The sequence below is a fragment of the Alexandromys fortis genome, unplaced genomic scaffold, assembly GCF_014885135.2.
Source record: "Alexandromys fortis isolate MF-2015 unplaced genomic scaffold, M_Fortis_MF-2015_v1.1 scaffold_23, whole genome shotgun sequence".
Lineage (NCBI taxonomy): Eukaryota > Metazoa > Chordata > Mammalia > Rodentia > Cricetidae > Alexandromys > Alexandromys fortis.
Genome location: NW_026067907.1, coordinates 15,469,742 through 15,541,830, shown reverse-complemented (window position 1 = coordinate 15,541,830; position 72,089 = coordinate 15,469,742). Strand labels below are relative to the sequence as shown.

Here is a 72,089-nt window from a genome sequence, read left to right as displayed (position 1 = left end):
ACAATGTCATCCATCATTTCTACTGTGATGGTCTGCCCTTGATATCTCTGCTCTGCTCAAATACAGATAAAGCTGAAATGATAATTTTAGTTTTATCTGCTATCAACTTGATTTCCTCTCTTTTGGTGATCCTTGTCTCCTACCTTCTCATTCTTAGATCTATTCTCAGGATGAACTCAGCTGAGGGAAGGAAGAAGGCTTTCTCCACCTGTGGATCTCACTTGACAGTGGTCACTGTCTTCTATGGGACTTTGATATTTATGTATGTGCAGCCCAAGTCCAGTCACTCCTTCAACACTGACAAAATAGCTTCCATCTTTTATACCCTGGTCATCCCTATGTTGAATCCCTTGATCTACAGCTTGAGGAATAAAGATGTAAAACATGCTCTTAGAAAGACAGGGAAAACTATATGCAATTACTTCTCATAGAAGTCACAGGAATTAAAGGTTATCTTATTCCACCTCAAATAAATTTAAGCGCTTTATGTGTTTCAGTGAAGAACATACTCAAAAAATCTACCCTTCTCTAAAGAGGAGAACGTTTATAAACAAAAAGTTTAAGAAAAGAGGTAGCACAGAAAATTGTTTTAAAGACTGCAGACCTAAAAAGGGTAACAATACGGTTTTATTAATGTATGAAGGAAGTTAAGGAAAGGTGTCTTGTAGGGTTTAAATAAGATTTGTCAACTGAACCTTACAGTGAACTGTCTGGTGTTCATGTGTATCTTTGCATTTATTTATATTAAAATGCATGGTTATTATTTATTTGTTTTTCATATACATTTGTATAAATTCTGTTAAAATATCTTGATCATAATATAGAGTATGTGAAGTCTATCACTTTGATAATTATAGTCTCAGTAATATCAGTACACAGGTGCTTTCCTGTCACCGAGAATCCTACCTACTGATTCTATTTTATTTTTTTATTTCTTTTTCACATCACTTCAGATATGACTGCAGCTGCAGTAATTAACACCGTATATTTAGTGTTTAATAGCTCATAAGTACAATGTATCATTTAATGCTGTACAGTGTTTAAATAGCTCATACTTACAATGTATCACTTAATGTATAATTCCAAGTGCACATGTGGATATATATGTGTACATTTGTATGTATGTGTGTGTGTGTGTATGGGTGTGTGTGTGTATGGGTGTGTGTGTGTGTAACATGGCTGGAGTTTTCCATGGGAACTCCTATTACTTTATTTTGTCTTGCTATTGTATATATCTTAATTCCTTGCCTCTCATTTCTCTTTACTGAATTATTTGGCATTTACTTTTTATATTTCTTATAAGTCATAAGCTAAGTTTTGATAATTAAATAAAAAACCAGTGCTGTAATTAATTGGAATGTGGAGGCAGGTTGATCAGGATGCTAGGGTCAGCCTAGGCAACATAGTTCAAAGTCAATCTGAACTACGTAGAGTGACTTGAGAAATGAAAAAAACACAAAAACACCAATAAAGAAATAATTTTAGGTTTTGTTTGACAATCACTCTGTGGGTTTGACACAAAAGCCAATCTTATACATTACCCGATGTGTACAAAAAATTTAACTTTAAACATATTTGTGGTAAAGGAAATCATTGCCAGTAATAACACCGATATTAAAAATATGAAAATGTAATAGTTACAGTAAGTATAAATTATCAAATTTTGTCATTCTTGCACTAAAGATTGAGTATTGGGCAATCTTTGATAAACAACATAATTGTGTCTAGTTACCATGAAGTAAACTATTGAAACTTAATAATAGTTTAATTTCATAAACTTGTCAATTAGTTTGAACACTGTAATGTCTCAAAGAAGAAAACTACAAAACACATGGGAAAAGCAATTCTACTTCATAAATCCTCTTTGATCTAAAGTGTTGTAAATAGCACTCAAAACATTTCTCTGAGTAAACAGCAACAGAAAAGGCTTTATTCCAGAATTATTGTTTGTTTGGTTGTTTGTTTAGTTTTATTTTGATTCAGCACATTTTCACTTTGTTAATTTCTAACCAGAAGATAATGAAGTACAATCCCTCTGGGACATTTCCTGTAGGTTTTATTACTAATGGTTAAGTGAATATAAACTAGTAAATTACAGGAATTTGTCGTGTATTCAATCCTTTTTTTGTTAGAGTGAACATCAAAATATATGAACAATTTGGGAGGCTACAATCTAAAATTTCAAGATTAAATGTACCATTTTTGTTAGATATTTCATTTAATAAACATGCTGGCTCTTTACTCTGGAGTGAAAGTCACATATTATTTTTCAAATTCTGATTTACTCAGAGTAATGCCTAGCAATTAAAACCAACATTTTAGCTAGTAAAGAAAATCTACTTTTCTTTACTATAAGAAATTTTCAATATTGAGGTTAAAAACAGTTCTATTTAAAGAGTTGGAATATTCTTAATTAATGAATATACTTCAAAATTAGGACATACATGAATGCATAGAAAATACAGAAATTCTTTTAGATTCAATGTGTTAAAACAGCCATGTGTTACATTTTGATAAAAAGAAAATACACATATGAAGGCCTTAAAATTTGTATGCAGCAGGACATGGGTATTTCCTTAGGGGACATATCCTTGAAGAACAACGAATCTCCCTTATTAAGCAATCATAAATGAGCATTGATAGATTCTCAGCTAGGGTTAGGACTTCCTCACCAATTCCCCCTTCATGCTTTAAGATTTTTGTGACTTGAGCTCCTGTCATTCTTGTGCATGAAGTCACAGTCACTTTCACTTCATTACTACAACAGCCCTGATGGGTCTGGAAACCAGAGTTTGCCAACTCTGGGCTGCTCCTGATGCTTACACTCTCCTAAGACCCACACCTCTCCTAGGATGATACCTTGGTAGCAAAAGGTGTGACACAGATATCACATTTAGGGCTTAGTATTTTGAAGTCTTTTATCGTCCACACCCTGAGCAGTTTGGGTCTCTTTTAGTCACTATTTACTAGGAAAAAAAAAAAAAAAAGCTTTTGTGATGCAAGTTGGAAGACACACTTATCTTTGAATATAATTCCTTAAGGTTTTCTCAAGACTACATCCTTTTATCAGGATCATCATAGTAGATTCTTCTGCAGGGTCTATATCCTCTAGCTGTTCCCAGGTCCTTGGCTCCTTTAATGTTTCAAGATTTCTATCTTGCAAGAGTTAGTTTTCTCTTTCCACCATTAGGGTTCTAGGGAACAGAATCAGGTCTTTGAGATTAGCAATAAGCACTGTCATTAAATGACCCATCTCTGGAACAGTTCTTTAGTCTTTGCATCTCTCACCAAGATTGAGAATAACTATAAGAGAGTAAAAAGACAGTAATTCACCATTAAGTTATGCAATATCCAGTAGGATTTTATTATTAATTCTTGAATGAAAATTTAAAAGAATTTCACATCTTGGTTAGCATACTTCCTGTGGTATACATGTGAGTACTAAAGTATTTAAGATCCTAATGCTAATATATGTGAATATATGTATATAAGTAGAATTTCTGGATTACAAAATAGAAAGATAAGTAAATAAGTTTAATTTAAGAGCAGTATTCTTTGATAATTAGTTTCTATCTTCTAGGCATTCCATTAGACTCAAATTATTCATGTGCAATCACTGATTTACTTAATAGATCCACAGTGACAAGAGTTTCTATACTTTCATATACTGCATAAATTGACACCTCCCCAAAAAAAACCGTCATGTTAGGCACCACAAAAAGTATTTTAACTGTAGTTTCATACTGGTAGAAAGGCGTGTGACATAGCCCTTATTGTCAGCAGTGTGTTCAAAGATGGTCATATTCACTATGTTCAGCAATCTCCTAATGGTCCAGTTCTAATACTAATTCTATGATTTCTTCTACTTGATGCTGCTCAAGCTGAAATCATATCAGTAATAATTTTCTTTATGTTAATGAATATTACAGAAATAATGTTAATTATCATGTGCATCTAGAAAATTACCCAGATTGGTTATTATATAAAGATTTAATAGATGTATATATTATAGACTATCTCATTCCTTTAAAATTCCTTTATCTCTCACAAATCATGTTTAAGACATGTTTATTTCATATATTCTAATAAGAACTTTAGATGAACTATTGCCATTGGAAATGTTATATACAGTTCATTAAGTATGCCATCTATATATAAGTTAATATAAGATGGACTTTTTGTATCTAAATTTGCAAACACTCTCCTGATTTTTTCTGACAAAATTTAAAATTCTAGGATTACATTTCTCCATGTATCTTTCTAATTCCTGGTTATTTTCTGCTCCAGGAATTTTTAAAAATTAGATTCATTTCTATGAATATGTTGATATAATTAATTTCTAAGTTACTCAAGAGGGAAATGAATTATCTATAGCACCAGAAGTGTGTGTAGCATTATTTTACTGTAAGAATATTATTATCTAGATTTATATTCTGACATATTTGCCATCACTTTTTAGTCACTAAACGTTGACATTGAAAATATTCAGTGAAATGATAATGTCTATTCCACTGTATTTTACTCTATGGAATAATGGATGTGTTCACATATTAACTTTGGTTTTAGAAGTTACCTACAAAGTGTTCTAAATTAGATTTGCCAAACAAATGTTTTGTACATAATACACAGAAAGACTTCAAATTACACCAAATTACCATGAAATTACAACTTTTATTTATTTTTATCTGTATTTTGTCACAACAAATACCTGAATGCACATTGATCCTGAGAGTTTGGAACCTCCAGGCATCACCTCATTAGACACTCAAAAGTTTGCTCATAATTAAGAATTTTTGGCATCTCATTAGGGAGAATCTCTAGGGTTTAAAACACACATAAATAGATCTCAGAAGCCTATTCTAAGAACCACAGTGGGAAATGAAGGCAGGAGTCTTACAGAAGGTAACAAAGTGTCTCACAGAGCTCTGGAGTTTAAGCACGAGGAGTTATGGGAATCTTTTGCTAGACTTTCCCCATCTAGAGATTCTAATTCTGATTCAGTGTCTATTCATTCAAATATTCCACAATGCCTAGAAAGCAATAGTACTTCATGTTGTTTTTGTACACTTTCACTGAGAGTGAGAGCAAATACTACTATCTTTTAATCATACACAGAAATATATTTGTAAAATATTTCCTCTCTCTATCTATCTCTCATACACACACAGACACAGACACACAGACACACACACACACACACAATTTTATAACTAGTGTGTTGGGAGCAGTGAGACCCCAGATCCTGAATTTCTTGTAATCCCCTGATCTGAGTGCCTACAGCTGCTCTGAGCAGGAGATCTTCAGGAGTTCCTGATGGCAGGAGAGTGGTTTCTGGTGGGTTTGGCTGGGGCGTGGCTATCTCTATATAACCTGCCCCTGAACTCAGTAAAGGGGGCATTCTTGGGGAATTCAAGGATGACCCGTGTCGCTGTCTCTCAGTCTGTGTGTGTCTGTGTATTTTAACCTCCAGTCCCTTGCCCACAGTTCGGGAACTGGGTGCCAGCGCACAGAGCGCAGACACGGGGGTGCGGTGCGCGGCACTAGTGAATGGCCTATATTAAAAGAGATAGAAAATGAAAAAAAATGAGATATTTTTATTTGAGAAAATAATTTGAGAGCAGCAGTTTAAGTACATCATTTACGTTCTATCCCTTCCTAATTTATAGTTGTCCCAAACCTTACTAAGGATTCCCTACAAAACTTGTAGTAACCCAGAGTGACAGAGCGTCTAGGATGAGAAGAAGAGCTATCCAGAGACTAGAGGAAGAGAAAGAGAAATTATAACAATGTTTGATGGTGCACATAAATGAAATGCCATAAGAAAACCTATTATATTTAACTAAATCAAGTAATTGAAGCTTCATGACATAGGGAAAGTTTATTTTGTACTGAATACTATTAATTTACTGAGATTATAGCTTAGAAAATAACATCAAGTAGTCAGTGAACAAAATAATCTATAATAAAGTATGTTTTTACTTTCACTGAATACTAAATCTTTTTTTTCTTTTCCCTGAACTGAATCTATTCAGAGGAAACCATTTTTGTCTTTCCTTAGCTGTAATAAAATTGACAACCTGTACCAGTACATAACTCTGTATGTTTATATCACTGTATATTAAATCAATATGAAAGGAACAGAGAATGGGTGATTTTCAGTTCTGCAATAATTGATATATTTAAAATTTTTGTTTGAAGCATTTTAAGTGAGTGATGTGCAAACTAAATGCAATCACCTGTAAACAGAAGGGTAAGATTTGGGGAATTTCACAGCCGTTTTCCTCCGAGACTGCCGTTTCTACCATGATTACTATTGCAAATCATTTTATTTCTGGTTTTACCGAGAAAACATCGACATATACATATTTTACAAAAGTAATAATTGTTACCTTCTCTCTGGCGCATTGGAAGTATTCAGACATGCCTTTCTGGAGTAGAGAAATTGAGTGCATGGTGTTCTATGTCATATTTGGAAGACGGTCCTGGGAACTAACCACACAGGATGATGTTTCTATTCCTCACTTGCATCATGCACATAACATCATACTTTACCGTGGTTTCTTTTAGGGATACCTACACCACTATCCAGTATCAAGCATTAAACATCTATGACAACACTGGGCAGCCATATTCAGAAGTGCAATTACTAAAAGTTATATTATTGTAATATAGTGCATCTTAATCAATGGGGACCATCCGGAGTTTGCTAATAAGTCAAATTTAATAAACTTTCTTAATTTTTTCCAGACTTCCTCATACTTTTGTAAGTTATTGGGTATATCTTGTATCTGACTCATGACATAAAAACAACTTAAGTTATAATAAAAAGTGTTGCTATAACAAAAGACTAATTTATATAAAGGAATTTACTTTTTAGTTCTTAGTAATTTTTAGTGATCATATGCTTTATTTTTGTTTTATCGAAAATAGAACTCTTTCTTACATAATATTTCCTTGTTATATTTATTAACATAGTAATGAACAAAACGTTAATGAGAGCCAACTATGAAAATTGCATTTTGTCTCTTAGAGCAACAGACTGTGACATCTTGTGTACACACTGTTTTCATGACCAACTCCTTGCTCATCTTGGTAGATCTAACAAAGTAGTAAAATCCTATCGCGCATGATACACATATACATTTATAAGGAAAATACGTGCAGGTAGGTTTGTGTGTCCAGTGACTGTTTAAAATCCAAGTTTATCATTTTGTGACTAAGGCCAGAAAGAACAAACTTTTTGGATCATTTATTGTACTTCAGGTTTTCAGACGTCCAAACAGAGACCTCTTGAATTTTTATAAGAAAAAAAGTGTTTTATACATCTCATTTTATTTTCCCAAGGAATATTTGTGTATAATAGGTAGTGTGAAAAAGGATGACAAAGACATTCTTACATGCTGTTTGGTTTCTTCATGTCAAGACATTTCTAAGTGAGGTCTCCAATGTTACTCTTATTCATAGCTTTGATCAATATGAGGTGGGAAAACAACTGAAGATATTCCATTTTACATCCTAAAATTCCATAGATCTACACAGACATTTAGCAGTATGTGCATTTTAAAAATTTTAGTAGGTTTATGTATGGCATACATACATATTACATGTTACTACAAATATATAATTATCAAGTATCAGACCATAGTACTAATCATATCAGAAATACAAATAAAATAAGAAAAAATTTAATCAATGTGTGAATAAATCCAAATACCTACAATTCCAATTATTCACATTTTAAAGACTTAATCTTATTTTCTAAATATATATTTAGATATGTACATATATGAAATACACATATATATGTGTGTATATATACACATATTCAGCTTAATTTATATCAAGAGTATGAGATTGTATACTGTAAGGGTTGAATATTTGATATAGAAAAATTCTTTTAAGATTAACTAATGTCTAATATTTGACTAAAGGTATAATTTTCATCGAAGTTTGGGAAAGCAAGCATTGTTGACAATGAATTTTGTCAATCCTGATGAATTTACCATTGGTTGAGGATCAAAGACACATCTGTGTCTTGTTTATTAAAAGTCACATGTTTGCAATTATGTATAGATGTGCATGAATGTTTGTATATTATGGTAAATAGTTTATTTTAAAAGAATAAATCCACACTTTTGCAAATATTTTATTTAAGATAGTCTTAGTAATATGATATTTGCAATCCATTGACTGTGTAATGGTCTCTACTCAAAATAGATTTTCCCATGATGCAGACCCACAACCTCACAGTGGTGACTGAGTTCATCCTGATGGGCATCACTGACCGTCCTGAGCTGCAGGCACCATTGTTTGGACTTTTCCTCATCATCTACCTGATCACATTGGTTGGCAACTTGGGCATGATCGTCCTCACCATGGTGGATTCCAGGCTGCAAACACCCATGTACTTCTTTCTCAGACACCTCGCTACTGTAGATCTTGGTTATTCAACTTCTGTGGGACCCAAAATGTTAAGAAATTTTATTGTAGATCAGAATACAATACCATTTTATTTTTGTGCAACCCAAATGTTTTTCTTTGATATGTTCATTGTTGCTGAATTTTTTATTCTCTCTGCAATGTCTTATGACCGTTATGTGGCCATCTGCAAACCACTCCTCTACACTGTCATTATGTCACAAAGAGTATGCTGGATACTGGTCACCATTCCCTACCTCTATGGTATATTTGTCTCACTTCTGCTTACCATAAAGATTTTCACTATGTCCTTCTGCGGCCCCAATGTTATCAGACATTTCTACTGTGATGGTCTCCCCTTGTTGTCTTTGGCCTGCTCAAATACTCATGAAATTGAGGTGATAATTTTAATATTATCAGCTTTTAATTTGCTTTCTTCTGTTCTGGTGGTCATTGTGTCCTATGTATTCATCCTTGCAGCTATTCTCAGGATGAACTCAGCTGAGGGCAAAAGAAAGGCTTTCTCTACCTGCGGGTCCCACCTGACAGTAGTCGCTATCTTCTATGGGACTTTGATATTCATGTATTTGCAGCCTATGTCCATTCATGCCTTTGACACTGACAAAGTGACTTCCATATTTTACAGTCAGATTATACCTATGCTGAATCCCTTAATCTATAGCTTGAGGAACAAAGATGTAAAAGATTCTCTTAAAAAAACAGTGGAAAAACTCTGCAATATTGTCTGGTAGATTTTCTATATTGTTAAAAGTAATCCAAATAATTCACAATAGTGAAGTAAACATCAACAATGGGAAAGAAGATAGAAGATATTCTCTCTCTCTCTCTCTCTCTCTCTCTCTCTCTATATATATATATATACATATATATGTATATATGTGTGTGTGCGTGTGTGTGTATTCATGTATTACACATACATATGTGTGTTTGTGAAAAATAAATAAACATAGCAGCACAAAAGCTTTGCTTCAGAAGAAAAGTACAACAGAAGAGCTAACAACAGTAAAGCCTATGTGTAAATGAAGGGAATAAGATTTCTCAGGAGGGTTTAAATGGATATTGTATTTTGGATTTTACAATAAATCACTCAATATTAACATGTGTCTTGGTTTTACTTCCTGCAAGTTCACTCTTTATATTTTAGTACTTTTACACATGTGTAAGTAGATATAAAATCAAACTTTATCAGTCTATCAAGAGGTGATATGGGGGGCTGGAGAGATGGCTCAGAGGTTAAGAGCATTGCCTGCTCTTCCAAAGGTCCTGAGTTCAATTCCCAGCAACCACATGGTGGCCCACAACCATCTGTAATGGGGTCTGGTGCCCTCTTCTGGTCTGCAGGCATACACACAGACAGAATATTGTATACATAATAAATAAATAAATATTTTAAAAAAAAAAGAGGTGATATGGGTTTCTTAGATAATAAGTTCTCATTCATATCAATGTGCTCAACTATCCACATCCACCGAGATACAATGTTCTGATCTCTCATTGTTCCTTTACTTTTTAAAATTCATCCACAATTGGTTATTTCTTATATTTTACATACTGGCAATTACACATTATGTCTCAGTAAGCAGGACAACACACATTTATCTCTGAGAACCTAGCTTCAATAATTTTTCATAAGTATAAGCTGAAATATTGGCTTATACAATAAAAAACTAAATCATAGTTTAATACAAATTGATCCTGTAGTTTATATAACCATCAAACATCACTTCATTAGGCTCCCAGCAATTACTTGGTAATAATAACTTCTCCTCAGGGAGAATCTCTATGGTTTAGAACACACATAAATAGATCTCAGAAGCCCATGCTAAGAACCACAGTGGGAAATGAAAGCAGGAGTCTCACAGAAGGTAACAAAGTGTCACACCGAGCTCTCTAGTTTAACCATAAGGAGATGTGGGCACCCTTTGCTATGCTTTCCCCATCTAGAGTTTCTTATTGTGGTTTGGTGTCTGTTCTAATATTCCTCAATGGCTGGGAAACAAAAATACCTCTTAATTTCTCTATTTAATATTTTTTGAACATATTAACTGAAGTTGAGAGGACTAATGCTATTATCTATCTTTTAATCATACAAAGAAAATTTTTCTTAGATATTTTTCTTATATAACATCTCATTTCTGTCTTCCTTTTTCTAAATATCTCCCTCTCTGTGTATCTGTCTGTCTGTCTCTATCTCTATCTTTCTCTCTTTCTCTCTCTCTCTCTCTCTTCTTCGCTGCCACATACACATATAAAGAGATTTATAACGAGTAAAGGGCCTAAAAGAAAAGAGATAGTAAATAACAAAGTAATTCCAACAAAGAGAAGAATTTGAGAACACAAGTGTTAAGTTTATTTTATGTTGTCTTTAAAACTTCAGTTATATTTGACTCGAGATTACCCTGAGTATTTAAAAAAATATTCTAATCCAGATTGGTTGAGCATCTAGGACAAAGATAAGAACTCTCCAGAGACTGAAAGGAGAGAGAGGGGGCAATTAGAACAATGGGTGATGACAAATATGAACGGAAACGCCTTAAATAAGTGAATTATGTTAAACTAACTTAAATAATTGAATCTTTAACAAGTAATTTTTATGGATGAACTATATAGTTGTGATTGCTTTTCATTCTTTAAAGTTTTTACATTTATTTACTATTTTTATGTGTGAGGGCCCCTGTGCAGAGATCAGCGAAATAGTGCATTAGTCAGTTTTCCCTTCCGTGTTTGTGTCCTCAGGATCACACTCAGGTTCACACACTCAGATGTTTACCTCTGGACATATCTCTCTGACCTGTTTCCTAAACCTTTGATGAAGGAAGTGGATTTGTATCTGAACACGGTTGTAAATGCATTACTTTCTTCATTGTTTTTGCTAGAAACTATTCATTTTCCTGAGATTATAGATTTGAAAAATAACATTTAAGTAAATCAGTGAACAAAATAATCTACAATAAAGTATTCTTTTCTTTTCATTGAATCCTAAATGTGTTCAGAGGAAAACCTTCTTGTCATTACCTATAAGAAAGTTCACAGTCAGTGATTGAAAATCAAACCAATACAAAAGGAACAAAGAGGGGGTGTTTCAATTATACAACAATTGATAGTTTTACATGTTTACTATATGAAGGGTACATATTGAGCATGGAATAATATAGTTAGCCACAGTTTAAAACAACTGTAAGTGACTGAGGTATAAATGAAATGCAATCACCTGTACACACAACAGTGAGCTCCGTAGTATATGACTGCCATTCTCTCAGAGGCTGCAGCTTTCACTGTGATTGCCACTGTAAGTCATCTTATTTTACCCAGCAAACCTTGACACATACACATGCTTACAAAACTAACAAATGTTTCCTTCCTTCTGTCTGTGGCATTGGAAGCATTCAGATAAGCCTTCTTGAAGTGTAGAAATTTAATGTGTTCTGTGTGATATTTGGAAGGCTTTCTGTCCCTCACTTTTATTCAAGCAAATGCCATCATACTACACTTTGATTGCTTTATATCTACACCGCAGTTAAAGTTTAATCCAGTATCAAGCACTGAACATCTATCACAGCATTGGGCACCCATATTTAGAAATGCTACTACTAAAAATTATACTATTGAAATACATGACCTCTTAGTCAATGGAAAATATTGAGAGGTCATTAATTAGACAATTTTAATAAAATTGCTCACTTATATTTCAGATTTCTTCATGGTTTGTGGGTTCTAAGGAATATAGGAATTGCATTATAAGAAAAAGTGTTCTTTCAAGAAGAGAATAATTTATATAAATGGGACTATTTAATTTTTTATTGTTTTTTTAAGTTTCATATGCGTTGTTTTTTCCTTTATTGAAAATAGATTATTTTCTCACATACTATATCCTTATTAAGTTTATTGACAATATAATGAATAAAATAATAATACAAAATGATAACAAACTATGAATATCTCCTCTTGTCTACTCAAGCTACATACTGTGGTAGTTGATGTACATTCTGTTTTTTCGACCAACTCTTCATTTGTTCATCTTTTCAGATCTAACAAAGAAGTAGAATTCTTGTGTGTATGATACACTTATACGAAAAGTACTTTAAGGTAGGTTTGTGTGCCTAGTGACTGTTTAAAATTCATGTTCTTTGTGACTATAGCTCAAGTGCACAGATTTGTTGAATCATTTACTTCTGCTTCAAGTTTTCAATAGTCCATAGAGAGAAAGATAGACCTGTTGATTTTTTATATGCCAGAAAAGTATTTTATACAACTCAACTAATCTTCTTGGGAATACTTGTATATATAGATGGTGTTTAAGAGGATGGCAATGTTTGTGAAAATACAACTATTTACAATTTGAAGATTTTATGTAGTATTTCCATATATATATACGGAATATATATCCATTTATATATGTACATATCTCTGTATACCAATATTCTCAGATGCAGAGGGTATTTGTTTTTGAGGTTGGATGATTCCTGGGGTACACTTTTGATACTTAATGATGGCTCTTAGATTAACTAATGTCTAATATTGGATAAAAAGGATGGTTTCCATCACAGTTGGGAAAAGCATGCATCTTTGCAAAGATGTTATTCTGTTTAAAACTTTTATTTATAGAGATCCAAAGATTCATAAATATGTTTTTATTTGTTTCAAATCATGTATTTGCATATGTATGTGTATACATGTGTTTAAGATTGTATTACACATTCAAAAGTAGATTTGTTTTAAGACTAAATTCAAATATTTGGAGATATTTCATTAAAACTTATTAGAAAAATAAAAACCCACAAAATGATATTTGAAATAAATTGACTGTGCAATCATCTCTACTCAAAACAGATTTGTGATAAACCCAGATGGAGACCCACAACCTTACAGTGGTGACTGAGTTCATCCTCATGGGCATCACTGACCGCCCTGAGCTGCAGGCACCATTGTTTGGACTTTTCCTCACCATCTACCTGATCACATTGGTTGGCAACTTGGGCATGATCGTCCTCACGATGGTGGATTCCAGACTGCAAACACCCATGTACTTCTTTCTCAGACACCTCGCTACTGTAGATCTTGGTTATTCAACTTCTGTGGGACCCAAAATGTTAAGAAATTTTATTGTAGATAAAAATACAATATTATTTTATTTTTGTGCTACCCAGTTGTCTTTCTTTAGTATGTTCATTGTTAGTGAATTTTTTATTCTCTCTGCAATGTCTTATGACCGTTATGTGGCCATCTGCAAACCACTCCTATACAATGTCATTATGTCACGAAGAGTATGTTGGGTCCTGGTGGCAATCCCATATCTTTATAGTATATTTGTTGCACTCATTGTCACCATAAATATTTTCTCTTCATCCTTCTGTGGCCACTATGTTATCAGTCATTTCTATTGTGATGGTCTCCCATTAACATCTTTGCTGTGCACAAATAAAGAGGAAAGTGAAATGATAATTTTAATCTTATCAATTGTTGACTTGATTTCTTCTCCAGTTGTCATCCTTGTCTCCTATCTGCTCATTCTCAGAGCTATTCTCAGGATGAACTCTGCTGAGGGCAGACGCAAGGCTTTTTCCACCTGTGGGTCCCACCTGACAGTGGTCACTGTCTTCTATGGGACTTTGATATTTATGTATGTGCAGCCTAAGTCCAGTCACTCCATCAACACTGACAAGGTAGCTTCCATCTTTTACACCATGGTCATCCCTATGTTAAATCCCTTGATCTATAGTTTGAGGAACAAAGATGTCAAGCAGGCCCTAAGAAGGACAGGGAAAAGAATACAAAATATCTTCTCCTAAAAATCAAAGGTAGAAAATGTTGTCATACTTCACCAGAAATAAATTTACATGAGTTATACGTTTCAGAGAAGAAAACATTAAAAGCTAATGCTTCTCTGAAGAGGAGACAGATTATAAACAAAGCATTTGAAATAAATGAAGTAGCAGAAAGAATATATTTTAAAGTGTTTAAATCTAAACAGGGTAACAATGTGTTTGCTGTATGTGATGAGACAGGTGTCTCAGATAATTTAAATTTATTTTGTGAATTAAACTTTACAATAAATTGTCTGGTGTTCACAAGTATCTGACTTTTTGCTTTACCTGCACTGTTATTATTTACATACAGTTGGTATTCATATGTTTTTCTATAAACTCTTAAAAACCTTGATCCCAATGTTAGGGAACCACTTTGAGACGGAGATCCCTGTAAACCACAGCACTCAGAAGACTTCTTTTCAAATGGAAACTTATGCCCTGATTTTACATCACTTTTCTTTCACTCACATCCTATATAATGCAATAGCAATATTTAATGTCATGCATTAGTAGTTCATAAGTTAAATGTATCATCTAATATGGTGTAAGTCCAAGCACACATGTCTGGGTTTCTGTGTTTGTGTGTTTATGCTGACTTAAAATTTTTATGGCAGCTTTTACCCCCTTTGTCTTGTAACTGAATAAATCTTAATACCTTAGTTTATATTTTTCTTTTTTTCTTTCTTTTTTTTTAAAGATGTATTTATTTATTATGTTTACAGTATTCTGCCTGCATATATTCCTGCGGGCCAGAAGAGGGCACCAGATTTCATTACAGATGGTCGTGAGGTGATAGTTTTAACATTATCAGCTTTGAATTTGCTTTCTTCTCTTCTGGTGGCCATTGTGTTCTTACTATTCATCCTCAGAGCTATTATTCTCAGAGTGAAATCAGCTGAGGGCAAAAGAAAGGCTTTTCTCTACTTATGGTTCCCACCTGACAGTAGTAGCTGTCTTCTACAGGACTTTAATATTTATATATTTGCCCCCTATGTAAATTCATTCCTTTGACACTGATAAAGTGACTTCCATCTTTTACACCCAGGTAGCTCCATGTTAATTCCCTTAATCTATAGCTTGAAGAACAATGTTATATATGATGCCCTTAAAAAAGTTGAAAAGCTATGCAATATTGCCTTATAGAGTGTATATTGTTGAAAGCTATCTATATAATTCACAATAGAAAATAAGTATTCATAAAAGGAAACGTAGAAGATATGCTCTTTAAAGAGAAATGAAATGTCAAAGACCAGCCTTGATGAAATCTGTACATTTCAGGGTAGGAGGGCAAAAATTAGCATTATTAAGCAAAAGGTACAGAAATATATGAGAAATAAGAGACAGGAACACTCGACATTCAGTGTATACTGAATCCTGAATCCTCCAGGTTTATTTTCCATATGCTTATATACTTCACTTCAAAAGGGGAGGGCGAGATGTAACAGACTTCGTTAACAGGATATAAGGGAGATGTAACAGACTTCATTAACAGGATATAAGGAGTAGATACGAATTCCCTGACCTTTGATCCAGGTGGAGCAGATCCACCTCTATACCCGAAATACTAATTAACCACACCCTAGGTCAGAATCTCTCCTTGTAGCCACACCTGTTGTCAACAACTATGAGCAAGCAAAAGTAAGCTCAAACTCTCTGACCTCCAGTCGAGGTGGAACAGGCTCACCTGTATTGGTCTCCACAGTCAGATTATTTGTGTATATATGTATGTATGTGTACATGTAATACATATATATGGAAGAATAAACATAGCACAGAAGCATTGCTTTAGTATGAAAGGACAATAGAAGAGCTGCCAGGGTAAAAGTGTGAATGTGTGGGAGGAGAATATGAGTTGCTGGAGGATTTATTGGATATTATATATTGGATATTGTAATAAATCATTCAATGTTAACATGCAACAGTCTTACTTCCTATAAGTGCATTCTCTCTCTCTCTCTCTCTCTCTCTCTCTCTCTCTCTCTCTCTCTCTCTCTCTCTCTCTCTCTCTCTTACTTTTTCAAGACAGGGTTTCTCTGTATAACAGTTGTAGTTCCTGGAACTAGCTTTTGTAGACTAGGTTGGCCTCAAACTCATGGACATCCAAATGTCTCTGCCTCGCAATTGCTGAGATTAAAGGTGGTGCAACATGCGTTTAATGCCAGCATGTGGGAGGCAAAAGTGGGCAGATCTTTGTGAGTTTGAGACCAACCTGGTCTACAAGAGCAAGTTCCAGGACAGGCTCCAAAGCTACAGAGAAACCCAGTCTCGAAAAATAAATATGAGGTGATTGGAAAAAGTTAAACTTTATCAGTTTATCAGGAGGTGAAATATATTGCTTAGATATTAAGGCCTTATTTATCTGACTGTAATATGGAAAGATGAGTACCCACCCAGCAATCTAGGTTCCCCTCTCCCTGCCTCTCTGCTTATCCCTCCCTCCCTCCCTCCTTCCCTCTCCCTCTTCTCAAAAATAAAAACAAAAAACAAACTAAGAAACAATAGAAAGAAATGAGGACAAACAAGAAAAAAACAACAACTACAACAACAACAACAACAAAAAAAAAAAAACGACCAAACCAAAGAAGCTTTCCCACTGTAGAGCTATTTGGTAATTATTCTTTCCAACTCCTCACTTTCTCTGGTAACTAGAAATAATTTTTCTAACCCTGTTTATTCCTGTTGTGTTTATTTTTTTGTGAATAATTCATGGTAAAGGTGACCTTAGTTTTTTGACGACATTTAAATAGTACAATATTTTCAACACCTGTACCTAATGAACCATGTGTTCATTCAAACATATAGAGAAATGTACATAAGTAGATTTTTGGATTATAGAATAGATGTATAAATAAATGAATTAAGTCATAGTTGAATAACAGCTTTCCCTGATAATTAGTAACCTCTAGACATCTAATTAGACTCTCAAATTATTTAAATGTGATCACTGATCTCCTTAGAAGATCCATAGGGAGAAGGAATTCTGTGCTTTCAAATAAAGCATAAATTGACCTAAAAACCCATTTTAAGAACCACATTAGACATTCAAGACAGTGGTTTCATACAGGTAACAGAGTGTGATCTAGCCATTTATGTCAGCAAGGATTTGGCATATTTTAAATTTTATCCTTTCCCAGCAGTCTCTAAGTGTCCATTTCTACCATCAGTTATGTGCTTTCTAAATTCTCTAGGGTGCTCTCAGTTTCTCTTCATGATAATTTTAAATACTTGTATCTAAAGAATGTCAATTCATTTAAGCATATTTGAAAATTACTCAGTAATATATCAAGAGTTTTAATGTGAGTATATGTCATAGGCATATTATTAATTTTTCTTTCACAAATCAAGTATAAGACATGCTGGTTTTGTATATGCTAATCATAGATTTTGGTGAACTGTTTGTCAAATTTATGATTATTTACAGTATATGAAAATATGCCATATGTAATTTATGTATACATAATATGCCATATATAATGATGAGTTGGATTTTTATATGATCTAAATATGAATTTACTATTTTGATATTTTAATGAAGAATTTGAAAAATTAGGAGTCCATATCACATTCTGTGCCTTTCTAAATTTCAGTAATTTTTGCTACAGGACCTCTGAAGTAATACTTGTTTGTAAATATATGCATGTAATCAGAGTCTAAATTATTCAAAAGGTAAATGAAACGTTCAGGTCATCAAAGGTGTGCCTATCATAATTTGAGCATGAGATGATGTTTTTCCTGTTTTATGATTATGAAAACTTTGTTTTACATTTGAATTCTGATTTGTTTAGAGTTTGCAAAGCAATCTTACAGTACTCAGTAAAAATAGTCACTCTTAAAAAGATATTTGGTTCTTGTGTTGAATCTTAAATTTACAAAGAGGAAACAGCTTTAGCTATTTAAAATGTGTTTTATAGCTTCTTTTTTAAAGTTTAATTATTGCTGTAAAAGTACTGAAATAAAACAATAAAATGGAAACAAACCTTTTGTTTAAGGCGTTTGCTAGTTATAATGTACTGTATGTTTTTATATATGGAAGGTATCTGGGGATATAAAATACAACCAAAAATTAAGTAAGGAGAGAAAATTAAATATATTTTTATATAACACTGTAAAATATTTGTCCTTACTGCTCATTTAGAGATTACATAGTTATACCCAGCATCTTCACTAAGAACTACATCAATTGTAATCTCTTTTTATTCAGTAAATGCTGATGTTTGAAACATTCAACAAAATTGATAATTTCTACTCCTATGTATTTTTAATCTATGAACCATGAGATGTGGGATGCATTCTTATATATATATGAATATATATATATATATACATTCTTATATATGCATTCTTATATATACATATATAATGATATATAGGTGTGATTTTTAGAAATTACCTTGATGTTTTCTGGATTATAGTTGCCTAAAAATGTGTACATAATACAAAAGAAGATTTCCAGGAAGATTTCAAATAATATCAAATTATCTGTTCAATAAATTAAAGCTTTATTTAATTTTATCTTTATAGTGCTGCTTAAAATATAAAATATGTGTAACATGAAGTATTAAATATTATTATTATAGACCGTAAGCTTCTTTTTTTGTAAAAGGAGAATTTTGAGTCTTCGCTATTAAATCAATACTAAAACCCATTCTTCCTAATTTGCTCAGACATCTTTAAATGTTTGTAAGTTCTTTACTGTAATATACAAATAAATTTATCAAAATTATATTGAAACAAATATTAAAGAAAATTTTATACGCCACATATTTATATCATGTACACATATTTTTTAATTGAGGATTATACAAATACGCAGAAAGCAACTGAAACGCAGCACACAATTCCATACTATTTAGTTTTGGCACAGTGAAGACAAAGCCCAAAATAGGTCCAGTGAAAAGCAAGAAGTTTGACCTAATTACCCAAATAATTATCATTTCAGATCCATAAAGAGTTCAGTACTGGCCAGTGGGATGTGCAAAAAAATCTAGTGAACACAATCTATTTTTGGTAAGTTACGCCTGGTTAAAAATGCCAAACAGGACCCACATGTAACTTTTGAGAGTTTCTTAGGGAAGAATAGATTTTGTTTGCCCCTGCAAACGCACATGAAGGGAAGCCCTACAAATTTAAATAATGATGGAACCATTTTAGATTTCATACTGGTCTTCAATTAAGTATCTAATCCAGCTGTAAAAGTTTAAAAAAGTACACCAAAATATTTGTATACATTGAATTATATTATTTAATAACACAAATCTTTTTTAGAACCATTCTTGAAATCTGCATCTCTTTCTTTTTTTAAAGGAATGTGGGAGTATGTTATATGTGCATATTAAAGATGTGATTTTAAATACTAAAAATCAAAATAATTAGATTTATTTTCCCTATATTAGTTTTTTAAAGTTCCTCCAATTAACAATAAAATACAGTACTTACAATGCTGATTTCTCTAATCAGAACAGGCTTTCTTATAAGCTAGGATGAAGACCCACAACCTCACAGTGGTGACTGAGTTTATCCTGATGGGAGTCACTGACCGCCCTGAACTTCAGGGCCCATTGTTCGGACTCTTCCTCATCATCTATCTGATATCACTGGTTGGCAACTTGGGTATGATCATCCTCACTATGGTGGATTCCAGGCTGCAAACACCTATGTACTTCTTTCTCAGACACCTGGCTACTACAGATCTTGGCTATTCAACAGCTGTGGGGCCAAAAATGTTATCAAATTTTATTGTCGATCAAAACAAAATATCCTTTAACCTTTGTGCTACACAGTTAGCCTTCTTTCTTGTGTTCATCGCTTGTGAACTCTTTATTCTGTCTGCAATGTCCTATGACCGCTATGTGGCCATCTGTAAGCCTCTGCTTTATATGGTCATCATGTCAAAAAGAGTTTGTTGGGTGCTGGTAGTAATTCCTTATGTTTACTGTACAATTGTGGCTCTACTGATTACAATTAAGATTTTCACAATGCCTTTTTGTGGCTACAATGTCATCAGCCATTTTTACTGTGACAGTCTCCCCTTGTTATCCTTGGTCTGCTCCAATACACAGGAAATTGAAGTGATAATGTTGTTCTTGGCAGCTTTTAATTTGATTTCCTCTCTTCTGGTTGTTCTTGTGTCCTACCTGCTCATCCTGATAGCCATTCTCAGGATGAACTCTGCTGAGAGCAGACGCAAGGCTTTCTCCACGTGTGGGTCCCACCTGACTGTGGTCACTGTTTTCTATGGGACTTTGATATTTATGTACGTGCAGCCCAAATCCAGTCACTCCTTTGACACTGACAAAGTGGCTTCAATCTTTTACACCCTCATCATTCCTATGTTGAATCCCTTGATCTACAGTTTGAGGAACAAAGATGTAAAAGATGCCCTTTATAGGACAGGGAAAAAAATACACAGTGCTTTCCTTTGAAACACACTTCGGAGTGGAGTCTTTCCATCTTTGTTTTCCACAAAAATGCTTAGCAGCTACAAAGGATTAACATAAAATTAAATGTTAACATTCGTCCATGTAGTCAAATATCTAAATGTTATAAATAAATTCATGAGGAATACAATAGATTTTATCCCATTTTACTGAAGAGAGCTGGATTCTAATTCTAATAATGGGATAAATGTGATCACGCTAAATATTTTTAGAATATAAAGATCACATGATTTTATGGTAGCACTTTATACAACTTAGAAATAACAGGAGCATGTTCGGTAGAGCAGGGTTAAATGCTGGTTGTACTGTTGATACATTCATCAAGTTTTGTAATGTATTACAGTTTTTATGGTAACATATTTACATTTGGGGATTTATTCATATCTATGAGTTGTGTGAAAATCTAAATTTATTTAAAGCATGTTCCCTCACTTGGTTTGTAAATCACCATAAATGTCGTTTAATTACCCGATCCCGAGAAGGGCATCTATGACTCATTTCCTTTTCTCATAACAACATTAATTGTATTTATGATGCCCATAGTTCTGGTTAATTTGGTGTATTCTGCCTCTCGAATAACCTGTAGCTTTTTAGTGCTGTCAATTTTTTTTTAGAATTCAGTGTATATATGCCTTTCAGTGAATGTACCACTTCAGATAAATGTTTAAGTTCTGCTGCAAATTGGTATAAATGTTCCTTTTATTTATTTTTCACTGGCTCAATCTTTATTTTTTGCCTGTTCTTTGTACATTATTTAGTTCTCTAAATCAAAATAATAAAATTAGTATAAATGACATGTTGTCTTATTCTTGCATTTAATACATGAATGTATGAATGTATTTCTTGTTCTTCTCTGATAAGAGGACATCCTTTTATTTGACCCATGAAACTTTGAGTGTACTATTGGATTCAGTATGCTTGCTGATGGGTAACAAACATAACAATATAACCATTATATTAATTATAATAATTTATATATAGCTAATAATATGATAGTAGTATTTGTTAGAACAAGCACATTATCACAAACAAAAATATGCTATATTTCTTACAATAGTTCAGCAACAACTTTTTAGAAATACATTTTCATGTACTGTTTCAATTTCTCATATATATTCTTCCTAATCCCTCAAGGCTCACAAAGGTATTTCCTTCCTTAGGTTTCATGTCATTTTATTTGCATAATGTACCAAATATATCTATGCCACCAATCAATTGCTAAGTAAGAGATCTTTGGGTTAGTAAATGGGTATGAATAGTAAGATGGAGATCTGTAAATGAAGAGTTAAGAAAGGTCAATCATACAGTTGAATTTCTTAGAATAAAATTATACAGTTAAATCATAGGAATACGTAAGTTTTACATTTTGAAAATACTGTAATTTAATAATAGAAAGTTCAACATGAAAAGGTAAAACAACACTATTTATCATTGGTATCCATCAAGTAATAAAATATTTAAATTACTGCAGCTTTAACATATTTTCTCTCCCTCAATCAATTTCAGTGAATAGTTATAAATTATATTCCAGAGAAAGATAAAAAATCATTGACATCCAAATTTGAAGACACATTCTGAAATGAGTAACCCTCAATAGTACATTTCTAATATAAACAACAGCAGTTTTGATTCCACATCAAATGACAGATCATAACGAATAAAGTGTGATGATGTTTAGAATTGTTCATATCAATTATGTTGAAATTCATTTTGCATTTTATTATCATTCAAAGTCACTAGAATTTCAAAATGTTTCATATATCTTCCTATATCATATAATTTTTTATAAAAAATATAGAATTGGATAAAACAATTACCAAAAAAATTTGTTTCACTGAATCTAATATTCTTTACGAAGGTCATCCAAAGTATAAAATGATGGTTAGAACAAGAACCTTAAAATAAATTAGAAAAACAGAGTATCCATGAAAACATAACCTGAGTTGAGGACATAGTAGTGATGCAATAGGTTTTCATTCCTAGACATTATAACATTTGGAATAGATTACATGTAAGGTGGCTCAGTGATTAAATGCACTTGTCACCCGTGACAACACTCAACAAGGCTTGAAGCAGAGCGCTGATTCCAGAAAGGTGTATTCTGACCTTTGTGTATTCACACTGGCACATATGTAGACATAACCGCACATGGTGCAAACTATTTGTAAAAATAATCTTAGAGGCTGGCAGGATGGGTCAGTAGTTAAAACACATGATGTTCTAACCTAGGTGCTGAGATCTGTTTCAAGCACCTATATCAGGTTGATTACAGCTGAATCTAGTTGCAGGTTCTTGGGAGCAAATGTCACTCTCCTTTCTCTGCAGATGCCTGCACTCGTGCACATATCTATTCACAGGTGCATTCACCCACATAAATAAAAAATTCAACTATATTTAATAGATATTAATTTAAATTAAATATATTTAAAATATATTTTTGGTTGTGGGAGTATTCGATATCCACAATTTTATTGTGCACTTTTATTTCATTACAGTTCAGTGGGGTTTTGTTGTTGCTTTTTCTTTTCATGTTTGGTTTTATTGTGTTGTCTTGGTTTTATTAAAATACTTTTTTGCTTCTTTTTGAAAAAGGAGTTAAGTTTCAGTGGGTAGGGAGGAGGAAAGAATCTGGAAGAACTTGGGGGAACAGGAAAATATAATCAATATATTTAAATTTAAAATTTTTTCAGAAATGACAAAAACAAAAAATCTTAAATATATTTATAATAGAAAAATAATAAATCAAGATTTCCTCAATAAAAATCACTCCACCTCTGCCCAAATGAAGTGTATGTGACCTGACTGGCAGGGAAAATATACTAATTGATTTAGAAAATGAAATAATCTAGCCCTATAATTTTTTGCTGAACTAAGTATTGTGTATTTTTGAACTTTTAGAAGAATTAAACAAATTATTACTGCATGGTAAAAGTATACTATTCCTTAGTGTATACATACTATATAGCAAATGGGTTTAAAGTCTCATATCATATTGGAGGAAAATAATAACTTTACATTCATTTTATACCTATATTTAAAATTAAACCCCTATGCCACATTCTATGGTTTTCCTAATTGGATCTTTAATTGTATTTGGTCCCCTTAAGCTCATAGAGAATGACACTATTAGGAGATGTGGCTTTGTGGGAGTGGATATGGCCTCCTTAAAGAAAATGATTCTGGGGGCAGGTTTTAAGGTTGTCCATGCTCGGGAAATTCCTCAGTGTGTCAGTCCACTTCCTGTGGCCGCATATCAAGATATAGCCAGCACCACACCTGCCTGAATGCCACTAATGCTCCCCCACATTATAACATAGAATGAGCCTCTGCAACTGTAAGTGAGTCACCCCAATTACATGTTTTCTTTATGAGTTGTCATGATCATGGTATCTCTTCACATCAATAAAAACCATCGCTAAGACAGATCTCCTTCCCAGGGAGATTCTCACTACGCCCTACTTAATATGTTGTACAGAGAAACACCACAAAAGAAACAAAGAAGGAATAATCTAATGAAATCATTGCATCCACCCGCTAATGTGATCATTCAGACGACGCAGTGGGCAGCATTCATGTTTCACCGTCTGTGAAAAGTTGACTGGGGACTTCACTAATGAGCTCACCATTTGTCTTTCTTTCCCTCTGGAATCAACCATTTACATAGAAAATTTGTTTCTCATGTTCAGAGACTTAAGCAAACAAGCAAATAAAGCTCAATGAGGAAATCTTTAGGGACAGACATATTTAAAACTTTTCACTTATCTTCATGAGGTCATACTGGCGATAGGTTATAGTAGATGGTTTTTATAGGTGAGTCGTGCCAAATGTTTCATTGACCTGAATTCAGAGTCCACGTGTCTTTTAAGTCAATTTATCAAAATTTTGGTCAAGATTGAAATTCTTTTTCTAGATTCAGCTTCTGATCTATGATTGTTGAATCAAGGTGCAAAATTTGTGATTAATTATATCCAGCATCTCTCCTGATTAATTAGTCTGAGCTCTTTATTCAGAGGAAATAACAGTCAGTAAAGAGGTGTATTTCCCATAGTGTAATAGAGAGGCTTTTAATCTGCTTTAGAACTGGCACAACACAGGAACACCTGATGAAACTTTGACATGCATAATTCTGTGCTTCTAAAAATTTCTTATACAATTACTAAAAGTTAAAGGTGAGTTTTTCCTCCTTTTTTATTTTTTGTCTAATGGAAGGAAGAGAGTCACTGATACTTAAAGTGAGTGCTTTTGTTCACAATCAAGTAGAGAAACATCCAGAGAAATTCAGGTTCTGTCGTAAAGATAATATGTTTGAATAGCATGAAGCCAAATATTTAAAGATGAAAGGATAAGTGATTTCAATAAGATTTTAACAAGAATAAAAGCTAGCATACAATCGGTTCTACAGCATTGCTATTTCAGTGATATTAAATAACCGTAAATTGTAATGTCATTGGCTTTATTGTAATATTTTAGTGCATGAAATATTTACCTAGATAAATATATAAAATATTCAACAAACTCTTGCTTCCAAAGCGAATTCCACAAATATTTAGCCAAAAATTTGCTCATGATGGCATTGATTCTTAAGCTAATCATACATTTATAGAAAACACTATGTCAAAGTCCATGATATCCAGAATTTTATGTGTAACAATTAGAGAGGAAAGAGTTACATTAAAATCAATTTTATCACAGTGCTATATACCATAAGCTGGCCTTCTAATAAAACAAGCATTTCTGTCACAGCATGACACAAAATATGGGTGGGAATTGATAAAAGAAAGATACATCAACCCTACAAATTCACATTTGATGCATTGTATAAACATTTTATATTCAATCAATCACACCAGATTTAGATTATGGTTTGTTACTGCATGCATTGTTTGATATACATGCCCTAATTCTAAAAACACTTACTTTTTACTGACATGTAATCTTTGTACATATTAATGTAGTACAGTGTGAAATAGTGCGCATATAATGATTTGTATTCAATTGAAGCAGCATATACTACATATTTATTTCTATATATTACAATATTTTTTTGGATTTTTCGAGACAGGGTTTCTCCGTAGCTTTTTTACTTAACCTTTTCAATTATTAAGCAATCTACTCTATTTCCCCAAAGTTTACATTACACAAAATTATAATATATTTTCTATATGTATTTCAAAGTTGAAAGTCCTTAGTAAGGTAATAAGATGGAATTAATTAAGAATTAATTCAGAAAATTCAACAATGTGTTCAAAGCAGGAGAATAGTACTACTACTTGCTACTGAAATCAGTTGTAGATTCAACTGTTGCATTTGAATCACAACACAATTACAAAATGTAAAAACCCAGTTATCTTAAAAACTCACAAAAATTGACTAAACAACTAACAATCAAACATGTCAGTTACAGTTAGCAAAATCACAGTCAAGCTGATTAAGAATGACATTAATATATTGGAAAAATTTCAGATAAATTTACTTCATTGACCGCTAGATATAAAAATATTTCAGATAAATTTCCACATGCTGGTAATCAAGTATACAGACAGTAGTTGGAAGGACATTTCTGAGTTATTGCGCAGAATGATATATACATGAGAACCAGTCTTAAAAATACTGTTAATGATGTATTAAAATACATTAAGATCCTTAAAAACAAGGTAACGATAACGTGATTAAGCTATAATGTAATTTCCAGCATGGGCTGAAAGAAGAAATTGATAGAATTTTAATAACTAGAAGTCAGAAAAACATAGCAGGACTGGATAAATTGGGAGAGGAGATGAATTACGATTAAAGAAGATTGAAATTTGTAGTAAGACACTAAGATGGAGTATAGTAAAGAGGAGAAGTGTTTGTGGGAAACTGAGTCAGAAAAGTAAGAGGAATGAAAGCTAATAACCAAATGATCAAAAGATACTAGCTCAAGTCCTCACAGGTGTCTTGTTGTGATTTATATAATAATATCAATGTGAACAGACAGCTGTTCAAGACTCTTTCAAGGCAATATAGTCTCTAATATTTTTGATATTTATGCACAGTTAAGGAAAAAGTAACTACAATTTAACATGCTTAAAAGATTGTCATTCTAAATAAAATAACTATGAATGAGATATTTAGCAATTTATTATTTAAAGCAGAAAAAGGATAATCTGTTAATATTCTTTTTCACATTGAAAGATGAAATAACAATATAAATGGCTCCTGGGAATCTCACTCATGTCTCAGAGTTCATACTCATGGGGGTGTCTGATCGTCCAGACCTGCAGGTCCCACTTTTCTTTGTCTTCCTGCTCATCTACATGCTGACAGCCGCAGGAAACCTGGGCATCATCACCCTCACCACCGTGGACTCACGACTTCAAACGCCCATGTACTTCTTCCTCAGACACCTGGCTGTCATCAACCTTGGCAACTCCACTGTCATTGCTCCGAAAATGCTGGTCAACTTCTTAGTCAGTAAGAAAACCACCTTGTACTATGAATGTGCCACCCAGCTGGGAGGATTCCTGGTTTTCATTGTAGCAGAGATCTTCATGCTGGCTGTGATGGCCTATGACCGCTACGTGGCCATCTGCAACCCCCTGCTCTACATGGTGGTGGTGTCTCGGCACATGTGCTTTCTGCTGGTCTCCCTCACATACTTCTTCAGCTTTTTCACAGCCATCGTTGTGACTCCTTGTGTCTTCTCTGTGAGTTATTGCTCTTCCAATGTAATCAACCACTTTTACTGTGACAATGTCCCTCTGTTGGCACTGTCTTGTTCTGACACCTACCTCCCAGAAACTGTAGTATTTTTCTTCTCAGGGACAAACTTGTTTTTCTCTATGACTATTGTTCTTATATCCTACTTCAACATCATCCTTGCAATTTTGAGGATCCGTTCCTCTGAAGGAAGGAAGAAAGCCTTCTCCACCTGTGCTTCCCACATGATGGCTGTCACAGTGTTCTATGGCACGCTTCTCTTCATGTATCTGCAACCACGGACCAACCACTCACTAGACACTGACAAGATGGCTTCTGTGTTCTACACCCTAGTGATACCAATGCTGAACCCTGTCATCTACAGCTTTAGGAATAAAGATGTAAAGTGTGCCTTGAAAGAATTCCTGAAAAATCCATGCCAAAGGTTTAATCTTATATGAATTTGTAATTATAATTTTTCTTAAAGATTTTGATTACCCCTTAACAAATCATTCTTCAAAAATATTGTTAAATGCTAGGACATAAAATTTCAGAAGTAATAGGATTTGCTTATGTTATTTATTGTTTTATCCCATCTCTATGTGCCTAAATAAGGAAACCATGCAGGTAATTAATAAATTATAAAAATGTACATTTTAGATGGAATATCATATACCCAAAGGGCAACCAAGGGGCATAAATTTTTGCTTACTTGTTGAATTATTGCTAACAATCACAAATTCCTGGGTTCAATTCTAATATGAAACTGTCACAGTTCACAGAAGGACAAGAGCTCGCCACAGCACAGAACCTGGAGGGCATTGAAAATCCTATCTTAGAGGCTATCAAGACTCAGGATTTCCAGAGACATTCGGGATCTGAGCGAATATTATGTATAATTATATCTTTTGTTTTTACAGCAGGTTATGCATTCACCAAGACGTTAACATTGGCGTTTGCATTAATTTTATTCTTTGCAAAAATTGTTCATATATTTTACACCCTGAGCTGCAGTTTTATTTTATTCTTAATTATAAAGTGTGTAACAAAAAGTATTATTTTCAGAAGAAGAAAAATAGTGAAAGAAGTGTTCTGTTCATGCAGATATTTGATATGTGAAAAGCCAAATGAAATAGACTTCCCCTCAAAAAAAAGTCCCCTTTTTTTCCATACCTCTCATTAGCACATACATCAGAAAAATTTGATTTTTATCCTAAGAGCAACCTGGCAAGTTTTCATTTCATATTAATATTGTTATATAGAGCTATTTATGTAATTGTATCTGAAGTTTAAGCATTTTTATATGAATTTTTAAATAATGAATTGGAGTGAACATCACTCACCAAAATGTTGTCTTCCTGTATTCAGAAACCATAAAATACTCACAAAGGTACTTATGGCAGAAAGGCAGAAAGTAATAGCTAATCCCCAATGTGCACATGTGCATTGACCAGTCATAGTGAAGGGAGACTGAAAATGAAGTGAAATATGATTTCAGGGCTGAGTCGCAAAGGAAAATGTGTTCAGAGGGATGTAGGAAATCAAAAGAATTCAGAAAACATGAATCTATTAGATCAGTATGTGATCATTTCAGTTAAAAATGTTATGGTGTCCCCAAACCAATGGGGATTCCTGGATCAGAGTGACTTTGACTGTAGTCTGGCAGTTTAAGCACTGTAGGCATTGTTTTTATATATATCCTTTGTGTCTGTACTCTATATTCCTTGTGGGAGCTCAATAGTATTTTTCTATTCCTGGCAATCCATGTTTATAGTCTTTAGCATTGCTCTATTTCCAGACTGAAAATTGATCACCGTAAGCTTTACATTTACTATGGTGTGTCTAATACATATCCGTTCTCATTTCTGTTTATTTGAGATTATTATTGATCAAAGTAAAATCACATTTGAGTTTCCTCATCTCAAAACAATTATAATCACAGCAGCATGCTTTATTTTCTATAAAAAGTAACATTGGAATAAATACTTTTCAGCAGTAAAAAACAATGACAGCTTGAATTTTGCATGCAAATGGATGGAAATAGAAAACTATCCCGAGTGAGGTAACCCAGACCCAAAAAGATGAATATGGTAAGTACTCACTCATTAGTGGATTCTAGCCATAAATAAAGGACATTGAGCCTATAATTTGGGATCCTATAGAAGCTAAGTAAGAAGGTGAACCCAAAGAAAAACATATAGTTGTCCTGCTGGATATTGGAAGTAGACAAGATCACCAGGCAAAAGTTGGGAGCATTGGGGTAGGGGTGGGGGTGGGGATGGGGTTGGGGGAAGGGGAGGAGTGAGAGAGAAGGGAAAAAGGAAAGACTGGAGAGAGCTTGGGGGAGTGGGAGGGTAGAGATGGAGGAAAGGCAGATATAGGGGAAGGAAAGAAAATATTTACATTAAGGGAGCCATTTCAGGGTTGGCAAGAGACTTGGCTCTAGAGGAGATCTCAGGTGTCCACGGGGATTTCTCCAGCTAGGTCCTTGGACTGCAGAGGAGAGGGTGCCTGAACTGGCCACCTTGCTCCACTATCACACTGAAGATTATCTCGAATATCACCATAGAGTCTTCATTCTGGGAAGGATGGAGATAGAGACAGGGACCCTGATCAGAGCAACGGACTGAGCCCCCAAGGTCCAGTTGAAGAGCAGAAGGAGGGAGAAGATGAGCAAGGAAGTCAGGACCATGAGGGGTTGGTCCACCCACTGCGACTGGGTGACTGATCTAATGGGAGCTCACCAAATCCAGCTGGACCGGGATTGAATGAGCATGTGATCAAACCGAACTCTGAATGTGGCTGACAGTGGGGGCTGACTGAGAAGCCATTGTTAAAAGCACTGAGACTTGTTTCTACTGCATGTACTGGCTTTTTGGAACCCTAGTCTATTTGGATGCAAAGCTTCCTAGGCCTGGAGGTAGTGGGGAGGGCCTTAGACTTCCCACAGGGCAGGGTACCCTGTCCTAAGCAGGGAGGGTGAAGGAGGAGGGGGAATTGGGGAGTGGGAGGGGAATGGGAGGAGGGGAGGAAATGTAAATTTTTGAATGCAAAAATAAAGAAAAAGTAAATTATAAAAAAAATCTTCAAATTTTTAAAACTAAGTAACATTCTAAATAAATATTTCTCAAAATGTGACTTATGGATGACAACAAATTATATAAAAATCTCAATACTCTCTATTAGAGAAATATAAATAGTAATCCTGAGTTATAATCTTAGTGCAATGCAATGACCATGGCTATCATCAAACATGCACACACACAAGCATTTTGATGAGAATAATCATTAAGAAAAATGAAAAGAAAAAAAAAGAAAAATGAAAAGGCATTCCATAGAATATAACTTAGTTCAGGCTTTGTGGATAATTATATATTTCCTCAAATTATTATGAGTGAGAGTATTGTCATGAATCTCAATGACAGAACGCTTGTTCTGCATGCACAATCTCACTGCTTAAGCTTTAAAATAATTTCCATTTCATGTGATTAGCCAAAGAAGAAAATTCACTACCTTTTTTTTATAAAATAAACAAGTAAAACTGCCTCCTACATATTTATACTTATATCCAAAGACAATTATAACTTTGAGCTTGGAGCAGAAAAATCTGTTTTTTTCAGTGGGTAACAATGAACAGACTCATGGTCATAGTGCTGAGAAAAAGTTACTGATTCCTTTATGTGATAGAAATGTGGCACATTTCTCTAATAAATATTCCAGAGAATGTTATTCAGATTTTCACAATTTCTTTTTCAATGTTAAAAAATCATTAAAGATTGATCATGGGATTTGTAATAAACCATTAGCATTTTATATCTATTACACATTTATTCATTAATTTCTTCAGTATTTGGGGTAACATTTAAATTTTAACATCATTTCTTTCTTTTGAATTATATTAGAAATTAATATTAGAAAAATTAGTACTTATACTTGTGAATAGAAATAGGAGGACAGTGAAAAAACTAGAGAGTGTAATAAAAAATGACAATATACTGCACATTTTTCTTACATAGAGACTAGAGATTTGATCTAATATATTTATGTATGCATGCACATGCATAATGTTTGACCACACTGTGTGAAGATGTGCCACTGTTTTACCTCATCTGCTAACATATCTTCTGATTGGCTTAATAAAGAGACCAATGGACAGTAGCTAGGGAGAAGAGGATGGGCAGGGTGTCCCAGGAGAGAGGGGAGCTTGGGGAAGAAACTGAGGCAGGCAATTTGCTTACAAGATGTGTAGGAAGTCAGACAATGTACAGAGGAGAGGTATCATGCTATTGTCAGAATGCAGATTATTTTATACAGGTTAAAGTTAAGAGCTAATTGAAAACAATCCTAAACAAACACCAAGATTTCATGCTTAAGAATTTTCATGTCATTTAGGAGCTGGAAGTCCAAGAAACTCCACCTACATACACACATACATATTTGCATATCTTGAAATGGAATTATTTTGGTAATAGAAGAATATCAACAAAAATAGGTTTAAAAGTAGTGGAAAGGTAAATCATGTACATGTATGAATATGCCACAATAAAACCTTGTTTGGTATGCTTAATGAAAATAATTTGAAAAAGATGAAAAGGCAAAATGGAACTATTTTCATCATCTTATTTTATATTATTTATAAAATAAAATTTTCAAACAAAAATTTTGCATTAATTACATTTCTATTATTGTTATGAGACAGTGTCCAAGGCAACTTGTATAACAAACCTAAATATGCAACCATTTTATACAGTCATCTCTTCCCTGTGGAAACTTCAGTATTTCTTAATTAATTTGTCATACTGAGTTATAGCATTGAAGACACAAGAAAAAGTAAGTAGCCACAATCATTTAATCCACCTTATAGCACATTCAGGAACAGTTATATGCAAACTTTCTGTGGAAACTTGAATGAGGACTTGACTAATTGAGCTTACCGTTTGCCTATCCCTCTGGAATCAATGTTTTATTGGGAAATTTGTTTTTTGTGTTCAGGGACTTGGAAACAAGTAAATAAATTTCAGTGAGAAGTCTTCAGGGACAGGACAAATGCAAAACCTTTCATTTATCTTAAAATGGAAACACTGATGGTAGGTCTTGGTGGTTGCTCCATGCAGGTTGGTTGTACCAAATATTGTATTTATTATTAGTATAAATGCAGAGTCCAAGTGTCTTCCCAAAAAACTAATTTAAAATATATTCAAGCTGGAATTTTCATTTACCTTGCAACTTCAGCATCAATTCTGATTTCCCCTTTCAGGGATGTTAACAGACCTTGATAATATCCAATACATTTATTGATATTCTCAGGAAGAAATGATGATTAAAGAGGCATATTTTTCATAGGTACAGAGAGTTCTCCTCTGCCTTAGAACTTGTGGCTAGGATGTGTCTAAACTATCTCTGCAGGTAGTTCTACTTTTCTAGAGAATAATTGAAAAATTACTGATTTTGTTCTTCTCTTTTTTAACTTTGCATAATCAAGTGTAAGAAACCATAAAACTTAAAGATACTCTAGTGTTAATAGTTAGTCTTTTTGTTATAAAAAAAAACTTTTGGAAGATGTACAAAGACATTCAGTATTTTTTTTTCAAATGGTAAGGTTTGAGTCTTTTGCCCACCAAGACTTACATCTTGTTTCTAGAATACTGTTAATTGAGTGAAAAGACAAAATACATGTTGAGGACCCAATAGAATAAATTCTCGACATCCCAAAAATAAATTATGAACATTTTAAGTTTTATTTCTTAATCAACCCTGACACTTTCAGAGTTAATATGGGACAGTAACATGTTAACATTGTTTTTAATTGTTGAGCTATTGAGGTTTTGTGTAGTTTTGCTGATTAAATATTTCTAACTACAACTTAATTTGCATAAATATAAAAGTTCAAAATATAAAAACAAAAATTCTGGGAGAAATGTTTAAGTAACCAAGATACTGTTTAAAACAAAAAGAAAGCCTTATTCTGTTCTACCAGATACTCATTTCAACAGTATATATTTATAACAATGATGTTGTTTTTGGATATGTCTTTAGCCATTTTTCAGTACTTGGAGAAATTTGTAGTAATCAAAGATGTTAGACATATATAAGTAGTCAAACTCCAGGAAGGAAATTGGACAAATTCTTATAAAAATTCAATTAACTATTGCTTATTCTATCCTTGGTTCTTATTGTTAAAATAAGAATACATATATCCTCTGCATTGTTTGTCAAGGTAAATAATGTCTTGAGTTTCATGTGTACAACTAGACAGGAAATAGTCTCCTTAATGTAAGTTAGTCACAAGACGTCAAGTGTCAGCTAGCCTCCTATCAACACAAATGTGTATGAAGGCAGAGTGATAAGTCACAGGAAGTATGGGAGAAACAGGGAAACAGACATATCAACTTTTCAGATGTAGGATATATAGATTGAATAAATTGTATCTATATTATAAAAATATTCCAGATTTATATAGTGTTTTGTATTATTAAATACATTGTTTGGTATTATGTGACATAGCATTAAAAACACACAGTGTTTATTGACACATGGTATTTCTGCATAGTTATCGTACGATACAATAGGAAATTTTAATGCATGTACAAGGTCATTGTACAACACTGTAATCACATTTCCACCTACTCAAACATTTACCACTTCTCTGAGCAGGAACATGTTCTATTCATTTTTTATGTTATATTGTAATCTTCTCTAAATTTTTTTCAGTATACAATTCCATGATTTATTTATCATATAAATTTCAGGCTCAAAGATCCTTCACAGGAACAATTTATTACTGATCATTAATAGAGGAATATTTAAATGTAGAATAATTACAAATAAGATTTCTTTAGGATATAACCATATACATTTAAATAATATTATTTATTTTTAAATGTATCATATGTAGTTATGAATGTACTAAATTAAGTGGATAGACAACAAATAGTTCACAAAGCAATAAAAAACACAAATTCATAATGCAAAGTACCTGTTTTACCCAGATCCTCAAATGAGATTACTCATTTGTCTCATTATATGTTAAAATACTTGGAAATGTATTGCAGCATGATCCTGTGGAATAGTAACATACATAAATTTTCTTTATATAATTTTATTGATAGAGTATGTGCTTTACAAAAAAAGAAATATCTTATGCTCCATATTTTGCTTAATTGAAAGAATTAGAACAGATTTATATAAATTACATAATATTAATCATGCATAATATTATTTATATAAATAAATTTTATATGTAATATAAAATTATTAAGGGTGGTTACACATGTCAACAATCCTGCACCAGGATTGGGAGAGGGTAGGGTTGAAGATTTCATTTTAGAAGTCAGACTGGAATGTTAAGTGAGATCCAGTACCAAAAAAATATGCAAAACATTTTAAGTGAAATAAAAACAATTTAAAGAGAATATGAGTAAGCTGAAATCAAATATAGAAATAGATTCCAGAAGCAAATGATAAAAATTGATAATTAGAATTTACAATAGTATAGTATCTAACATAAAGGATGATCAAAAACTAGAGTTGAATTGGGGCAACAGAAACAGAAAACTGGAGGAGAAATCAGTGAAGGATACTCTGAGCAGTGGATTCTAAGAAACACATGCTCTGAAGTCAGTCTACAATCTATTCAAGCCTTTGACTGCTTGTCTAGTAAGGCAGATGTGTGTTAAGTGTGTGTGTGTGTGTGAGTATGTGTGTGTATGCATTTTTACATTTGAAAACATACAAAGCTTAGACTAAAGTAACCCGTGGAGTCTTATAGCAAGCAAACAAAGTATGTAAATAAATAATGCAAACCTTTCTAAACACTCATTATTCTCTGATGAAGATTTAGTTCTGGTTAAAACAAATGAGGCAAGAAATTACTAAAATTTATTATAAATAACTGTTTTGATTTTAAATATATCGATCCACAATAAAACATTTAACTACATATTATCTAATAGAGATAATAATTTTAACAATTTCTTAATACTTTTGTTTTCTATTGATTAGAAGATGTGCATAGCAGATAAATGGCTTCTGAGAATCTCACTCATGTCACTGAGTTCATACTCATGGGGTTATCCCAACGTCCAGAACTGCAGGTACCACTTTTCTTTGTCTTCCTGGCCATCTACACACTGACAGTAGCAGGAAACCTGAGCATCATCACCCTCACCACCGTGGACTCACGACTTCAAATGCCCATGTACTTCTTCCTCAGACACCTGGCTGTCATCAACCTTGGAGATGCTACTGTCATTGCACCAAAAATGCTGGTCAGTTTCTTAATCAGTAAGAAAACCACCTTGTACTATGAATGTGCCACCCAGCTGGGAGGATTCCTGGTTTTCATTGTAGCAGAGATCTTCATGCTGGCTGTGATGGCCTATGACCGCTACGTGGCCATCTGCAACCCCCTGCTCTACATGGTGGTGGTGTCTCGGCACATGTGCTTTCTGCTGGTCTCCCTCACATACTTCTTCAGCTTTTTCACAGCCATCGTTGTGACTCCTTGTGTCTTCTCTGTGAGTTATTGCTCTTCCAATGTAATCAACCACTTTTACTGTGACAATGTTCCTCTGTTGGCACTGTCTTGTTCTGACACCTACCTCCCAGAAACTGTTGTATTTTTCTTCTCTGGGACAAACTTGTTTTTCTCTATGACTATTGTTCTTATATCCTACTTCAACATCATCCTTGCAATTTTGAGGATCCGTTCCTCTGAAGGTAGGAAGAAAGCCTTCTCCACCTGTGCTTCCCACATGATGGCTGTCACAGTGTTCTATGGCACGCTTCTCTTCATGTATCTGCAACCACGGACCAACCACTCTCTAGACACTGACAAGATGGCTTCTGTGTTCTACACCCTAGTGATACCAATGCTGAACCCTGTCATCTACAGCTTTAGGAATAAAGATGTAAAGTGTGCCTTGAAAGAATTCCTGAAAAATCCATGCCAACGGTTCAATCTAACATAAGCGTATAACTACAAATCTGAATAAAATATTACAAATGGTTACTTTTGTGATGATAGAATTGCATGAATTATCACTTCAATTTAATTTTTCAGTACCATTCAGAGTAATGACAAACTTCATTTTCATCACAAACTTTCAAATGTTTCCTTGGAGAGGCTCTTTGCTTGGTATACATGGTACTTTGCTTGTAGAGATGAATGCAATTGTTTAATTATAAAACAGCTAATCATATAAGCCAATACCATCTAGTCAATTCCTTTCTTTAAGTATATATATATATATTAGATTTTGAACAATACAAAGTTTCCAGGGGCTGGAGGTTGAGAATACACACGTAGAGACAGACTAACACGCAGGCCTTTAAACACTGATACCAAAGCCCCTTTTATTAGCACCATGTAGGCTTAAATACACTGCAGTCAATGGCCAACAGGTGAAAATCTCATTCTCTGATCCTCTAAGCTAGACACAGCTTCTTGTAACTTTAATTAGAAGGTTCTAGGAGGGAAGAGCAGCTGAAGGCCTAGACTCATTAATCCCAACAATCAGAGAAAGGCCAGAAATCATTAGTCCCAACACAAAGTTGTACAACAAAGTTTGTGTGTGTGTTTAGACTCTGTTTTAATTTTTATAACTCAGATCATTGAGCCTCAGTAATTTTATTACACTAACAAAATAATTACCTAATTAATTTTAAATTAGAAACTTAAGACTTGTAATTGTTTTTATTGACCTTTAATATGTGAATATTGTTAATTTGAGAAACTAATGTCATCTTTGTAAATTCAAAGGCTTTTTTTGCTAGTTGAGTCCAGTGAAACTAATAAAAAAAAATTGAGAAACTGCTGAAGAACTTCAGAAATTCAAGAGAAAATTCATAAATAAACTTAAACACTCAGACAATAAAATTGACATTGAAATTAATGATCTCATTATGAATATATAAACAAAATACATAAGAGAGAAACAGGAAAGAAATACGTGAAATATTGCAGAAACATACATGTAAGAAGGATTCAATGTTGAGAATATGTAAGGAAATCATAGCTAACTATAGTAGGAAAGAAAAAGCTCAACATATTTAGACCTTCATTAGTGTTCTGCATACTCATTTCTAAAAATTTGGCTTACAAATTAAAAATAATATATGTAAAATACTCTCAATATTCTTAATTCTTTAAAAAGTAGACATGCAGACCACAATAAAATGCAATTAATTGCAGCGATAATGATTATTTTCAGAAGGGCAAACTTCTCATGAGACTCTAGAGAAAAAGAATTCAAACACTATAATCATCAATGTCAATTAGTGTATAATAAATTAATAAAATTTATTAATTTTTACAATGTAATGATTCCTAAAAATTGAAGAAAGGCATGGAATAGAGCTTAACAGTAGAGCAATTGTATACCATGCATACTAATCTGAGTTCAACCCACAGTGATGCAAATATAAATGAGAAATAAAGAGAACCATTACCAACTCTATAATTCCACTACTGTGTATTCAAGCGAACAAAAGTTTGCCAATTTGTTGGAAACTTTCTTACATTCCCTTGAATGTAGAAATCTTTGCCACAGTAGCTACCATATGAACAGTTTAAACGTTCACCTGCAGATTAGTAGATGGAAAATGCATAGTTATATATTAAGTGTCATTAGCCACTAAAAACATGAGATCATATCATTTGTAATTATTCAAATGATCATTGCAGATAGTAAGAGAAATAATCAAGGTACAGACAGACAAATATCGTACTTTAACATTCAAAAGAAAAACTGGAAAAATTCATTTCACTAGGAATTGGGGAGAATAATTAAGGTGGTAAGAGAAACTACAAGTCACAAAAATGGCACAAGGATATTCTTCAGTAACAGTAATATCCTGTTTCATATGAGACCAGGATACAATAAATGTAACGAATATGTCACCATGATGGAGGTTTATGATAACAGCTATTACAATTAATATAAGCTAATATAATAATTAATGTCAGCTGTAGCATAGATGAGAACACTACAGAAAGCCTGATGAATGTGTAGCAATCTTGAAAACATGCAGGCATTAAACTAATACCAATGGAGTCTCTCTCTAACCCCTCTTTTCCTGCTGCGTATGCATTTTTCTTACCTGAGATTAAACACGACTATTCTTTTATGAAAGTCAATATCCTTCAAGCATATTTTTTGCAGAAATTAGGTATGGTGTATTATAAATATCTGTATAGATAGATAATAGGCATATTAAGGAGTTCTAAGGAATATGTGGATAGACATTTTAGAGGATCTTTTTATCATTTTTCTCTCCTGTTTTAAAACTTTATTGAATGCATTCATTACAATTTCAAGCAAATTCAGGAAGCTATTCTTACCACTAGTCCATTTTCCCTCACTCTTGTCAGTACCGACCTTTCCTGACACTTCCCATTTTCTCATTCAATTCAAAACAACATTTTATCAGCTAAGGGATAGTGAACTACAGTGGTCAAATGGGATTTTCTAGTGCTTAAAGATACTTCAAACTATGGATATAGTGTGCATAGTAAGGCAAAATCAAATTAACTGATAATAAAGTAATAGTTATCTGTACAAAATAAATGATAATTCATTATGTAAGTTAAGTGATTTTTGAGTCATCAAACTGTGAAAATTTCTTGTAAGATACAAAAATATTGTTCCTTCTTTGTAATGATATTTTTTCTGCATGTGTCATTTTTCTGATTGATTACTTCCCATATCAATTTTTTTCACATTTATTTAACTGAAAAATTTGAGCTTCCAAACTGAAAATAACCAATAGAACCACTGAGCACAAAACCAGCCGATGGAGAAAATACATACTATGAGAAGGATGTTATAGAACTTTGACCGCTTAACGTAAAAAAATGTACATGGTATTGTGAATCTTAAACCACATGTGAGACTTCCCCTCAATTTCTTCTCAGTCAATTCTATGGGACATACTTCATAAATATTAAAACTGAAGAATCCAAACAATCATACTTGGTATTAAATTTTTAGATGAGATATTATGGAGGACCCTAATACATTACATGTGTGCTTCATTAGATAGAGGAGACCCACAACCCATCTAAATTATAATTTTGTCAAAATAAAGTTCTCTTAAACATGTTTTAAAATATTAAATGCAAAGTAAAATAAGAATATAATTTTTAAAATTCAAAGGAATAAGAGAAAGTCATTGCCATTTGATACATAATGCTACCGTGATAATTACAGCCACAACTTTTAACTGAAATGAAGACCTACTTTCTGAATTAGAACTAAAGCTTTAAGTCTGAGAAACAATTGGATAATATATTTCATTATAATATGTTCTTTCGTAAGAAGTATATTTCAAAAACTGTATTTTCAGGTAAAAATAACCTGTTTTCATTTTTATTTTTATGCACATTGATGTTTTTCTGCATATATGTCAGTGTAAGCTGTCATGTGAGTGCTGGGAATTGAACTCTGGTCATTTGGGAGAGCAGTCAGTGCTGTTAACCACTGAGAAATCATTTTAACCCTTTGAAGATAATCTTAGAAGATCAGTTATTTTTACTCTAGGCTAAATATTTACCTCTAATGGATGTTTTAAATGATATTAAATACATGATATTAGTTTTTCATTTGCAGTCAGTACATGACCGAAACCTTAGAAACTAGAAGCCAAAATTGGTCTCTTCTCCATTTTTTTCTCTGTTTAATTCATGAGGGTTTAAAACAAACACACAAGATAACAAATAAACAAAACAACAAAAAACTTAACCCACAGAATATGGGCATAAATACTGTATTGTAGAATATCAGTATTTGGAAAAAGAACTGTTCTGCCAAATCTCTTTTATTTATTGTATGACAAATAAATATATAAAAATCTACCTTTCTTTATCCCTTAGTATTCAGTATCACAATCTCACAGAAAATCTAGGCACTGTGTACCTTGTATCCTAGGTACAATGATTTTGCTAAATATAAACACACAGAAGCTTTATTACTTGCAATATAAATAAATTTAATTTAAAGGTTTGACAATGTTATACATAGTCCTTGTCACTTTTTTCTTCCATTTATTAAACACAGATTATTTGTTCATGCAATGTAATATGAATACAGTTTTTTCTCTGTCTACTCTTTCTAGTTCTTCCCAACCTCCTCTTCCATTTGTATCTACTCCCTTTCTGTCTCTCATTAGAAAAGAAAAAGATTCTAGAAGATAACAACAAAACATAATAATATAAAATGCATTAAGATAAAATAAACTATCAATTCAAAATTGAACAACCCAAGCCAAAATAAAATAAAAAAATCCCTAAGAAAGGGTTGAAGAATCAGAGACTCAACTCTTTACAAATGCAGGAGCTTCATTAAAAGAATACATAGAAAACTATACTCTATACACAGAGGATCTGATGATCACTCAAGTAGGCCCATTGCATGTTGCTTCAGTTTCTGTGAGTTCCTAATAGGTTTGCTCTGTTGTATTAAAAAGCCTTTTTTTTTTTTCTGCTGGTATTTTCAGTCTTCTCTGTCTCTCCCACTCATTCTGCCTCCTCTACTTCAGTGTTTTCTGAGGGGAGGAATTTAATGAAGAAACCTCATTTACAGCTGTGTGTTTGAAGGTGTGTGTGTGTGTCTCTTATCTGTCTATGTGTGTGGAATGTATTGCTTTGGGTCTCTGTATTTGTTCCCATTGAATATAGGGAAATCTTCTTTGATGATGACTGAATTTGGCAACAATTTATGACTATAATAGAATAAGCATAATGAGTCATTTACTTTTATGTTTATTTAGACCAGACGTATTTGTTTATACCTTAGGACTCTGTGCTATCTAGACGAGGGACTTTGGTCACCCATGCAGTATCAGGTATGGGTTCCATCATATGGAGTTGGCCTTGAGTTAATTCAAACTTTGCTTGGTTACTCCACAATCTTGGTGGCAAATTGCCCTAGCATCATTTACAGGAAAAAATAAATTGTGGATAAAAATGTCATAAGGTTGGGTTGGTGTTCACTCTTTTCTTCTGGTAACCTGCAGAGTACCTTTCCATGCCATGGATACTAGAACATGAAGGTGCAGGTTCTTTGTAGGCATCATCATGACCTCCATTTTCAGTTAGTTGTGTGGGTGTTGTCTTTATCAATGTGACCTTGCTGTTTTTGTGGGTAAAGAACTATTGTCTTAGTAACAGCATAGGTCGTTTGGGAATTTCCATGAGACTCTTTGACCAACATCTCAATTATAGAAGCATAGAGTGTGGAAATTTCATTCACTATATGAAAGCAATCTTAATGAAATCTCCAAATAATGAGAGGGGTGTGTCCTTTCCTTGTCATTAAAGAAAATTTAAGAACAGCAGGGAATGGGTTTCATCCTACCATTTCTTAATGTTGTAAATGTGTTGAATCACATCCCATATACAAGGAGGACAATAGGAAATTCAACGGATAGATCAGACCACCTGTTAGTCAAGAGAAAGGAAATCATCAGTCAATAGAGGATCAACTCTCCAGATCTATATTCTGTCATATTTCCACAAATTCCAAGAATATTTAATATTTGAGTAGAAAGAACAAAGAATTTAAAAAAACCTCTCAAAAGGAGAAATCAGGAATTTCTAACTAACAGAATATCCATTGCTGTAAAATAAATATATGGTTTCTGATAGATGTTATTATAATTTTGTTCAATGAAATTAAATAAAATATTGAAAATTAATAATTCATAAATTATACTTAAGCAAAAGTTTATCTATTCAAAAGATATTAAATGACTTTGAAAATTAAAATATATACTGTATCTACTTCATGAAGACACATTTATTTCAAGTACTTTTGTCAATTTTACAGTTGAGGTATTTCTCTATAAGGAAGAGATGAGTCATGAGAACTGATGAATTCTTGATAATTATAGATATACCATTAACCTGTCATTTACTGTCATTTTATTAAAAAAGTTCATAATACTAAACTCTTTTATCTTTAAAAGTAAATGTTAGGCATATGTAAATTGTTCTTTAACCAAAAACATGCAGCTTGCTTCAACACACGGTGGGAATCACTGAAAGTTACACTGAGATGTGAATAAATGAATTACCAAAATATAAAAAGCTTACATATAGGTATATGAATATTTCAAGTTAAATATAATAACGGAGGAAATAAACTGAATGCTGTGTAAGATAATTTCTCAGCAGGGAAATCAATCGGTCCCTGGATCATTAACAAATACTCAGAGACATTGCTCTCAGGTCGAAGATGTTTTGGGAATAATCAAGAAATTGCATTCAAGTTCTCAGATGCATAGTTTAAAAGTAAGAGCCATGTTGAAGCGCACTTGATTGCAGTTTGGTGGTTAACCCAACAGAAGAACACGAACCCTTTTATCATTCTAGGTGAGTGGTTTTAACCAGTTGTCACAGTATCAAATTAGATTGGCAGATTATTCCTGATGTCTTCAGTTTCGGATACAGCCACAATTAGGGTCATCATATTTAAACATGTATGTGCAATTTTTCACTTCCTAATCAGTCCTACTTCTATTTGTTATTTTTACACTAATGAGGAGTCTAAGAAAAAGTGAGCATTTTTTTTAATTTATCAAGTAGAATGCTATTGCAGAAAGTATGTTGTTATCCATGTGTGTGTTTTAATCAGAGAGAGTATAATCTTTCCAATAAAAAGAGCTTTTAAAAGGAGTTTCCAGTTGTTAAGTGAAGTCATGTCACTTTCCCTAGTTTTTATGAAGTTGTATTTTCATTTTTTTCTTAAACTGTTTGTTTTACTAGTATTATACAAGCCTAGATTTGTACCACTGTGACTCCATCCAAGAGCTGACACAGAAACAAATTATAATGGTTTTGAAATGTGGTTGTAGAAAACACACCACTAAACAAAGAGAGCAAGAGAGAGAGAGAGAGAGAGAGAGAGAGAGAGAGAGAGAGAGAGAGAGAGAGAGAGAAACAAGTGGGAAGAAAGCTCAACACATCTCAACATATCACAACATTTTTAAGGAAACTTCTAAGTTGTTGTTACAGAGAACCTTGAGTCTTGACTTATTCATTCCAGTCCTTTATGACTTACATATTATTCTTTATCACCTTGAATCCCACCTTCTTCTCAGCTAATTTTTACACTCTTAGCATTTTAGGGGGAAACACAATTCTCATATACACAAACATTTCTGCAGGGCAAGTACAAAATGGGTCAACATAATAAGTGCAGAAAGTAGAGACAGTTATTCACAGCCATACCTACAGGAGGAAGAGACAGAAAATCTCAAATGTAAGAATAAATTTGTATTTAGACTAACACAGATCATAATAACAGATGATAGATATATGGCAGGGTACCAAAAAGTCAGTCATCTGAACACACAGAAGCTTAACCAAGCAGTTGAGAATCATAAATAATGAAGTATAATGGATAATTGAAATCTTAAAATAACTAATTTTGTGAATAACATAAAATGTTTAAGGAGAAATTATAAATAATTTTGGAAATATAAGTAATTTTTTCCATGAAAGGAATATACTTAATAGCTAATGTATCTGTTCATAAAGAATAAAATACATATTAAGGTGGTAAAAAATCTTAAGAAATCTAGTTTACTGGTGGAGATTGATCCTGGGCTTAGTACTCAGCAGTAGAGGAAATACCTACAGGAATCATCAGAAGGCACACAATATTGATTTGTAGGTTGACGTTCAAATATAAGACTCACAGATTCCCACTGCATTAGATAAATTCGTGAGATATAGAATTTGTACATTATCACATTTTCGAAATTTGAAAACTGAGACAATTTATACTGGTTTATGTAATTCACAAATATGTACTGCAATTGGTATTTATCTATAAGATAAAGTTGTAGAAATTTATATATATATATATATACATACATACATACATACATACATACATACATACATGCTGGGGGATGGGGTAGCAATCTCTCCTGAGTTTTTTAGATATATTCAGTGAAATGTATTTCAGAAACAGGGATGTTTTTATTTCTGGCATTTTCAGCAATATTTACACACCTAGGCTGCTGAGTCTGATGTAGATTTTAAGTAACTGATTATTTTTCCTTCTCTTGCACCTTTCTTTCCTTTGGCTACAATGTTATTGGTTTTTCTCACTTGTTCACCTCAGTTACTCTACTTACTTAATTTTATAGTCTAGTTTAGTGTGATTGGTTGTTACTACCTACATAACGGGGAACCCACGTACTTCAAATCCTTTACCCAACCCTTGCTGTCTCCTGGAATCAGTGCTTCTGTCAGGTATGAGTGAGGCTGGTGAAGGATCCTTATTTTATTCCAGTCAGATCTGAAAAACAAAGGAGTAAGAAAGAAGCATAGGAGTGACATATTAGACCCTGCATATTCTAGCTACTCTGGAGGCTGAGGCAAAGGCATCATTATTTTCACAACTAAGTGAAACTCTGTCAATGATAAATAAGCAAAAGACCAGGGTTATAGCTACGTTTTTTTCTAGATAAATATCATGTTCATTAGGAAATTCTATAAAGTTAGCATATTAAGATCTTGTTAGAAAGGGAATAGATTTATCTTATTTTTGTATTGATTACAGACAGCAGCATGGAGGAAAATAGAGGTCAATATGTCGAATGACATACACAAGCAATAAAAAGTAAATTTTGCATTTTCAGATTGGTGGAAACCAAAAGAACAGATGTCACAACAGAACCAATCTTCACGATAGAACTGAAAGAGAAAAAAGTTAATTAGGGACTCGGTAGGGTAAAAAGGACGAAAGATGGAGAAAATAGAAATGGACTTCAAAGCAGAGTAGAGGAAATCGCTATGAACTTAAATGCAGTTGGGTAGCTATTGTCTAAAAGAATCCCTTACTTGTATGCATGCAATAACAATTTGTGGAAATGAGACCACAAGTTTAAAGGGGAAGGTGGTGGTTACATGGTACAATTTGAAGGGAGGAAAGGAAAGTCCAGAAGGCATACCACTATCACTTTTTTGTTAAAAATCAAACAAAAGAAGAACATAAAAACATAGTACTCTCTTATACAATGTGACAAATTCTGAATTTTTAACAGGTGACTTCCTGAACCTCAGTGGTCTTTGAAGATCCCTCCAAGTAAACATTTCCTTAGGAGTCTAGATGGAGAAGCAGAACCTCTCTGTGCTGCATGAGTTCGTTCTCATGGGTGTCACAGACCTCCCTGAACTACAGGCTCCTTTTTTTGTACTGTTCTTTCTCATCTACATTGCCTCCATGGTGGGAAATTTGGGCATGATCATCCTCACCAAGTTGGATAACAGGTTACAAACACCTATGTACTTTTTTCTCAGACATCTGGCTTTCATTGATTTTGGTTATTCAACAGCTGTGGGACCCAAAATGTTGGTAAACTTTGTAACAAGAGAAAATACTATCCCCTACAACTGGTGTGCCTTTCAGCTCTCTTTGTTCATCTTTTTCATCATTAGTGAGTTATTCGTTCTGGCTGCAATGGCCTATGACCGCTATGTGGCCATCTGCAGCCCCCTGCTCTATACAGTCATTATGTCTCAGAAAGTGTGCTGGGTATTGGTGATGATTCCCTATCTCTTCAGTGCCTTTCTCTCTCTGATCACCACTATCAAAATTTTCATTTCATCCTTCTGTGGCCATAATGTCATCAGTCACTTCTACTGCGACAGTCTTCCTTTGCTAACCTTGATCTGTTCAGGCACACGGGACATTGAACTCATAATATTGATCTTCTCAGCATTTAATTTGGTTTCATCCCTTTCTGTGGTACTTGTGTCCTACATATTGATTCTGGTGGCCATCATCAGGATGAACTCCGCAGAGGGCAGACACAAGGCTTTCTCTACTTGTGGCTCTCACCTGACAGTGGTAGTTATTTTATATAGTACTCTGTTTTTCATGTATGTACAGCCCAAATCTAGTCACTCTTTTGAGACTGATAAAATGGCCTCTGTGTTCTACACCTTGGTAATCCCCATGTTGAATCCCATTATCTACAGCTTGAGAAACAAAGAGGTAAAAAGTGCCCTTCAGAAGCTATGGAAAAAACGTGTGTAAACCGTGCGTGTGAAATGCAATAGAAAGTGGAGGTAGCTTACATCAGAAAGCTTGCCTAACATGTGCAAATCCATGATTAAAATATTGAGTCCTATAAGGATTAAATAATTGAAACAAAATTAGACCCAAACTGTGTATCTAATAAATTCGATTATATACAAGTACATATAATATTACTAGACTTGTAAATGCACTGGACTGTAAAAGCATAGTGAATTGAAATGTTTTCCTTGTCTTCGATATGCAGTTTATAAATACTGGCTTTCATTTGGTATTAATCTTGTTTTCACAAGTTCCAAGCTAGTGCCTGAATTCTGCCACTCTACTTACATTGACTCTGCCCTGTGAAATGGAAAGGACATATTCACGTATGTACCTCACCTTAGACTTTCATTTGGCCAAAGACATCCTAATGTATTGAAATGTGCTGTTTTTCTTTCCTATGTGACATCCATATAGAATTACATATCATGTACTGACATGCTGATATGTAAAAATATTATCCCTGTTCTATGTTCTATACATATGCTTTGCAATGAGTATTGATATAATACTAAATAATCAAAAGTATGAACAAGATCTGATCCATTTGTATGATTCTTGAATATCTGAGCAGAGAAATCAAAACACAGGCTAAAGCAGAGGCATCTGAATGTCAGTGTTTGCGCTCACATTTTTACAGTAGCCAGAACAAGAAATCAGTGTCACTTTCAACAGCTGCTGGATGGATAAAGACATGTGATCCATATACACAATTATCTTGGGCATGAAGAAGAGGGAGACTATTCAGAAATGAGCATTTACAGCACTGGGGATCATCGTTTTAAGCAATATAAGCCAAACTCATAAAAATGAGTATTTATATAATTCATGTTATGTGAATCTTTTAAAATTTATAAAAGTCGAAATGAGATTATTAGGAAATAGAAAGTTGAACAGCGGGCAAGAGAGGTGGATGAGGTTGTGTTATATGATAGTAAGTAAATAACATCAAAGGATTATATATATATATGCACATGTATGTGTGTGTACGCCACACTCACATACAGTGTGTAGTGTGCGTGAAAAATAATGAAAAATATTGTTTTGTAAAATTCACATGTATTAACAAAATCAATAAATGTATCAATAATTAGTAGACGTGATGGTCTATTATGTCTCTTATGAATAATTGCCGCCTTTATTTCCATTAAGTTTAGTAGTTACAATTTAAACAAAGACATATATGATTTGATTCAGGAAGCAAAACTTCAAGTGCAAACAGATACTGCTTAAACATGAGTTGAACAAAGACAACAATAGACATGCCAAAGAGAAGAGGGGAAAACCCCAAGTTCTCAAGATTAGGAAAAGAGAAGTTCCCAGGGAATTGCATAGCAATTGGTTATCTAACACCAAGTGGTCAGCCCTGAAAACATACATAAAAATATTATTTTTATGGACTGAGGTTCTTTTTAGAAATATGTGTGTATATACATGTACATGTATGCATGAAACAATTAATAAAAAGAAGCAATGAATTAGAAAGAGAAAAATAGGAATGTATGAGACGTTTTAGAGAGTGGAAGGAAAATGAGAAATGCTCTATATTAAAATTTCAAAAACAAAAGAAAAATGAATGATATAAAAACAAGATTGCTCATTAGCTATCAAAGAAATTATGAGCTAAAATTTTAAATGTAAATAAAGTTTATTACACAAATAGAATATGTTCATAATAGCAAAGATAAATTATCTACACATGTCACAGATAGACTTCATTTTTGTTCTGGAAATCACTGTATCATCCATGGTGAGAGCCTCAAGCACAACTTTGTTCCCCAATGTTTGCTGAAGGCAAGCCAACTTCGGATGGCTGCCATATGAACCTAACATATTGGCATTCTTTATATCTCCCACATCCATGATAGCTAGCACTCATGAGTGATTTTTCATATAAACAAAGCTCTTTTTACTCTGATTATCATTGAAGAGCCAACCTTACTATGTAGCCATTAAAATGCCAGGTAAACCTTAATAAAGCCAACCTGTGAAGTTATATTCCTTCTTTTGAGTTTTCTTTCTTGATGACAAGAAGAGTGGGCTGAATTTGTTCAGGTGACCATTCATGTATGTTAGCCCCAAACACAGTTGATAATATTCAGATGGTAGGTGAAGAATTTAAAAAGAGCACTGAGTTGGAGAAGATCTGAGAGTGACAAAACAAATTTAATCAGAATACATTGTATTGAAATCTCAAAGAACTAATATTTCTTTTGATCAACAAGAGACCCGAGCCAAAGTGTGAGGACTTCAGACAAGTGTGGAGAGTAGAGAATATAAACAACTATAAACATGCCATGAAGGCAAAAGACATGGCCTTGAGGCTGAAGAAGATAAGCATGAGACATAAGAAAAGGGCCATGTCCCACAAGAATTATCAGAGAAACTATATGAGACTTAATAGATGAGGACTGAATACTGAAGATGCCATATTGTAAGTTTAGAACTATGGACTCACTGCTGACACACAGGGCCCATGCTTGTAATGTTGACAATAGAGAGGCTAATACCATAAGCTCAGAGCTATCTACCCCCAAGAGTTACATTTTTCTTATAAGCAAATTTATTCTGAACTGAACAAAAACATAAAAAGAAACACCTCAGACAACTGGTAATACAATCATAATGGAGAACAGTTTGGAGCCCCTACCATCAAAACAAAATATGGAGGAATAGGTTAAGCATTGTATGACCCAGTTATTTCAGTTCAGGTTGTACATACAAAGGAAATAAAAAAAAAATAAGCATATCCAAGAAATACTGGTATACCCATGATAATGAAGATTTTTGTAATCTAATGCACATAAATAGATGAATGGTTAAACAATGTATGTATGCATGTATGTGTGTACATGTATAATGTTTTGTTATTTGTTGCAAAATAAATAGATCTGGACCATGTTTTGTAATATGGTACAACTCAAACACTCAAAGACAAATAAGAAATCCCTTCACATATAACAAAACTAGAAAAGTGAATCAACATAAATTACTAGATTGTTTGAGGACAGAGGATGGAACATGGCAACTAAAATGAATTCAAAACTTCTAGATCTCTAGATCCCAAAGCTATATGTCTCAATGACCTACTAAAATTTATATTAATTACTTTTCTGCTGCTATGATAAAAATCTACAATCAAAGTGATAACAGTTCATCATGGTGGAGAAGATGGTTAGAAAAGAAGCTGAACTCTCACATCTCAAACATCAGGACCAAGGGGGGGGCGAGGGAGGGAGGGAGGGACGGAGGGAGGGAGGGACGGAGGGAGGGAGGGAGGGAGAGAGAGAGAGAGAGAGAGAGAGAGAGAGAGAGAGAGAGAGAGAGAGAGAAACTGATAACTGAGCAAAGTATTTTGAAATTTCAAAGCCCACCCCCAGGGTTGTACTTCTTCCAGTAAGTTGTCAATGTGTCTTAGACTCTTAGATATACTGATTCAGTACCACGAACTAGGAACTCCATGTTAGATGCCAGAGCCCACAAAGGAAATTACCCTCCAAACCACTTGCAGCAACTTTGCTAGTAGTCCACGATCTTGTGGTGATACATGAATTAATGGAGATGGATTAAACTAAGTTATAATGGTTAGAAAATAAGAAGCGAGAGCTAACGGGCCAAGCAGTGATTTAAATAATACAGTTTCTGTGTATTTTTTTTTCAGGGCTGAGGAGCCAGGAACCAGCAAGCATCTCCTACAACAAAATAGAATATATTTTACAGGTGAAGTGGTGGTGGGTGATATTAGGAACAGGAGGGATCAGCTGTGTGCGGAGAAAATATTGGAGGAAACAATTGGGGCGGGCATTTCTAGCATGATGTAGAAACCTAAGGCAGCGGAAACTCCATGGAATCGATCAGTGTAACCCTAGCAAAGAGAACTAAACATGGAGCCTGAATTGGCTATCTTCTGTAACCAGGCAAGATCTCAAATGGAAAGATTAAGCTACCAACCCAGCCCCAAAACCTGTAGTTTTTCCCTGCTTGTTGAGAGATCTGGAACAGGAGTCTAAGAAAATTCTAATCAAAAAGGCCAGGGAGACCTCATCCAGCAACTGCTGGGAGCAGATGCAGAGTCTCAAAGCAAATCCTTAGGGGAAGCCCCAGCACTTATGAATATGAGGAGGAAGAAGGATAGGAAGAATCAGGGGTTTACAAACACCAAGAGAACATAGCTCACAGAATAGATTAACCGGGGTTCACAGAGGCTTGAAGACACAAAATCATTTTAAAATAAAATTTATAAAAATGAATCAAACTCTGAAGTTCAACTAAGAATATGAAAATCTTAATTTCACTTTATTAGCACATATTTTACTCATGTCATATGTGGAAAATTTATATTTTTATCTTACAACAATTGTCACAGATATACATTAAAATTTATAAATAAGCAAAGACATATTGGAATGTATATTTACTGTAAAGTATTTGTAAAAGTGGGACATGGAAAGAATGGCTAAAATCAAAAACACCAATGATAGCCTATGCTGGAGAGGATGTGGAATAAGGGGAAAACTCAGCCATTACTGGTGGGAATGCAAACTTGTGCAACCACTTTGGAAACCAGTGTGGCAGTTTCTCAAAAAAAATTGGGAGTCAACCTACCTCAGGATCCAGCAATACCACTCTTGGGTATATACTGAAAAGATGCCACGAGGGGTGCACCCACCCACGGAGACAGTGGGGCTGATCTATTGTGAGCTCACCAAGGCCAGCTCTGCGACTGAAAAAGCATGGGATAAAACCGGACTCTCTGAATATGGCGGACAATGAGGGCTGCTGAGAAGCCAAGGACAATGCCACTGGGTTTTGATCCTACTTCATGTTCTGGCTTTGTGGGAGCCTAGCCAGTTTGGATGTCCACCTTCCTAGACCAAGATGGAGCGGGGAGGACTTTGGACTTTCCACAGGGCAGGGAACCCTGACTGCCCTTCAGACTGGAGAGGAATGGGGAATGGAGTGGGGGGAGGGGGAGAGGAGAGGGAGGAGGGGGGAAAAGGGAGATGGGGAGGGAAATGGGAGGCGGGGAGGAGGCAGAAACTTTTTTTTCAATAAAAAGTATATTTAAAAAAATAAAAATAAAATAAAAAAGATGCCCAATCATACTACAAAAGCATTTGGTCAGCTATGTTCATAACAGCATTATTTGTAATAGCCAGAACCTGGAAACAACCTAGGTGCCCCTCAATGGAAGAATGGATAAAGAAAGTGGGGCACATCTACACATTAGAGTACTACTCAGCAGTAAAAAAAAAAAACAATGACATCTTGAATTTTGCATGCAAATGGATGGAAATAGAAAACACTATCCTGAGTGAGGTAACCCAGACCCAAAAAGATGAATACGGTATGTACTCACTCATTAGTGAATTCTAGCCATAAACAAAGGGCATTGAGCCTATAGTTCGTGATCCTAGAGAAGCTAAGTAATAAGGTGTACCCAAAGAAAAACATATATAGATCCTCCTGGAATTTGGAAACAGACAAGATCACCAGGCAAAAGTTTTCTAATTGTTGCCATATAATCTTTATTATTGTTATATAGAACTGTTTTTTTTTGTGTGTATAAAAATGTAAGTAATGGTGTGTGGATTTGTATACCTATCTTTCACTTTTGTAACTAATTTAAAGTTTCTCAAATATAAAAAATATAAACATTATTTAAAGTATTTGTGTAAGAGTAATCTTTATTACTAGCTATATTACTAGCAGCTAGCAACTGCTGTTGCTAACGTAGGCATAAAAATGCATCTTCATTAGGATACCATCAATATATCTTGTGCATACAATGATTTGGTTCTAAATATCTGAGTTATTGTTGAGTAGAGTTAATGAAGAACAGTTAATGAAGTCTCCTACAGCTCTCCTTACATGGGAAAATAAGTGTCTATTACATAATTATCAAATGTCTCATGGGCTCTGCTTGAAGGTTTCCAATGCCCACACAGAATTAGCAAATCACTTGCATTTGCCTCAGGAAGATTCCCAAGTGGGTATGAAAACCCATAAAATCATTCTAATGGAGCTGAGAACACACAGGGAGAATGTAAAAAAGAATCTTCATTAGAGGTGAGTAACCTATATCTTTTTCTGAAAATCCTCCTGGAGTCCAAGTGACAACCTGTTAGGGGTTTCAGAAATCTGGAATTTATGGTGTTTCAACAATCTACTTTGATAAGTAAAGTAAAAAACAACAGTTTTGGATGAATTCTGCACAAGGTATAGACAGAAAGGAGCCCATCTTTATTACTCTTTTATAACTACTTCACAGAACCATCTGTTGAAGAGACTAGTCTTTCTATACTGGGTGGCTTTGACATAATTTAGACATGCATGTATAGACTTAGCCCATGTACTTACTGTAGTCTGTAATTTAAGTCTCTACTCTGGGAAACACTTTGCTTGCTTTATTAAGGTGTTAAAAATTAAGTGCTGAATTCAGAATATGTGAGTATTCTAACTCCTTATTTTTCCTATTTGTTTATTTTGACTACATTTGAGACTTCTTTCATTCCATGTAAGTTTTATTATTGAATCTTTTGCTCCTTTTATATCTGCCATAGAGAATTGATAAGCTGGTTAGATTTCTAGATAAACTTCATATTAACATCAGCTAAAACAGTTCTCCATTAAATAAATAACATTATCACTCATTAAATAATTTTCTTTATTTCATCAATGTTTAATACTTCATTATAGATCTCCACGTGAAGCTTTAAAGTATGTCTGTTTCCTAATTAATAAAATAAGTAGCACACCTGTCAGCTTAATATTCATAAAACAGTTTAGGCAAATTTTCTCCCAGTGATAGAAGATTGTTCACTGAAGTATATACTTTTGTGCTGGTCTTTTAGTTATATTTTGCGGTTATCTTATATAACAATGAAATGACCTATGTCAGAAGTTTCATAATTTATATCTGCATTATTAACTTATAAAACAATTCTTTCATTGATTTAGCTTTCAAGACTTCTTTTAAAATATGAATGATCAAAACATACAGTAATATTATGCATAGGCTTTAATATTTAACCATAATATAATGCATGTTCATTCTATATAGTATAAAATATATTGAATATAAACATAAAATACAAAGTTATTACTGTTGGAGTCTAATGTATTTAATGATTGTCTTTATATTTCTTACCAGTATCGGTTTCCTGAGTAGTCAACATGGATACATACAATCTTACAGTGCTGAAGTATTTTATTCTAACTGGAATCACAGATCTTCCAGAGTTGGAGGCCCCCTTATTTGGACTCTTCCTCATTGTGTACATGATCTCTGTGGTAGGTAATTTGGGCTTGATCATCCTCACCAAAATAGACTCCAGGCTTCAAACACCTATGTACTTCTTCCTCAGACAGCTGTCTTTCACCGACCTTGGATATTCAACTGCTGTGGGGCCCAAAATGTTAATAAACTTTGTTGTTGATCAACCAACCATTTCCTATTATTGGTGCTCAATCCAGCTGACCGTCTTCAGTATGTTTATCACTACTGAGGTGTTTGTTCTGTCAGCCATGGCTTATGACCGCTATGTAGCCATTTGTCATCCGCTACTGTACACAATCATCATGACACCAAGATCATGCCATGTGCTGGTGGCAATACCTTACCTCTATAGTATTTTTATAACTTTGTTGACAGTTATCAAGATTTTCATTTCATCATTTTGTGGCCAAAATATCATCAGACATTTCTACTGTGACAGTCTGCCATTGATATCATTGCTGTGCTCAGACACACACGAAATTAAACTGATAATTTTAATCTTCGCAACTTTTAATTTGGTTTCTTCTCTTTTAGTGATCTCCATATCCTATATCCTGATACTTGTAGCCATTATCAGAATGAACTCTTCAGAAGGCAGACACAAGGCCTTCTCTACCTGTGGCTCACATCTGACTGTGATAGTTATATTCTATGGGACTCTATTTTTTATGTATGTGCAGCCAAAATCTACTCACTCCTTTGAAACTGGTCAAATGGCCGCTGTGTTCTATACACTGGTGATCCCCATGCTCAATCCCATTATCTACAGTTTAAGGAACAAAGAGGTGAAGCAGGCCATTCATAGGAATTGGGAAATGTGTTTGAATATTCTACTTAAACTGTAAATGTGTAGAATATAGGAAAAAAACACATGATAGTTTATATGTAGTATGACGAATATTTCTTTATCTGGGTAATAGTCTCTTATGGAATAGCCAAGGCTCTACAGAATAAGCCCAGGTATAGAGAAAAACATTGATTAATTCATATTGATCACTTTTATATGACATATATTTGTACAGTTTGCAATGTAAAGTTTTATTTGAATTCCACTTCCAAAAATCATGCAATATACTCTGTTTCTTGTTCCCTTCCAATAAACCAGTTAAGCGAAAAGTACGATCCCTTCATTGTACACTTCATCTCCAGTGCTCTAACACCTAACACTGTAAAATATGAAGCTTGCATATTTACATAATCACAAGTTCATATAGAATTCTGCTAGAGATCTCAGATAATGAAAGACAAGAGGAGCAAAGGCAAGTATATCTGTCTCTGAGACATAAAAAGAAAAATAATGGGACAAAGAATAATCTGGGACAATTTTTCTGTGTGAAATCTGAATACTCTCAACAGGTGCTGACTGTCTTCTGTGGGAGTTTAATATTTGTGTCACACTCACAGTCTCATTCCTATGCAATGAGACTTCTTTGTTTTACACCTTGGCATTCCCATTGCTGAATGCCTTGATCTATAGCTTGAGAAACCAAGATGTAAAATAATCCCTACAAAGGACAAAAAAAATATTTGTCCAATATATTTCTTAAAGTTAATGAGCAATGTGATTCTATTAAGTCATCATATGAATGTCACTGTTTCGTTTATGAGTATTATAAAGAACAGGAAGCCCATGAGGCCTCTATACATATTTAAAATCCCCTTGGTATGCATTATCACAATCAAATTGTCATAAATATAATCAGGGATAGAAAAGAAAAATACTTCCTTAAGAAAGAAAAGAATCTGCCTTACAGAAGCTTCTCAGTTTCAGTAGGTCCTATTTATTTCTTCTCTCAGTGTCTATGCTACTGATATTATATTTAAGAAGTGATCTCCTGTTACCAGCTGTTCAAGGTTACTCCTCACTTTCTCTTCTATGAGGTTCAGTGTGGCTAGATTTATGTTGAGGTCTTTGATTTATTAACACAATGGAATACTACTCAGTGATAAAAACCAATGGCATCTTGAAATTTTCAGGTAAATGGATAGAACTAGCAAAAAAAAAAAAAAATACCCCGAGTAAGGTAACCTAGACCCAGAAAGGCAAACACAGTATCTACTCACTCATAAGTGGATTTTAGACACTTAAGGTCTTCCTTTTCAACTGTAAAAGAGGCAGTGTGTTTCCATTCATTCATTGGATTAATTACAAGAGACAGACTATAACCTTATATTACCTACATTTGTAATAAAAAAAACATAGTTTAATAATTTGGATATAATTCCCAGCTAGTAATAGTTTAACTTGTAACATTTAATTTATATATAAACTTAACAGATCTAAAGAAAGTCTTAATAGTCAATAATTGTTATTTCTTTGTTCATGTTCTGGATGGCTAGAAGATATTAGTGCTCGAATATGTTGATTGATGAGGGCTTGTAAAAATCAAATAAGCTTAGAGAAATCTCAAACATGTACATAGAGCTATAGGCAACTAAGGGATTCTGAGAGCTGAAGAGACAGTCTTCACAGGATAGACCTCCCAGACTGGTTTTCCAATTACAAATGGCCAGTCCTTCAATCGCATGTGTACAAGAAACATCATTTGCATTGAGTATATTGTAATACCGTAGTTACACACACACACACACACACACACACACACACACACACAGTGTTGGGAGATGAACTCCAAATTCCCAGCACGTTCAATGACCAGGGACGAATGTGTGAAGTCCGCTCACTGAGGAAACTCTGACCACCTCTTTCAGATAAGTGGCCCAGGATAGCCTGAACTGTTTCTATTTATATAGTTACAACAGTTTTCATGAATAGTTTAACAATAACATTTATTTTCTTAAGTTTCTAGTAATAATTGCCAGTTTGTTCGTTTATTTCATTTTCCTTCCATCCCCCAATTTCCCCAGTGGTAGCCTAGTTAGCAAACTGTCTTTGTTGCTTGCAATATTGCTTATGATTTTCGCATTAAACTATGAATCAAGTACGTAATGGCTACCAGGGGGGCACTTACCTAAAACAGGTGGTCGGAGCTTCCTCATTGTGCTGACTTCACACACCATTTGCAGTTTATAGCATCATGCAAAGTGAAAGAAAGTTTCGCCCCTAATGGTTAATCTTTACCTCTGGTGAAGTCAGTTTTCACAGTCATCTTATCAGCCAAAGCTGAATCAATACATTCTTCATTTTATATTACCCGAACCTCTATGGGAGATATATCAGTTTTTTTTCCCTATCATCCTGCAAATTATATAACTTAAAAGCTTCTCTCCATAGTTGGCAATGTTTATTGCTTGTTCTCATATCCCCTTCCTCTTAGCTTCCTACAGTATTGATACTGCTATTAGAAATGAGGGCATTGTGGGTTTCTATGATTCTGCTCCATTCCCTGTCCCTAGACTGTTCCCATTGACTCTAATAGTAATATTAGACAGTATCTACTATTAGTATTTCTCCTAGACTCTTGTGGTTAAAACCATTCTCTCCAAAAAATTATGCAGATTTGTAATGTCACAAACTACTGTGACTCTTTCAGGATAGTCAAAAGATGTGAGAAAGGCAACATCCAGTTCTTGAGAAGGCTAAATTCGTGGTCACATTTGAAACAGGAAAAGCTTTAGGGGCTGAATCATATTCACTGTACACTTTCACCAACATGCTCTCTGGCTCACCCAGAGAATTATTAGGGGAAAGTTTTCCTAATTCAGCAGTGACCTCATATATGGTCCTAAGAAATTGAAACTATAAGCAACCAGCAATATGATTTGTGTAAGGAAAGCAAGGAGAGCAAGTAGTAAATATGCTCCTTTAGTCATTCCCAGAATTATACAGCAAACTATCCATCAGCCTTGTCAAAAGTGGGTTAAATTCTCCCCGTCTTTGCCACAAGGAGAACTTGTTCATGCTATTCTCAGGCCTTGTCCTCAAAAAAAGTTACATGGCTCCTGGCACACACACATACACACACACACACACAGATACACATCCAAACATGCCCACACATATGATACTATGGAACTTCTTGACTTGCCATCAAACTGTGACCATCAGGGTTGTCAAGCCTTCAGTCTAAGACTGGACACACTTGTACTCTACAATCATCCTGTGGAATTTTTTAGATTCCTTATGACACACATATAAAAAAATAGACATAGAGACAGAGACTCAGAGAGATAGAGAGACACATAGGAGAGAGTTAGTTTGAATCCTATTTGTTGAAGAGCTTTTAATGATTCACCTGTAATTAATGTTCCCAATTGACAATTATTGAGCAAAACAAGCATTGTCAAACTCTCAAATACTTTAGGGACAAGCAGCTAATTGCATGGCATTTCCTTAGTAAGTTTCATTAAGTCTCCAAAGATTAAAATAAATAAACTCATAAATTGTTCCAAGTAGTGCAAGGATATCATGACAGAACCAGATAGAAACTTCATAGATGTCATTGCAGGTAATAAAAATCAATGTTTTTATGATGTCTAATGCTAGATCCATTCATGATTTTTTTTTCAGTGATGCATGCAATGTTTTATATAACTCTGTAATGCTTACATATAAATAGCTCCCCATTTTTGTTACATTTATACTTTAAAGTTATAGTGTGAATCAGCAAAGATACATGTCCATAATAATCTTAAAAATCATGGCATTACTTTCAATTATTTAGTTTTATATAAGCACTTTGTCTCTAACAGGAAAGAACCAGACCAGATGAATCACAGCTTAAAAGATACCTTGTTAGCATTTTCAGCGGCATAACTATACAGCAACATAGATTCAACTTTCTTTTGAATGTAAATATTGAGAAATTGGATTTCCTTAGATTTTCTTTTTGATATTTTGATAAACACTCCAGAATTTTGTTTAAGTGGATGTACAGATGCAATTCTTCCAATTTTTTTTTAAAATGCAAAATGGGCATTTCATGCTCCATCATAAAAAGCATGATTAGGAAAATACTTGTATTGAAGTAGTCAGACAAATGTCAGTGCTGCAGTGTCAAGAATGAGTGTCCATTCTCTGTAGAACCTGACGAGCTTCAGAATAAACTTTAAAAAACAATAATAAGGGAAAAAGATAATAGTATAAGGATAATGATTTTCCTTTGAATAGAACTCAGAAAGAATATCTTTCAGTATTTGATAAATAGATAATTTTATTGACAAAACACAATATGCCTTATGTACTTAATGATTGTAGAAAAAGATAAAGAACAAGAATAACTTTATGCCATACGATATTTACTGTAGCTATCTGATAATTTAATCTGATTTAAACTTCTTTATTTCTCGTACACAAAAGAAATATGACTGGTAAGAGATAAGGAGGTCTCCTATCAAAAGCATATTTTAATCAGTGTACTAGCAAGTTGATTAATGAGCGGTATGTTTATAATAATAAAATGTATGCTTTTATTTTTCCTCACAGTTAACATAGAGATTTTTCTCAACCACTATTAGATAACAATTATTATTTCTGTGTATTGCTTATTTTGTCTCTTAAGGTGATGTTGAAATTCACAATATATTTAAAATGGAGACTAGTTTGTAGGTAGCATATACCTTCTTCCTCTGGCAAGGACTGTTGTTTATATATCCATAAGTATAATGAGCTTTAGAAACTAGCATTTTGTTACAATAAGCCTTTGTTAGAACTATAACTTAAGGGATAGCACTGAAAATATTGATGTATAAACATTCTACACATTATGTATGTGTGTGCACAGAAGTTCTAAATTTTTCTAGTCAAAACAGTTATTAAAAGTCAAAACATGAGATATATTTCCACATAAAGACTTTTAATATCCATTCTGATGTTTAGTCTTAAATATAATCTGTTTTTTAATTTATGTTTTCATTTATCTATTTGCTTATTGTGTACAAATAAATAATTGACTACATGGATGGATGTGCACCATGTGCATTCCTGATGCCTTTAAGAGGCAAGAAGAATGATGAGAATATCTACAGCAGGAGATAAGTAAACTGCCTTATGGGTGCTGTGAGGAAAACCTGGAGGAAGAGCACCAGCTGCCCCTAATTGCTGAGCTATCATCAGCCACTGCTCTTATTCAGTCAGACACCATCCAACATTTACCCAGTGTATCCAGGTTACAAGATATTCTAAAATAAAGGCTTCACAATGTTTTGCTTTACATAATAATTTCTATGTGTTTTTATTATTAATAAAATTATTTATTAATAATTTTATTAATAAAAATACTTTCCTTTGCAAATAGCATAATTGGGAAGTACACAGGTATCTAATTTACATTTGTTTTGCATGTTAAACTTTCTCCCAGGAGATAATGCAGAAAAGTTATTGGGTGAACTGATATATCAATCCAGAACAGAGTTTGCTACAATCCAAGATGGAAAAACATAACCTCACAGTGGTGACTGAATTCATCCTTATGGGCATCACTGACCGTCCTGAGCTGCAGGCCCCATTCTTTGGACTCTTCCTCATCATCTACTTGATCTCACTGATAGGCAACATGAGCATGATCATCCTGACCACGGTGGACTCCCGGTTGCAAACCCCCATGTACTTCTTTCTCAGACATCTCTCTATCACTGATCTTGGTTATTCCTCAGCTGTTGGACCAAAAATGCTAGTAAATTTTGTTGTGGATCAAAATACAATCAGTAATCATCTTTGTGCAACACAGCTAACTTTCTTTCTTGTGTTCATCATTTGTGAACTTTTTGTTTTGTCTGCAATGTCCTATGACCGCTATGTGGCCATCTGTAAGCCTCTACTTTACACTGTCATCATGTCACAAAGGGTGTGTTGGACGCTAGTGGCCGTTCCTTATTTCTACAGTGTCGTTATTTCTCTTCTAATCACTATAAAAATTTTTTCATTACCGTTTTGTGCCTACAGGATCATTAGTCATTTCTGTGACAGTCTCCCTCTAATATCACTGCTCTGCTCAAATACACAGGAAATTGAAATTATAATTTTGATTTCAGCGGGGTTTAATTTGGTTTCCTCTCTAGTGGTCCTCCTCTTTTCTTACCTACTCATTCTTATAGCCATTTTTAGGATGAATTCAGCTGAAGGAAGACAGAAAGCTTTGTCTACCTGTGGGTCTCACTTGACAGTGGTCATTGTCTTCTATGGAACTTTGATATTTATGTATGTGCAGCCCAAGTCAAGTCACTCCTTTGACACTGATAAGGTAGCATCTATCTTTTATACTATGGTTATCCCCATGTTGAATCCTTTGATCTACAGTCTAAGAAACAAAGATGTAAAATGTGCCCTACAAAAGTTCTTGAATGTATGTAATAATTTTTCTTAGTGCTATACATAATCTTGCAAACGGTATTATAGGCATTTTCTTTTCTATGTGTGTATCTAGTTTGATAGCAAAGAAAATCATCCAACATATACTTATTTATTGTTTTGAATGTTTTCAACCACTGTTAATTGTTCTAAATAAACTACTATGGAAAATGTGATTTTAATTGAAATTTGTCAAATTTTCTAAGACGCTTCATAAGTTTGAACAAGCAATGACTAGATATAAGTAATACTTTAATTTTAATTAGTTACCAGATTAAAAAAACTATATGGAAATGAAATGCTGCCTGTATACATCTCATTTTTATTTTATTTTATTATGTTACGGTTGAGCGGCCCTGGCTGCCTGTAACTCTCTACAAACACCAGACTGGTCTTGAACTCCTGAAGTCCACATGCCTCTTTCTCACCAAAACTGCAATTAAAGTAATGTACCACACCTGACTCCCATTGCCATTTTTTTTTTTAAGTAACAAAGAATCATTGGTTTTCCTCTAAGATCTGTGACCTCACTAGCCAAAGTTAATTAGCTGTGATTACGGTCATTATTTCTGTCTAGTTGGGCTGACCCTAAGCTCAAATAGAGAGCTACTAATTACTGTCAAGATATAAGTGCCACAATTTCATTTTAGGAAAAATACTATGGGTTGGCTGAAGTAGCACATGCCTTTAATTCCAGCACTCGGGAGACAGAGGCAGGCACATGTCTCTTAGTTCGAGGCCAGCCTGGTCTATAAGAACTGGTTCCAGGACAGGCTCCAAAAGCTACAGAGAAACCCTGTTTCAAAAACAAAACAAAACAGAAAATAAAACACAGGAAAAAATACTATGTCATTATGGAACAGTATTAAGGGAGGGAGCAAGATAATAAATGTTATGGATTGAATCAGGGTGGGAGAACGAGGGAGGACCAGGTGGGAAGGGAAGGGGAATGTAGGGAGAGCCTAATGAAATTTTCAAGTAACTGAGGAAACAGAGTTCCAACTGGCCAACTCTTGTCAACAAATGAAGTTTCCAGTACCAAGACTGGGTTACATCCAATTGAGTTGCTGGCCAAAGGGGCCCCACGGAAATCCGCAAATGACCCATGCCATGCTCTTGCAAAGACAGTAGGTTGCAATTTACAAACTGACAGCAAATCCCAGTGCTGAAGACAACGCCCACACAACTTATTGAACATAGAGAGGTCAAGCTGGTGTCTACATAGAAACTTCACCCCTCTACTCTAGTGCTTTTGTCATGAGAAGGTACTCTGAAGGCTATCAGTGAGAAACATATCTATCTCAGCCACAAGCCCTTTGATCTACAATGCTGGCCTGTCTGAATAATACACTAAGCCAATGGCGCACAAATCTTGTAGGAATAATTAACCCATAAGTAATTTGACTTAAGACCCACTCCAGGAAATGAAGCCCATACCCGATGCTGTTTGGGTGTCCAAGAACCTGAGACTAGGTAGCCCAGAGACCTAAAAGATAAAACCAAACTAGTATTATAAAGAAAAGTAATGATAAAATGACTCCTAATGATGTTCTGTTCTGCTATACTCATATATCAGTGCTTTATTCAGCCATCATCAGAGAAGCTTCCTCCTGCAGAAGAAGGATGGAGATCCCTACCCACACAGGAGAGGGAGAAAGGGAGAGAGAGAGAGAGAGAGAGAGAGAGAGAGAGAGAGAGAGAGAGAGCGCTTAGAATTCTTAGCTCTAAATTAAATGTCTTTATAAAATACCTCCTTGAGACCTGAGGGAACTCAACAGAAGAGGAGGCCAGGAATAGCGTAAGAGTCAGAATCAGAGCAGCAAGCGCGGGGCCTGCAGAGGTCTACACTAGACCCTCTGTGTAAATGTTATGGCTTTCAGTGTTGTGCTTTTAACGGGACTCCTGAGTGTGTCAAGAAGTGAGTTTGCGATTCTTGTGCGTTCTCTTGAGCTCTTTTCCTTCTGTTGGTTTGCCTTGTCCAACTTCATTGTAATGTTTTTAATTTATCATATTTTATATTGTTATATTTTGTTGTTACCTCTTAGAAGCATGTTATTTTTGCAAGAGGCAGAAAGGAAGTGGAACTTTATAAGGTGGGGAGGAACTGGGATAAGTCCTGGAAGGGGAAACTGTAATGAGTATATATTGTATAAAAAGAGAATCTTATTTTTGAGCAAAAGAGAAATAGTAAAATATTAAAGTAATTTGCTCAATAGTGTCCTAAAGCAAAATTTAAAAAGGAGTAATTTTAGCCGGGCGGTGGTAACGCACGCCTTTAATCCCAGCACTTGGGAGGCAGAGGCAGGCAGATCTCTGTGAGTTCGAGGCCAGCCTGGTCTACAAGAGCTAGTTCCAGGACCAGAACCAAAAAAGCTAGGGAGAAACCCTGTCTCGAAAATAAATTAAAAAAAAAGGAGTAATTTTAAAATTAAACAAACTATTGAAAAACTAAGTATACATTTTGTTTTCACTACTAATATAGAATATTATTGCTACATATAGAAAGTTGATCAGTACCTAAATCTAGGAAAATATTTGGAAATTAAGGGATGAAATGAGTTTGTAATAAATGGATCTGATATATGACATGGAGGGAATATTCTTTGGTGTTTAAAATATTTGGTATATCGATTAAGGATTTTCACAGTAAGTTCAAACAGCATACAGATTTTTACAACATCAATTTGTATGTTTTATGTTACATTATTATGTAAATGCACCTCAGTTCTTAAGCACATGGAAATCATATCAGAATTTAATATTGATATCATGATACTGTCTGCTATTCTAAGAACTCATTCCTTTATTCAGGAGGCCCAATAGTTGGGTACTCATTGAAATAGTTATTGTGGTGCAATGGTTTGCAAAGATTTCTCATATGCAAGGATAGACATGTGTCTCAAACTCAAGACAAAAGCTATACTTTAAATATTTTAGCTGTTATAATGTGGATTTCAGAAGGACAAAGCTGGATGTTCAGGAATTGTAATATCTAACTCACAAATGTAGGTTGAAGAATAAGTCTATTGTTTCCCATATGTTTTCCTGAGTCATAGTGTAAACAAAAGTCATGTGACAGCAATAATGCATGCATAATTATATCACGATTTTGAAAGTGTTCCACTTCTACAGAATCAAAGCACATTTCAAATCATTCCCCATGATAACTTTAATAATTGGCTGCCCTTAAATAAGTGGATACAGTATATTTAAATTTTTCTAGTCCCTGTGGAATTCACACAGAATGTTTACATTGTTTGTCTCCTCCACGGTCCCCTCTATATTCCCCTTGGAGAGTGCACAGTGCGTCGCAGACAATTAGAACGACACAACAAAATCTTAGGTCTCTAAGATGATCCAGATGTGATCATATGAACAAATTTAAAATATTTCCTCAGGGAACATCAAAGAGAACAAACAAAAGCATAAATTCTTGCAACTGAAAGAAGAAGTACAACGAATTTAGAAAATGAGAAATTACCCTTTGTCAAAGGTAAGCAATTTATTGTTTGGTATAATACACAGGTATGCTCATAACATGTCTGGTCTCTGGCTATTGACATTCTTTGGTTCCTTGAACTACATGACAAAAACACTGCATTAACCTGTGTTTTCTGTAGTTGCTTTGTAGCCTTAGAACATTAAATTTTATCATTTAAACAGGCATCCCAGATCTATTATATTTATGAGGAATGGTACGAGATATATCAATAATTCATCACTGGTCTCACACATAACATTATTTTTAGAAGCAAAATAGAATGTCATATTTACACATAAATAAAAATTTTTGGTGTGAATCCTTTATAATGATAAACAGGAAAATGCTATTTTTAGATTTAAAATAAACTGACTTTATTTAAGAATAGATATAAATTTAGACCACAGATAATACAAAGAAGAAATATATACAGGATAAAAGTTTCCTACTAGGGGGCTGGAGAGATGGCTCAGCAGTTAAGAGCACTGCCTGCTCTTCCAAAGGTCCTGAGTTCAATTCCCAGCAACCACATGGTGGCTCACAACCATCTGTAATGAGATCTGGCACCCTCTTCTGGCCTGTAGACAGAATACTGTATACATAATAAATAAATAAATCTTAAAAAAAAAAAAGTTTCCTACTAAAATGAGTACCTTTCAAAATGAATCCTTTAACATATACAAAATGTTAAGCAAATATGTCTTAAAGCCCTGTCACTTTTTCTATATGGTATTGTAAAATAATTATGCAAAAATGTACAAATAAAAATTTTGAATACTAATGCTTTACAGGAACGTTTCCAATCCTTGTATCTGAAAACTTTAAAAAACTGACTATTCTATTGAAAGAAACAAATATAAAATCATAAGTGCAAGTTGAGACACAAGCAACCAATACTTAAATCGTAGTGAAGCACACACACACACACATACCATATTTGTTAGCAAGATATTTTACTTATACAATATGAAGCACAATTCCATATATTGTGCTAATTATTTTCAGAAGAGTTTTCTCTAACAGACTAGAAGTTATTATTGAATGATAAGTGTTCTCTCAATTCATCATGAGATTTCAGAAAATTGTGCAGTCCCATTCACCAATTCACCCAAAATATCATGAGTAGAAATTATCATAAATATTAAAAATGATTACATATTTATTTGGGAATATTTATAAAGATATACAATTATGTATTTCTCCCCAACTTGGAATATGTCTCCCCAAATTTGGGAAAATTAAAAAAAATAATAGTCAAAATTTATTTTCATCCTTTCAATTTCTCAATCTTCAAAGATAAACAAAATTCCATACACAAAATCAGACAAAATGAAGTTTCATTATAAAGATCCAAGCCCTTTGTGTAAAGTAACATTTGCATATTAATATCCGTGTTTTACATATGTATATGATTGAAATATAATGATATGGAAATTTTTATACAGCAGCATATGTCTTCTGAAAATAATCATTTGCAAAGTAAAATAGTATATGCATTTATATAAAAGATCATGTGCAAATTTTTTTGTGAACAAGTATTTAGAAATAGCCATCCATCCTACAACTACAACTCAATAAAAGTTTAAAACAATGCTTGCTTCTTCCCAAGGACATAACTGGATGAAATGGGGCAAAAGAATACAACCTCTCTACCTGAGTTCATCCTGATGGGAATCACAAGGAGCTCTGAGCTTCAACTCCCCTTGTTTGGAGTCTTCTTCATCATATATGCTGTAACCGTGGTGGGAAACCTGGGCATGATCATTCTGACCAAGCTGGACTCTCATCTACACACCCCGATGTACTTCTTCATCAGACACCTGGCTTTCATAGATCTTGGGAATTCCACGGCCATCTGCCCCAAGATGCTGGTGGATTTTCTTGTGGATCACAAAGCCATTTCTTTCTATGCATGTGCCATACAGTTGTCATTCTTCCTTATGTTCATCATCAGTGAATTCTTTATTTTGTCCGCCATGGCGTATGACCGCTACGTGGCCATCTGCAACCCTCTGCTCTACAATGTGATCATGTCTCAGAGACTTTGCCTTGTGCTCGTGGGCATTTCCTACCTCTACAGCATCTTCCAGGCTCTACTGTTCACCAGTAAGATTTTCAGACTCAGCTTCTGTGGCTCTAACGTCATCAACCACTTCTATTGTGATGATGTTTTCTTGCTACCTATGCTCTGCTCAAATTCTCAAGAAATACAATTGTTGATCATTTTATTTTCAGCATTGAACTTGATCTCCTCTCTTCTGGTAGTCCTTGGATCTTATATTCTGATTCTGATAGCCATATGTCGAATGCATTCTGCAGAAGGCAGGAAAAAGGCTTTTTCTACCTGTGGTTCCCATCTGACAGTGGTTGTGGTGTTCTATGGGACTCTGCTTTTTATGTACTTGCAGCCTCAATCTACTCACTCCTTAGAAAATGATAAAATAGCTTCTGTGTTTTATACTTTAGTGATCCCCATGATTAACCCCTTGATCTACAGTTTAAGGAACAAGGAGGTAAAAAGTGCCTTCTACAGGGTATTAAAGAATCAATTTAAAATTAATACTTAATATTCAGTACTATGTATCATAATAAATTATAAAAACACAAGCACTATTTTACAATATTCTTTTGTTTAATCATGTCACTAAGATAACTTAGATATTTATCACATTCTTAATATGTTATATCAGCACACATTTTCATTTATTTCTTTTTCTATCCATTTTTAGAAGGCTTTTAACTTTTTTGAGATTTCCATTCCGTCTTAAAAACCCTTCCACGTAATTCTCCAGACTCTCCTTCAAATTCATTGCCTCTTTTAAATGAATTGTTATTGTATACATATATTTATGCATTATATATATACAAATATTCATAAATCTGGCCCTTTAAGTTTATGCCATGTTGCTTCTATCGTTGTGGAGGAAATCTTCTTTTTGTGAAATTTTAGTATGTAATCTATAAAATTCAAGCTATACCTTAGCTCTTTGAAATGTTCATTATGCCTGACACTCTGCACTACACCTTGCATTTTCTTCACTGTCTGCCTCCAATTCTAGTAACCTTTGTGATATTATTTTGAATTAAATTCCCATGTACATATGTGCATCATGTAATATTTTAATATTTCTGTTATGTTTCTTATTTTAATTAGATTTTCTATAAGAATTATTATAAATTGAAGTTAATACTTTCTATTTGAAAGTTGTATAACATTCATTATGCAAATGTATAGATGTGCATTGCTTAAGTTAATATAGAAGTTATCTATTAGATTATAATTTTTGAGACTGACAATATTTTCATGGCTGTGTACTCAAAAGAGGAATGCTAACTATGGTGTGCTTTTTAAATCTAATATTTAATATTCTCTCTCCTGTATATCCACGCTGGTTGCACCAATCTGCACATCTCTATGAGTCTAAATGAGTCTCCTCATATCAATAAGAATATCATTACATCCCATTAAGAGGCTACCCCTATGCTTACTAAGCCTTGTGATCTCATTTAAAATATTGTTAAATCTTTTGTGTTAATGTTTTAATGATATTATCTTTTTAAACATTTATTGTTTAAAAATTTATTTTATTTTTGAGATCATAAATTTATTACAGAATTTCTTCATTCACTTTCTTCTCTCAACACTCTCCCATATAAATGTTTAGAATTTCTTTAAAATTCATTGCCTCTTTCTTCTTCATTAATGGGTATTTCATGCATAAACCTGTATATCCCTAAATATAAGCTATGTAATCTGTATAATGCTACCTGTATGTATATTTTAATATAAGCATATAATATTTTGGGACATAATATTTAGTGTACCCCAACTAAATTTCTTCTAACTCCTTTCATACCTTGTCACTTTTCTTTCGGGAATTAATGCATGTTTTTCTAAACCCACTGAATCCTCTGAGTGCTGCTAGTATGTGCATATCACTAGGACCATTAGTTTTCTATAAACACCAAAAATATTAGCAGGTAGCTGTACTTTCTTGCAGAATCTTTGTTGATCTTAGGGTGATTCAGGTTCCATAAAATATGTTTATAAGAATTCTCATTGATGTTTTTTGAAATGCATTTAGTGTTATTGGCATAACTATATTTTAATTAGCACACAAAGGACAGGTTTCATTAAGACATATTTATACACAATTTGCTTTGATTCATCTTCCCTTGTTGCCTCCTCTATTTTCCCACCTCCCTCCAGTGCAATCCTTCCCCACCCCTAGTGGTGTATTTGCTTTGTTAAAGTGTTGTAGATGCTATTGCTTTCCTTAGCTCCTTTCCATAAACCACTCTCTTTTTGTCTCAGGTCCCACTTTCTAGTTTCTAGGCCTTCTCACACTTATATAAATTCACACATAAAATCAATAGTTACAATTTTATATAAGGTAGAAAATGCAATATTTGTCTAACTTACAGAAATTTCAATAATATAATAGCTAGTCTAGTAATTTCCCTCATACTTTAATAATTTCATTTTCCTTTTTGGATGAATAAGATTTGGATGTGTAAGTTTGTCATTATTTATTCAACTTATTAGCTTCTTGGAAGGTTATATTTCTTAATATTGTTAATTGTGCTGCCCTGAACATGGGTGTGAAAGTATCTTGGTGGCAAGCTATGAAGTCCTGAAAGAATTTTAAAGGCTTACAATGCATCACTCTTTGAAATTTTGGTAGCATTCAAGTGTATAACAATTTGTTCTTTGTCTTTTTTTCTGTTGGGTTGTTTTTAACTGCTATTTGTACCAGATTTTGATTTTGTATTTTGTTCTACTAATTTCAATGCTATTCTCTTCTGATTATGCATATATCCAGTTACTATAGCTATGTTTTACGTAATCCTTATAGGTGACATATTCCTTTGAATTTGCTATAATTTCTTTTTATCATCTTTTTGTATTTTATTGATTTTTATTGAGCTCTACATTTTTCTCTGTTCCCCTTCCTTCCTTTTCCGTCCCCTTCAACCCTCTCCCAAGGTCCCCATGCTCCCAATTTACTCAGGAGATCTTGTCTTTTTCTACTTCCCATGTAGATTAGATCTATTTATGTCTCTCTTAGTGCCCTCATTGTTGTCTAAATTCTCTGGGATTGTGATTTGTAGGCTGGTTTTCTTAGCTTTATAGTTAAAAACCACATATGAGTGAGTGAATGTGATAATTATCTTTCTTTGTCTGGGTTACCTCACTCAAAATTATGCTTTCTAACTCCATCCATTTTCCTGCAAAATTCAACATGTCATTTTTTTTTCTGTTGTGTAGTACTCCATTATGTAAATTACCATATTTTCCTTACCCATTTTTCAGTCGAGGGGTATTTAAGTTGTTTCCAGGTTCTGGCTATGACAAACAAAGCTGCTATGAGCATAGTTGAGCACATGTCCTTGTGGCACGATTGAGCATCCTTTGGATATATACCCCAAAGTGGTATTACTGGGTCTTGAGGAAGGTTGTTTCCTAATTTTCTGAGAAATCTCCACACTGATATCCAAAGGGGTTGTACTGGCGTTCATTCCCAGCAGCAATGCAGAAGTGTTCCCTTTTCCCCACAACCTCTCCAGCATAAGTTGTCATCAGTGTTTTTCATCTTGGCCATTCTTACAGGTGTAAGATGGAATCTTAGAGTTGTTTTATTTATTTATTTATTTATTTATTTATTTATTTATTTATTTATTTATTTATTTATTTTACTGGATTATTTGTTCTTTTGATGACCAATTTTTTGAGTTATTTGTATATTTTGGAGATCAGACCTCTGTCTGATGTGGAGTTGGTGAAGATTTTTTCCATTTTGTATGCTGCCATTTTGTCATGTTGATTGTGTCCTTTGCTTTACATAAGCTTTTCAGTTTCAGGAGGTTCCATTTATTAGTTGTTTTTCTCAGCATCAGTGATACTGGATTATATTTAGGAAGCTGTCTCCTGTGACAATGAGTTCAAGTGTACTTCCCACATTCAATGTGGTCCTCGTCTGGTGGCTGTTCTTTCCTGCTTGTCAGGGAGTTCGCCGCATTCAACAAAAGTGCAAAATGTTTACACACTTTATGAAAATGATTAACTCTTATATGAATAAGTGTTTACAATTACACATAAGTGAAGATTTTAAAAGTAAGGAAATACTTTGTATGCGTAATTTCTGTGTTAAAATAATGAACTAAACCAAATTCACATTTACTATATGAATAGGGAAATGAAACTGTTATACATTGAATCAGTAATAAAGGGGTACAAGTCTGAAGCATTTCCAAGATTCCAAGATCCAGGATTGTTCTCTGAGAATTATAGTTAAGAAAGATTGAATGAAACATCATCAAATAGGCAGGAGTATTTGTATCAGATTTTCAAAAGGGATGAACATGTGGTTTTTATTTGTTTAGTTTGTTTATTATTATCACAATCTCCGTCATGGGAGACTTTATATATAACAGAGCTTGATACAACAAAACAATCAAGGCATGGGTATTTTCACTAGTAATCTGAAGACTGGCATCAGGAAACAGGGAGTATGTATTAGGTATTTCCATTAATGTGGAATTCAGCAACAGAAGAAATAGCCGTGAGTGATATTTAGTTGCATGATACTGGGAAACTTTTGTTTAGGGGTAAAAGCAGGAAATAATTTCCTTGTATATCTCTCTTTTATCTCATTTTTCTTAGACAATCTTGTGTCTCTCTGGATGAATGAAAACTCACTGTGTAGATTAGGATGTATTCCAATTCAGGATTCCCTGCCTGTGTCCCTGTTCTTGGCACCACAGTCACAGAGTCCTGGGAGCAGATCCAAAAGTAAACATTCCTAGTTCAATTGGGCATTTGGTAGGACAATTTAAAGCACGGCTTCAGATCTTGTTGTTATTAACATGTCCTTTGTCTTAATTTAAAGATAGGTAAATAGATCAAAATTAAATATCTGTTTTAATGACACATCAACTTTTTACTCTATTTGATTTTTTCTCATTTTTTGCATTTTTGAAGTCAAAAAGAGGAAATATACACAATTATGAAACTTGGATTACTATACTTAAGAGTAGATTTTATTTCTGATAAGTCATAGTAAATAGCACCTTAAACGTATGAAAATATATTCCATACACACAGAATGATTATATTTGTAGTAGAATAAAATTTCTCTCCAGCTATAATATTTTCTGAATTAGACACTTGTACTTTAATCGTAATTCCCATAGAAGTGAATTTAAGAGTGCCTTTACATTGTAGATCTCTTTGGGACTGCATCACTCATTCACGATATTTTGTTTCTCTCTTTGAATTGTTCTTTACATTTTTCCACAGGGGAACATGTAGATTATCCTAAGTAATTAGCACCAAATACCAAGCATTGTTTTTAAGTTTCTCAAGTGACTTAGTTGTAATGATGTGAATGAAATTAAATAAAATTTCCCTAGGGAGCTTTACCAAGAGAGAAGAAAGTTATAAAATCTCTTTGCACAAAGAAAATAGGTATAATATTAGAAAGGAAAATCTGATTCTTTATTCAAGGTAAGTGGATACTTACTTGGATTTTGAGTACTAGGTGTGTGGGAACTTACTATTATGTCTGACCATAAATACTACACAGACCAGTAGTAGGTGAATTTCTCAAATGGACCACACAAAGTTT

The 72,089-nt window shown here is 33.9% G+C and overlaps 10 protein-coding genes across 10 annotated transcripts in view; all 10 read left to right on the top strand.

Annotated features, from left to right (window-relative positions):
- The window catches only part of LOC126497625 (olfactory receptor 8K3-like), a 942-nt gene extending 511 nt beyond the window's left edge, over positions 1-431 (top strand). The window contains exon 1 of the mRNA XM_050135763.1: positions 1-431. This exon is cut by the window's left edge and continues 511 nt beyond it. Coding sequence (XP_049991720.1) covers positions 1-431 — 431 coding nt within the window.
- A 7,797-nt stretch (positions 432-8,228) lies between these two features.
- Positions 8,229-9,170, top strand: LOC126497627 (olfactory receptor 8K3-like). Its single transcript, XM_050135765.1, has one exon. The coding sequence runs from the start codon at positions 8,229-8,231 to the stop codon at positions 9,168-9,170; it is 942 nt and encodes a 313-aa protein (XP_049991722.1).
- Positions 9,171-13,286: 4,116 nt separating this feature from the next.
- On the top strand, positions 13,287-14,228 carry LOC126497630 (olfactory receptor 8K3-like). Its single transcript, XM_050135767.1, has one exon. The coding sequence runs from the start codon at positions 13,287-13,289 to the stop codon at positions 14,226-14,228; it is 942 nt and encodes a 313-aa protein (XP_049991724.1).
- Positions 14,229-17,019: 2,791 nt separating this feature from the next.
- Positions 17,020-23,967, top strand: LOC126497781 (olfactory receptor 8K3-like). Its single transcript, XM_050135956.1, has 4 exons — positions 17,020-17,030; positions 19,726-20,634; positions 21,343-21,367; positions 23,791-23,967. Exons 1-4 carry the CDS (start codon positions 17,020-17,022, stop codon positions 23,965-23,967), a joined length of 1,122 nt encoding a protein of 373 aa, XP_049991913.1.
- A 2,907-nt stretch (positions 23,968-26,874) lies between these two features.
- On the top strand, positions 26,875-27,822 carry LOC126497677 (olfactory receptor 8J3-like). Its single transcript, XM_050135852.1, has one exon. It carries the CDS (start codon positions 26,875-26,877, stop codon positions 27,820-27,822), a length of 948 nt encoding a protein of 315 aa, XP_049991809.1.
- Positions 27,823-35,382: 7,560 nt separating this feature from the next.
- LOC126497780 (olfactory receptor 8J3-like) lies at positions 35,383-36,330 on the top strand. Its single transcript, XM_050135955.1, has one exon. It carries the CDS (start codon positions 35,383-35,385, stop codon positions 36,328-36,330), a length of 948 nt encoding a protein of 315 aa, XP_049991912.1.
- A 9,150-nt stretch (positions 36,331-45,480) lies between these two features.
- LOC126497778 (olfactory receptor 8K3-like) lies at positions 45,481-46,410 on the top strand. Its single transcript, XM_050135954.1, has one exon. It carries the CDS (start codon positions 45,481-45,483, stop codon positions 46,408-46,410), a length of 930 nt encoding a protein of 309 aa, XP_049991911.1.
- Positions 46,411-53,628: 7,218 nt separating this feature from the next.
- LOC126497610 (olfactory receptor 8K3-like) lies at positions 53,629-54,576 on the top strand. The gene has a single exon (XM_050135746.1). The coding sequence runs from the start codon at positions 53,629-53,631 to the stop codon at positions 54,574-54,576; it is 948 nt and encodes a 315-aa protein (XP_049991703.1).
- Positions 54,577-60,060: 5,484 nt separating this feature from the next.
- Positions 60,061-60,996, top strand: LOC126497611 (olfactory receptor 8K3-like). The gene has a single exon (XM_050135747.1). The coding sequence runs from the start codon at positions 60,061-60,063 to the stop codon at positions 60,994-60,996; it is 936 nt and encodes a 311-aa protein (XP_049991704.1).
- A 5,090-nt stretch (positions 60,997-66,086) lies between these two features.
- LOC126497634 (olfactory receptor 8K5-like) lies at positions 66,087-67,028 on the top strand. The gene has a single exon (XM_050135773.1). The coding sequence runs from the start codon at positions 66,087-66,089 to the stop codon at positions 67,026-67,028; it is 942 nt and encodes a 313-aa protein (XP_049991730.1).
- The last annotated feature ends 5,061 nt before the right edge of the window (positions 67,029-72,089 follow it).

Bases quoted from the DNA above. Each gene is read 5' to 3' on its own strand.
- LOC126497627 (XM_050135765.1), top strand. From the start codon at position 8,229: ATGCAGACCCACAACCTCACAGTGGTGACTGAGTTCATCCTGATGGGC.
- LOC126497630 (XM_050135767.1), top strand. From the start codon at position 13,287: ATGGAGACCCACAACCTTACAGTGGTGACTGAGTTCATCCTCATGGGC.
- LOC126497781 (XM_050135956.1), top strand. The intron at 20,635-21,342 runs GACAGGGAAAAA...CCACTTCAGATA, and splicing joins GTAAAAGATGCCCTTTATAG to AATGTTTAAGTTCTGCTGCA. The intron at 21,368-23,790 runs GTATAAATGTTC...GGTCCCCTTAAG, and splicing joins TTAAGTTCTGCTGCAAATTG to CTCATAGAGAATGACACTAT.
- LOC126497677 (XM_050135852.1), top strand. From the start codon at position 26,875: ATGGCTCCTGGGAATCTCACTCATGTCTCAGAGTTCATACTCATGGGG.
- LOC126497780 (XM_050135955.1), top strand. From the start codon at position 35,383: ATGGCTTCTGAGAATCTCACTCATGTCACTGAGTTCATACTCATGGGG.
- LOC126497778 (XM_050135954.1), top strand. From the start codon at position 45,481: ATGGAGAAGCAGAACCTCTCTGTGCTGCATGAGTTCGTTCTCATGGGT.
- LOC126497610 (XM_050135746.1), top strand. From the start codon at position 53,629: ATGGATACATACAATCTTACAGTGCTGAAGTATTTTATTCTAACTGGA.
- LOC126497611 (XM_050135747.1), top strand. From the start codon at position 60,061: ATGGAAAAACATAACCTCACAGTGGTGACTGAATTCATCCTTATGGGC.
- LOC126497634 (XM_050135773.1), top strand. From the start codon at position 66,087: ATGGGGCAAAAGAATACAACCTCTCTACCTGAGTTCATCCTGATGGGA.